At 42.5% G+C, this 71,320-nt stretch overlaps 5 protein-coding genes across 5 annotated transcripts in view; 2 read left to right on the forward strand and 3 right to left on the reverse strand.

Annotated features, from left to right (window-relative positions):
• LOC306746734 (alpha-internexin-like) overlaps positions 1-3,042 on the forward strand; it is a gene marked incomplete at both ends in the record, with an annotated part of 5,180 nt that extends 2,138 nt beyond the window's left edge. Inside the window, 3 exons of the mRNA XM_079229691.1 lie at positions 14-541; positions 2,601-2,725; positions 2,856-3,042. Of these exons, the coding sequence (XP_079085817.1) occupies positions 14-541; positions 2,601-2,725; positions 2,856-3,042 (840 nt within the window). The remainder of the gene's footprint in view (positions 1-13; positions 542-2,600; positions 2,726-2,855) is intronic.
• A 1,903-nt stretch (positions 3,043-4,945) lies between these two features.
• Positions 4,946-11,122, reverse strand: pcgf6 (polycomb group ring finger 6). Its single transcript, XM_079229697.1, has 10 exons — positions 11,010-11,122; positions 10,639-10,738; positions 10,171-10,267; positions 9,836-9,891; positions 9,665-9,724; positions 8,676-8,793; positions 7,908-7,935; positions 7,503-7,601; positions 5,782-5,868; positions 4,946-5,675 (listed from the first exon to the last, which is right to left on the reverse strand). Exons 1-10 carry the CDS (start codon positions 11,094-11,096, stop codon positions 5,625-5,627), a joined length of 783 nt encoding a protein of 260 aa, XP_079085823.1. The 5' UTR covers positions 11,097-11,122; the 3' UTR covers positions 4,946-5,624.
• Positions 11,123-14,027: 2,905 nt separating this feature from the next.
• Positions 14,028-22,883, reverse strand: LOC306746740 (RING finger protein 122-like). Its single transcript, XM_079229699.1, has 6 exons — positions 22,772-22,883; positions 18,904-19,060; positions 17,607-17,649; positions 17,447-17,488; positions 16,290-16,372; positions 14,028-15,563 (listed from the first exon to the last, which is right to left on the reverse strand). The coding sequence occupies exons 1-6, from the start codon at positions 22,794-22,796 to the stop codon at positions 15,443-15,445; spliced, it is 471 nt and encodes a 156-aa protein (XP_079085825.1). The 5' UTR covers positions 22,797-22,883; the 3' UTR covers positions 14,028-15,442.
• Positions 22,884-31,716: 8,833 nt separating this feature from the next.
• Positions 31,717-58,397, forward strand: xpo1b (exportin 1 b). The gene is made up of 25 exons (XM_079229688.1): positions 31,717-31,900; positions 33,449-33,580; positions 33,861-33,962; positions 37,747-37,819; positions 39,506-39,567; positions 40,576-40,620; positions 43,139-43,320; positions 44,737-44,785; positions 44,918-45,037; positions 45,542-45,670; positions 45,757-45,915; positions 46,026-46,223; positions 47,112-47,250; positions 47,415-47,596; positions 48,287-48,443; positions 48,525-48,688; positions 48,816-48,950; positions 49,033-49,216; positions 52,172-52,278; positions 53,009-53,203; positions 53,838-54,006; positions 54,596-54,730; positions 55,610-55,769; positions 55,866-55,962; positions 57,065-58,397. Exons 2-25 carry the CDS (start codon positions 33,455-33,457, stop codon positions 57,209-57,211), a joined length of 3,216 nt encoding a protein of 1,071 aa, XP_079085814.1. The 5' UTR covers positions 31,717-31,900; positions 33,449-33,454; the 3' UTR covers positions 57,212-58,397.
• Positions 58,398-60,480: 2,083 nt separating this feature from the next.
• sanbr (SANT and BTB domain regulator of CSR) lies at positions 60,481-70,108 on the reverse strand (the record flags this gene model as incomplete). The annotated part of the gene is made up of 20 exons (XM_079229689.1): positions 60,481-60,574; positions 60,670-60,752; positions 60,986-61,074; positions 61,620-61,693; positions 61,838-61,866; positions 62,505-62,590; positions 63,584-63,683; positions 64,312-64,344; positions 64,465-64,561; positions 64,663-64,805; positions 65,838-65,990; positions 66,106-66,229; positions 66,384-66,494; positions 66,649-66,735; positions 67,691-67,851; positions 68,251-68,309; positions 68,527-68,765; positions 69,332-69,431; positions 69,626-69,797; positions 69,959-70,108. 20 exons carry the CDS (start codon positions 70,106-70,108, stop codon positions 60,538-60,540), a joined length of 2,127 nt encoding a protein of 708 aa, XP_079085815.1. The 3' UTR covers positions 60,481-60,537.
• Positions 70,109-71,320: the final 1,212 nt, after the last annotated feature.

Genomic DNA, 71,320 nt, shown 5'->3' on the forward strand with positions numbered 1-71,320 from the left:
TGTCTCATTTCAGAAGCTCAGTGTGAAGTGCGACGAGGAGATGAGGGCCCGCGAGGACGCAGAGCAGACCCTGAGGGCCTTCAGGAAGGACGTGGACGACGCCACGGCCGTCCGCCTGGACCTGGAGCGCCGCTTGGAGTCGCTGATGGACGAGATCGTCTTCCTGAGGAAAGTGCACGACGAGGAGATCCAGGAGCTGAGCAGTTTGATGGAGGAGCAGCACGTCTCCGTGGAGCTGGAGCTCGCCAAGCCGGACCTCACCTCGGCCCTGAAGGAGATCCGCAGCCAGTACGAGTCCATCGCCTCCAAAAACCTAGAGTCGGCCGAGGAGTGGTACAAGAGCAAGTTCGCCAGCCTCAGCGAGCAGGCCTCCAGGAGCAACGAGGCCATGAGGGCCAGCAGGGAGGAGATCAGCGAGTTCAGGAGGCAGCTGCAGTCCAAGACCATTGAGATAGAGAGCCTGAGGGGCGCCAATGAGTCTCTGGAGAGGCAGATCGCAGAGATGGAGGACGTACACGGTGCTGAAGTCACGGGCATGCAGGCAAGCAATCATGTTCATCATTACGACGGCACCATCGTCCTTTTAAAGTTACCACCAATGCTCATTTTGTGTTGATTTTGGCGGTCCCTGTGGACAAAAGGGGTAGTGTTTACAGAGAACCAGATTTCTGACTCTGCACCAATTCAATGGAGGTGATTGGAATTTAATTTGGGTGCTCATTAGCAATGAATACATTTTTCTTTCCAGAAACTGTCTGATACTGTTGCTGATCCACAAAACAAACAACAGTTTACAATAGGGTCTCATGGGCAAATGAAACAAAAACTAAGGTTTTGTTTTTTTAAATATGTATAATTTGGGTGAAGTAACTCTAAACTAAAAAAGTGACTTAATGATTTATGTATGTGCCTACAGATAATGGTGAAACCAAATTATCTGTGTGGCCGGAGATTATGTTTCCGGGTTGTTTGTCTGTCCGCCCGTCCCATTCTTGTAAATGAATTACCTCAAGAACGGCTTAAAGTTCACATGGACTAAAGGAAGAACTGATTAGAATTGAGTGGTTAAATGTTAAAAAGGTCAAGGTCACTGTGATCTCACAATACACGTTTTTGTCCGTAACGCCAGAATTCATGAACTGATTATGATCATTTCACACAAATGATAAAGTGATGACATCTTGCTCATGGATATTGGTTTTAAACGGCAACTTAGAATTCTAATTGAGCATTGAAACAGAGGAAGATGTCGTCCTTGTGAATTGAGACATCACATGACAAAACATTTTTTGCAAACGCACTAGAATTGTAAAAGTTGAACCTCCTCCGATTCCAATGTGCATTCACTTGCTGCTGGCGCAGTCTGCGTGGAGGACATTACTGTCAACAACTCTGAATAATAGGATTGGAAGGGAGCAGATCTCGGGGTCAAGTTCCTCATGAATTATGTCACAGTCGGAGTAAAGCTGTTAATTAACTGCACACAGCAGGGTGGCCCGACCTTTATGCGTCAAGGACTGAGTTCAGGCAAGGAATCCAGCGTACTGGCCATCTCAGACTTTAAAGCAACCATCCATACGCTCATGGGTTGTAATTCTTGTGTCCATCTCTCTTCCCAAGTTTGGCTTCTAACAGTAAAAGCTAGTATGTGATTAAATCGCTTTGACGATAAAACCCATCAGTCACTTTTCCATCGCAATGAAACTTCCCCGAAAACCACAACATTACACTGTGGTTCTTCAAACTAATGAAATGAGATGTAGCGACAGCTCGGGAAATAGTCACTGATTAGTTTTGTGTACAAGCCCATGAATCGTCTGGAGATTTTTTTGTGTCGCTCGGAACGACTTTTTTCAAGATGTCATTACGTCACAAAAAAAAAAAAGTTAGGTTTAGGAAACAAAACCACAAAAACCCTTTGGGACAAGCGTCGCTAACACTGATCTCATGGTTAAGGCTGTTCTCAACCAGCGTTCGCAGCTATACCTACAAGCAAATAATTCACTGTAATTCATAGATATCCTGCAAAACCAAATTGTCCGCCACAAAAAAGGACCCGGTAGCTTCACATTCAACCAACAGACATGAGAATGGTAAAGATCTACAAAACTCTATCGAACTTTCCTTTCCCATTCCTCCGGTTACAGCTAAATCGCTGCGTTAGCATCAACGGTTTGCTCTGTCAGCACATTGCGCTGTTAGCAAGATTAGCCGCGAGCCACCGGCTCAGGCGACGCCATGTTGAGAGCCGTTGAGAGGCAATAGAAATAGAACAAGATCGTCTAACTCAGGTTCAAGGTCTACAGTCAGGGCAACCGCTTCAGCAAGCCGGTGAAACTGACTGCGACAGTTCTTAGCGACTTGACCCTGCGTGTCAATTAGATTAACCTCTGACCTGCTAAATCGGATACAGGAAGGCCTTAGAGAAGCTACAGCTAAGCCCCGAAGGTTATTGCCCTCCAAAAGGAGATGGCCCACAGTTATACCACAGCAGAAGCCTGTATCATAGTGGATTAAAAACAGTCTGGAACCAGCACATGCAAAGTGAATGTGATTGGCACGACTGGTAATCCCTCCTTTCCTTGCTTCCTATGTAACAGGACACGATCGGCCACCTGGATACTGAGCTGAGGAACATGAAGGGCGAGATGGCCCAGCACCTGAGGGAGTACCAGGACCTGCTCAATGTCAAGATGGCCCTGGACATCGAGATCGCTGCCTACAGGTGCTGATCCGCACCCAAAGATCTCTTTGGCCTAGTAGACTCCTTTCAGATTCTCGTAGCGCATTGTGAGGTGCATTGAGTCCTATGTGTGTGTCCGCTCTGACATTTGTTTGCTTTGGTCCCAAACGAGGAAACTGCTGGAGGGCGAGGAGACTCACTTTAACTCGGGGATGTCTTTCGGTGCCGCCGGCTACGGCTACCAGCCCCGGGTCTCGGCCAACTCCTCCCGGGGCACCCAGAGGGAGAAAGACGGGGCCAAGGAGAGCTTCAAGGAGAGCAGCGAGGAGAAAGATGAGGCAGACATCAACTCCAACTAAATCAAAATAGAAAGAGGAACGTGGTCATGTCTGCATAGTGAGTCCGTAGTCACATTCTGTATTTGTTAAGGGCAACATATTTTGGAACTGGAGCTGAAAGTCAATATTTTGGGGGTGATGATCAAGGTCGCGTGTCAGTTTTTAGAGGATGATCGTAATATTAAAAGAGGAGTTTGTCAGTATGACAAGGTTATAAATGTTCAACTCTAAACAGAGGAATCTGACGGGAAAAAATAGACCAAATGTATTGTGTACCAGAGGAATAGGGTCATGCTGCACAAATTGGACCACTATTAAATATGTGACAACGTACCAAAAGCTGCGGGGACGGATTCCCATTTGACTGCTGCGTGACGTTTTTCAGACCGTGTGACGTTGAACGTTGCAGCATCTTTTCATGTTGTGCTATGGTGTTGAACTTAAAGAGGTAAACTGCAATGCGAATAGCAAGTCTCCCTATACTCACTAAAGCCCTTCAGCGTGTGCGGAGGATGACCGTGTGTTGCGTTGTGTTTGGTTTCATGACCGAGCTTAGATGTGTTCTGCGGTGCTAACATAACCGCTACAGTATTCTGTGTTGGAAAAGTCTGTAGTTGCAAAAGGAATAGGACATTATAACCATGTAAAGTTTAACACTGTAAGGCGTTAGCTGGGAAAGATACCAGTGCATGTCAGTCTACCTAGCTGCAGTGTCAACGTATACACCTACTGAAAAAAATAACACTCGCCGTTGTTTCAGTTGCAATAAATAAAATGACATGGCTAACTCATGGTTTCCTCTGCTTTCATTAGCAAGTCAGCATATTCACAGCTACAGGAGGATGTTCATTGAAGATAGACATCAATACAACTCATTTATATTTATTTCTCAAAACTTGATTTAGCCAGGAGCACATCATTCACCCAGGTGAAAAATATATATACCAAGTATATTTAATCTGAGCATACTTTAGTATACTAATCATAAGTACACTTAAAGTATGCCATTTTGGAACAACTTCTTTTGTAGTAAATATATTATATTTAAGTTGTACTTAATACTGCAGTATACTTTTTATATATTTGCAGAAAGTACACTTCTTTAATAGTATATTTGAAATATACTATTGAAAATGTAAGTATATATTTTTCTCTATATTATATTTTCTATATATATATATATATATATATATATATATATATATATATATATATATATATATATATATATATATATATATATATATATATTCTATAATATTATACAGGAGGCTAGGCCCACATAGCAGTGTAAACGTTTCACACAAGCACCACACAGAACCTAAAGAAATAAGACAATTTGTTTTTAAAACTGCAAATTGCATCAATCAAGTAAATGCTCCTTAATCCTACTTATGAGATAATCTAGTTTAAAGTGTCTCTGTAGCTCTCACCAAGAGGGTGCAACATTTTTATAAGCACTTTCACCACAAACAGTGCAGGTGTATATATATATATATATATATATATATATATAAAATATCTGTCTGCATGATTGGACCTGAAGTTGCAGTAACTGATCGTTTTAGCGTCAGTGGAGAACAGAGACAAGGAGGCCCTTTGTGTAACACTGCATCGAACATTTTTTTTTCATTTTCAAGACATACATACATACATCTTGCGTGCAGAATTCTCCTGGTTTCCTGACTTCTGTATCAAATTCCAAAGGAGTCGCATCACTTTGAGCCGCTCCACTTCTCCTGAAAGGAACGCTCAAATACTCTGCCTTTGAAATGAAGACTGAATTAGTGCAACAAGATATATAAAACAACCGTGTAATAAACGCTTCACATTCATGTCCCAGTTATGTCGTTTCTGGAAGCGTCTGGTATTGAAGATCGTAGGCATTGAACTGAATACAGAAACAGGAAACATTTCCCAGGCTACAGTCATTTATTAATTAATTCTGACAAAAGCAAGTAGGAAAGGTATTTTTTTAAACAAACCCTATTATAGACTTGTGTCATCTGGTGAGAATCAAGTGCATCAATTTATTTACATCAGCAGACTGAAATTAATACAAACGCTCTTAAATTAAACAAGTACATCAACAAGAAGCAAGTTGCAATTAAAAATAGAGTCTAGATCTAAACTCCATATAAATACACACAAACCTTTGGTAGTTGTAGTTTCAAGCCCTTTAAAAATCACAACGATTGATCTGACATCTCCCTGAGCCCTAAGAGGTCCCTGCTTTCCAGAAAGAGATCGCTAAACTAAATGATGCAGCTCTTCAGACCCGGTGTTGTGTCACAGACCCACAGTGCCGTACAGTTTCAGCTACAGCAGCAGTCGGTGGACGGGCGGCTCGCCCCGAATACGAGACGATGAGTCTCGAGTCGAACATTTGACTCCAGGGCGGGAGCAGAAGGGTTGCGGTTGAAGAACGTCTCTCCGGCCACCAGCAGTCACACAAATGTTCACAGAAAGAGACGATCCTGACAAGACGTCCCGGCAGCTGTGGAGCACCTATAATGCTAACGTGGAAACTTCCCTCCACATTGTGGAGGGATCCTGACGAGAGAAACAAAACCCAAAAGGGTTCTGTTCACCCCTCTTGCTTCTTAAGACTGGGAGGGCAGGACCAGGCCGAAATGCAGCACCAACAGACCGTCCTGGAGCAGAAGGGACGCGACACCAAAAAGCGTCACTGAAAAGTATTCCCCGCTCTTCACCACGATTCCCATCATTTGAGTTGTGTGTTTTTGGAGTACTACTTACCTGTAGTGCCTCTTCGCCCACAGAGTTCTGTATGTCTTTGAGCGACTGGAAGTGATCCAGCAGGTGGTCTCCACAAACCACATCCACCTGCAGGACGCAGAGGAACACTTTTGTGATCATGCCATACCAAATTATGAGTACCTAGACCCCTCCCCCCGAAAAACAAACCGCCCAGAACACTGGACACACAAGAGAGGCCTTGGATATTTGTGATAAACTGGAAGGAGATGGTGGAGGATTCTAAAAAGCTTTTCTAACAATATAATAATTATAAAAAGGAGCAGTTACACAACTGTTGGGACCTCTGCTCCATTGAACGGTGACCTCTCGTTAGTCTTTCTCTGCCCTCTCTAGATCAATGTAAGCTGCTAATCCTCATCCACGTGTTCCTAAATACCAAACACAGTCACCTGAACCCACATGAACGTTTCTGTTCATCTCTGGGGAGGAGGAGGAGGAGGAGGAGGAGGAGGAGGAGGAGGAGGACACTTCTGTTTGTAGCGCTCATATTTACAACCGTGAGGCTTCTCTGAGACGCGTGGCATCGCTGCACTAACTATGCGGTTATAATCACATTAAAGTGTGTGCTTAACGAGTGTCTGCTGTCCTTTAGATGCAGGCACCCTGGCGAGTTTTGACCGAGCATTTGCCGTTCAATGTTGGGCTCATACTCTGCAGGTGTTTCGTCTCCAGTGTGTACACATGTACATTTGTCTTTCCTCCGCTCTCGTTTCCATTCCTTGGACATTCGGCCAACGTTGACATGATTCTCACAAAAGCTCATACGCTTCACTGATAAACTGCAAACTTAAATCATCCGATGAAAGTTTATTTCACAACGTTCTCGGGCCCGTCCAGGTGTGTTCAATGTGATCCAGTTGCCACTCGTCGGTAGAGTTGATTGACACCAACACCAGGAAATAAAGCTGTGTCATATCTGATATTTCATCTCACTGCTGGTGTGTGGGCTTACATAGAGGACAACAGACACCGCTGTTTTAATATGCATTTAAACATGCACGCATGTCGATGCTTAAAATCAACACACACCGGCTGCGTGTGTTGATTTTAAGCATCGACATGCGTGCACATTAATGTAGTTCAGAAATCACTGGCCGAGGATCCGCTCAGTTACAATAGGTGGAAACGTTTGTGAGCGGCGAAGGTGAATTACAACGTTATCGTGACGTGTTCAAATGTAATCTTGTGAAATTTAGTTTTTGGTATAAAAAAAAATATTGAGCAGCTGTTTGAAGGAGATGTTTTCAAGCAACATAAAACATATATATTAGAGATGGAAATGTACCTTCCCAACACGAGCTCCAAGCATCTTATAATACAGGATTAAAACAGCTAACGAGGACACAATAAGTTACTATGAGTATCAAAGTTAAAAGAAAACATTTAGAATTTTTTTCCCCATCCAATTGTTGAAATCTGTTGATTTTATTCAGTTATTGACGGGCCTATATTTTCTATTTGGGACAAGTACATTTCAGCTATCGAGGAAGTAAAACCAGAAAAAGCTAAAAGTCAAGCCCGGTAAAAAGGCGCCCACTCAGTCACACGCACCAGCGTGACCCTGTTCTCCGAGCACGCCTACACTATGTGCTGTAACGCCGGCTTCCTTTGATGTCCCGCTTCCAAAGTAAGACCTTCGGGATCAAGCCAGCGGCCCTGTCCGTTTGTGAACTCGTCAGCTGCGAGCCTGGCAGACTCACCTGGCAGGTGGCGTTCAGCTCCATCTTCCTCCTGATGAACAGCTCCACGTGGCGGACGGTGGCCTCGCCCGACACGCGGACGTACCGCCTTTCTAGCGGCTGGAGAGGGGACGGGGCGGTCAGCGTGGAACGAGCAGATTTAAAGTTCTTCAGAAGAATTGATTTAAAAACTATACAAAAAGAGTGTCATTTAAAATTGATGAACAATACAATGATCGGAGACAAAACTGTTCTGGACAGTATATCCAACAGCATCTGCAGCTATGGGACAGCTAGGTCAGGGATGCCCTGATGGTCTCAGAGCAGCCTTTAGTGCCACCGTCATCCAGTTACATCCATCTTGTTTTTATAGTTTGCTACAGTGCACAGTTTTAATCCAATTATATGTATGCTTAAAGTAGTTACCTTGTAGTTATTGATGCCCTCTTCAGCCCTAAAAAACAAAAGTCAACATACAGTGAGAACAACTTTTTGGTACAAAGCAAGTATTATATTGAAGACAATGTGACCATCTAGTGGCATGTCCATGTAACTGCAGGGTAATTTAATTCCCCGCTACAAACTGGGTTCCACTTTTTACTCAAAGGAGAAGAAACACCAAGAGAGTCATATTTATGTCTCCAAGCCCAAAGCAACATCTCTATCCTTTGACCGGGAGCTTGTTATTTATTCATCGTCGACAACAATAAGAGACTAGAGACCAGCAGTGGTTCCCTATTTGTGAATTAGAGAATGATTTATACCTGGAACACAAGGCAGAGCAGTGAACGTCCAGGTTTGTTTCACCCTCGCTGTAATGGTACTGCTACTTCATACTGAACTTGGGAGTTTGCATTTTCCATGTGGGACGTAGAGAACACAACCAGGCCATTTTCACAAAAGACTGCCAATGCCCATATGTGATTTAAAAACATTTCACTTTCATCCGTTTGGAGCTACAAGCTGCAGGGTGTCTGGTGTTTCCCATGCCTTCCCATTGGATGCAGAGCCAGCGCTATTGTGATTAGTTACACCTGTGCCTTTACTGCTACGACAAGCCCAATGTCTGCTGTGAAACTGCCTATTGGTCAGACTGGTTGTTAGAACACTGTTGCTAGCAAAACAACTTCAAATATAGACCGCAAGTTCACATGCAGAGAAATAAGAAAAGAAAGAAGACAACTAGATCTTTACCCAACAAAATCCAGCAGAAGAGATACGTCCAGCTCCGGAGGAATGGTGAACATAGACTGGGCAATGCATTCCTTCTTCTGCCTCTTTATCACCACTGGGCCCGGAGGGGAGACCACCACTGCAGAGCAGGAGAGAGACAAGAAGTAGCAGTGTCAACCAAAGCATAGAGCGGCTCGTGTGTGTGTGTGTGTGTGTGTGTGTGGTTGACCCCGCTTGTTCTTTTCTAGAGAATCCATTTTTCAGGACATTTTCAGTGATGCTCTAAATGGTATGACAGGGATCACTGCATGCAATGTCATGTTCCCCTCTGCGGAAATCGTAAGTGATAGAGAATGACCACAGTCACATGCAAGCAGGGACTAATATTTACCCATTTTAAGGATAATGTGACTCACATTGAGTTTCAGTCACTTAAGTAGCAACCTGCATGTGAGACCATGTGACGTGACACGCATTGGTCAACTGTTTTCCAGGACGATCAGGAGCCACATTCAGCACGAATGTCACCCCAGCAGGCTGGTCACTCGCCTGCATTCGTGCCTGTATGAGCATGACCATGTGCTAAAGAAACGTATATCTTTGGGCCCCCAGTTCATTCATTTTTTATGATCGCCTACAGACTAAAATAATCTTTAGTAAAACATGACCGTCAAGGACAAAAACCATATAGAATATGTTTGTTTGTGTGTAACAAAATTTAAAAAGGTGTAAATACTCCTAATTGACCAAAAGATGGCACTGCAGTGAGAGACAACCAACTTGTTACTTCCTGACAAAGAATAAAGAAGATTCATTCAGAAGCTATAACCAACAGTGTTAAATATGACTTGATATCTTCTCTGCAGTGTGTGAACTAACATTGCAAATCATTTAACCAAATACTTCAATATGTTTTTAACCCAGAAAGACACTGAAAAATTGTGTTACATGACGCAAAGCGCCCATCCAAAGTTGCCTCGTTTAAATGTTGAGTAGTGAACTGATTTTACCTGTTTTTGGCACCGCCAGCCCTCTCCCTTTGTAGAAGTTACACATTTGTACTCTTTCAGCTGTGGCACAAAATAACAACAAAAAATTACGAGTTCAAATTTGAAATTAAAAACGTGAAAATGACACAAATGTACCCCAAACTAAAGGCAACCTTGTAATACTCTACTTACACTCCTCCAGGAAGGGAACCATTTTGTAAACAATATCCTGCAGCTGTCTGTCAGGCCTGCAGGAAAGAGTTTGAAGCTTAACACTGATTGCTTTGTCGCCCATTGACAATCCTAGAAACTATACAATTACAGAAGTAATCATGTCAAAAGTCCAGACAATAAGCGTAACTCTACACACAAGAAAACCAATGGATTCAAATTCCCAGAATAATGAAGTGGTGTTTTCCCCACACTTATAAATACTTTCCCCCTCTGAATAACTGTGACGACCATCTGTTAATTTAACATGTACAGTTAGGGCATCCACATCAGTCAATACATTGAGAATGAACTACCTGATGTTGTAGAGGGGTTGTGTCTGGTGGACAACGATGCTACACGTGGGACACCTGTTGCTGTGGAAAAAGTGCTTCACGATGCAGCTTTTGCAAACTGGTAGAAGATCAAACACACTACAACGTTAGACACAGTCAGGACCTTATGTGTGATGCATAACCAGACTAATATGCACTTTAAGGCTGATGAACAGATTCATATTTGAGAACAAATAACTTGCTTGAGATATTTAGTGAGCATGTTTTGTCAACAAACAATGGAGACACTGTCATTCTCTTGTCACTGCACATCCCGATACAGATATCAGGGAGAAATACATATTGGCTGATACACTGCACGGGTCATCCTTGTGTATGGTCTTATTTATTCGTACCATGATGTCTCTGTACCACATGTGTGAGATGAAATGTGTGTATGGACATCCTGACAGCTTAGTGGCAGACTGTGAAACCACAGCATGAACTCACATGTGTGCAGGCACTCCGTGATGGTGGTGGCGTCGATGAAGAAGCCACAGCAAAGGGCACAGCGGATATACGGATAGAATTGATTGAGGGGGAGCATGGGCTACGGGAAAGAAAAGTCAAAAGTGTACAGCTTTTAAAAGATAGGAAATGCAGCCATATTTGCGTTTAACGAAGTAACGTCGGCTTCAAGGACTAGTTAGCTCCTGAATAAATACTACGTGTGAATGTAGTTTCAGTTAGCTTAGTGCACGACAGGATAACTAGTTGTCAGTTGTCAGAAAGGTAAGGAAATACAAAACAGTCAAGTGACGTTTAAGTATAATGAACAGTCAGTGAGAGTAACATTTAAATACAACGGTCAGTGAATGTACCTCGTCCTCTGAATCGCTGTCTGATATGTTCGTTGACCTTTCATGACTCCTGCGACCGGATAACGACAGATATAGAGGAGGCGACATCCCAACAGCCGCTAACGACACTGCGACAGACGTCTCTTTTCTCTTTAAGTCTCAGGAGCAAATTCAAAGGTTTATTTTAAAGTACAACGTAGCTCTTGCAATCGTCAGTGACGTTAGCTATGCTTTGCTAGCAGGCTAACAAACGTACACACTATGCGCTTACAGATTGAAGTTACTTAGCTAGCTTAGTTGCTAATGTGACCTCCGTTCGTTGGTCAAACGCTCCATTGCGTGCTGTTACAGCAAAACTAAAAAAATTAACACGAAATAAAGGACTTCCTAACTTTATCTACTTTGTTGCCTTTTCCGCACTCACGTTAACAACTCAATTTCTCTCGCGCGTGTTCCCGCAAGCGGCAATAACAACACGGTTTCCGGTCTGGATCCTTCAGAATAAATGTGATCTGACCAGAAAAAGCAATGTTCCGCAAAATTCCAAACAAAATGGACAGATATTTTCAGTCTAAATGCGACCCCTTGTCATGTACTTAATTCTAACAATATTCTTTTTAATCTGTAGCTATGCAGAAATACAACATAAGTCATCAACGCCTTCAAAAACTAAATTTCACAACATATAAGAATACCCTAATATGGTGGACTCAATGTGACAGCAGTGTGTGAATTAAAGAATGGTGGAACTGAACTGGAATTAAACAAACAGCAGAAATATAAGAAAGCCCATTCACTTACTTTTATAATAATTCCAAACACGATTGACAAATCTAATACATTTATTTTGAAGATACCAGTTACGTATTTTCCGGTGATAGCAATACAGGAGGAAGAAGGGTCTAAAAAAAAACAGGAATAATAATAATAATTCAAATTATAAAAATCATTAATAAAGAAAACAAAAATAAATACTATTAATAATAGTAAAAATAAAAAATAAAAAGGAAGCAGCGTCTGCTCTGATGTTGCCAGCAGGGGGCGCTCGACGCCCATCCTTACGGTCTATGCAAGCTTTACAAAAATGTCACTTTTCTTGATTGAAAAAAGAACGGAAACAGTAAATATTGCAGTAAGTCTATCAAGCAAACATTATTTTTCATGAAATAGTTGCCCAACATAATAACATTTAATTAAAAAGAAAATGTAACAAATAACGTCCATCTTTTAGCACTCAACACAGCCATAATAATGTGGATAGTACTTTTTTATCAATACAATACAATATATATGTTTTTTTTTTAAAGAAGTTTTGAACAACCAAAAGACAATAATCCGACCAATTATAAGGGATTTAGCGTTTCAGAGCTAACCCCTCTTTCTTTCTCTGGTAACGATACAAGAAGAGTCCCAGTGAATATGGTGTTAAATGTTGCAGTGACATGCCCTACAGAGTAAGAACATCCCCTTATACAAAACTCCAGCGACATGTCTAAGCAGCACAGACATTCCTTCAGGACACAATTTACATCCTGTTGCTTATGTGAGATGGGAAACCCACCACCATATCAGGGTTTGTTGTGGATTTCATGCTTCAGCTTCTGAAACTTATCCTCCTTGTTATTGCAGGTCATTGGCTCCAAAAAGTACATTTGCTGCTGCGTTTATTGACCATGAAACCTGCAGTTTTTTAATTGTCTGTAACCAAATGTATGGGTCGTACTGTAGGTGCTTGATATGTATAAGTTGATATGGTTGACATTTTGTTCATTTACATTGGATAGATGAATGGAATTTTCATTTTGAACAAACTAACACCCTAATATTAGTCGGGGGAAACCACCTCCACCTAATGTGTTTGAATGCATTCTGATGGAGGAATGCAGGAATAATAAAGACACTCCAAATGACAGCTTTACAAACTACTTTGTTTTTTTTTTTTTTGTTGTGAAGCCTCCATGTGACTAATGTGTATTTTTTTATGTTTGGCCACGTAAATCAAATTGACTCGAGCTGCAATGCTAAGAGGTTCGGTGAGAAATGTTTGCAGTGATGGATCAGTCATCTTCATTCATGATAATATACTCTGCATCTTCTCAACATTCCCTCCACTGGGTTTAATCGGGCAGCTTATGTGCAGAAATGCTCACTCACTATTGTGGGTAAATATGTACTTTTCGAGAGATTTCTTCGTGAGATCTTAGTGTGGATGGCTTTTTATCTGCTAACGAACATCGTTGGGAATATAGAACTCACCACATTTACAGTGCATTGTTTTGGGGGGAGTGAAACGAGTTTCCGCCTCTTAATTGTCTCGGCAAGTCTTGCGGTTAGCCAATGTCAATAATGGAAGATCAGCACCCTCAACAAACTTTCATGGCAAATAGCCCCATGTCATGACTGAGGATTGGCAGGGGATTTCCAGACATCTGCTCACCACATAATAGCTTTGTATTGACTGTGTGTGTGGTGCACATTTTCTGCAGTCATGTGCATCTCCATACCTGCATGTTCTCTTTGTGTTTACTTCTTGTGGTGACAACATGAAGAACTCCGCAGTAGATTGAGCCAGGGTTCTCCGCACTTCACTTTGTTGTTCTTTTGCACACTTTGGGGAAGCCCCATTGATAATTAGTTTGGATAAATTGGGAATTCTCTACTGGTTTAAATTAAGTGTGAACACAGCTCCACGGCCGAGTGTCTTGTGTGGGAATTTACAAGAAAGGGAGAATAAATCCGCCTCATGAAACAGCTTGTAGTGATCTCTGGTCTTCGAACGCCATGACTCGGTTGCGTCGTCTCAAGTATTCTTCTGCTTCCCCTCAGAGCCTCTACTAGATTTATCGTCAGGAGGAATTTATTGTCACATATGGGTCCAAGGATCCAGTCTCTGGTAAAACATAATTTAGGACGGTGGGTCATGAAGATCATTTAAGCGGGGGCACCTTATTGGTGGAAATCCTTGCGTCACATACACACACACAGGAAGTAAGATGGATTAAAACCACCTAAAACAAAAGTAGTGCACCAACAGCACAATAGCATGACCGTTCCAAATATATTACAACAACAGCTTACAAATAAACATTGTTAAGTGTCGACATGTAGCAAAATTAGTAAAAAAGACTTGGATCCAAATGACCATATCAAAACACTGGTTACATATATAGATATATTTTTTTTTTCTAACTTCAGAAAATGGAAAAGCATTTTACAATTTACACAGTACTCATAATAGTATATTACACAGTACATACAGAGTGGGATGGCGTGTATGGTGCACCTCACTCGGACAGGAAACCAGTTTAAACATGCTCTTCATATCAGTGCAGTGTGTCTATCACTACAGGACAGAGCTCACCTTCCCACCGGCAACAATGACATCCAGCTATTTGACAAAAGACGGTCAAAGTGTTTAGCATCACTGACACACAATACCTGTTGACTGAAAGCCAGTTATGATAGAAAACAGTTCCTCAAAAATAACTTAAAAATCATATATGTATAGTTTATATCCCATTTGACGCGACTGTCTTGCCATTTAGGGCTTTGCTACCATATATTGAAATTTACCTTTTGTATTTGTTGAAATTCTCATTACATCCCGACAGCGATCAATAAATCAAATGCTCTAACAAAGTATTATTAGTATAAGGACTATTCAAGTGTTCCTATGGTTAATTCCCACACATGTAAGTCAAAGGGATATACAGTAAGTCTTTTTGGGCCCCAATGGCATCACTTGACATACTCAGAAGTTGAAATTCCACCGTTTGGCCATCATGTAAAAAAAAATGCTTCAAAGTCGCTCTCTTCCTGGGGGCTCTACAGCTGTGAGTGTTCACTGATTGTGATCATTTTGGGGAAGTGGCTTTGACGGGAGTCCTGACTTTCTCGCTAAATTTAGCAACTTTAATGGCTAGCACTGTTAGCTGTCATTGGAGAGGAGTTGGCAATACTGGGCTTTTCAGTTGGCTCTTTGTTTTAATCAAATCTAGCTTACTCGTGCTCGTTCTTCCAATGATACCTACCCAAGCTTTAAGTGGAGCCAGACACTTCAGGGCTATTGTCCACGATTCTTCAGTCATTAGTTCCTACATAACAGATTTATAATGAGGAGTAAACTGGGATTACATACACGCATGAATCATTGTTGTTGTGCCAATGCTGATGGGTGTAGTCTATCATCTATCAGCAGCTCTAAGGCACTTAGCTTTAGCATCCGGCTATGTGCTGAAAATAGCAGTATCTAGGTTGGCTAGTTAGCCATAATATACCGACTCCCTATTTAATTTACCAGGTATAGGCTCTTTGGCTCTGCACTCACGGTTTAACACAGACAATCGTATTATTTCTAATTCCAGAGTAGCCCTGCCTGCATTACTAAAACTACAAACTGTTGGGCTGTGAGACAGGGTGTGACAGGTGTAAGGTAAGGTATTGCCGTTCCCATCTCAGACCTCCAGGAGACTCTGGGGCCGCTCAGGTGCTGCAGGCGGGTCAGGCTGAAGGCGGCAAATGGGCTTGTTGCACATGGGGCAGACGCTGCGGATCTCCAACCATTTCATCAGACACCTGGAAAAAGCGGATGGACGAGAGAGACATTAGCACGTTTTGTCAAAGTGCGTAAAGTTACAGAGGTGGAATCTGGACGAGAAAAAGGAGTTCAAACAGCTTCATTGAGAGCCGTAAAACAGGACTGGAAAGACAGTCATGCAGGATATGTACACAGTTGAAAGGCACCGGTGATGCATGTAGAGAAGTGTCAGTCAGAGAGACACGTTGTCAATATCAAGCCAACGCTGCAGAGCAACAGCTTGCGTTGCCCAAAGCGCTCTCTAGCTCAAACATCGTCATTCCCTGCAGGGCAGCCTACGCCTTTCTGAATTTCACTGCTTTGGCTGTTAACCTGAAGACACAAATCCATCAGGAAGAGGCATTTGTAAGTCATCCCTTTGAAACTGGCTAGTTCAGATTTTTTAAGTCTCTTCCAAAATGTTCAGAAAACCAAGGCTAGAAAAATATGTTGTTGTTTTTGTAACGTGAAGCCTTAATGGAGCCATGCACATTTGTAGACACAACGGCTGCTACGAAAGTGCTATTCCACACATTGTTTCAGTTGGCGTTTGACTCCCGTCTTGAGCATAATGTATCAGTCAATACATTTCGCTGCACCAATTTCTGAAACATAGCCAACAACAAATGCTTCAAGTATTGTGTTATTTGACTGTAACTTTGCAGAATCACAAATACAGAGCACATCAAAGTTTGATAATCACAGAGCACGGTTGTAGGACTTACTTCTTGTGAAAAGCATGGGCGCACGGGCACACCCCAAGCTCGTCCCTGCTGCGAAACTCGTCTAAGCACACCGCACATGTTTGCTGAACAGGGGGGAAAAACTGGTTTTAAAATAATCTCATAATCGACACGTGAACTGTGTTCAGTTAATACAAAGTATCCTGATTATACAGCATTTAAAAAGTCAGAAGGATAATGCATCCATTCTGCAGCTATACTGTGAAGTTGCTTGCCTAAATAATCACCAATAACATTTGTCATGACTGCACTGCTATAATATTACTGCAATAACCCCTTATTCATGTTAATATTGTACAGTATGTACTACAATGTAAAGTGTTTGCCTTTTTGCATGCAAGATATAAACATGAACATTTTTAGCATCTTAGTAATGAGAGCAAATGCACACCAAACTAGCCTTCGACCCTACAATTTAAAGTGTGCTGCTAGCTGTGACGAGCACAGTTAATTCTGTTGTGTGAATTGTGTCTGATGACACCACTCTCTAATATTATGTTAATATGCTATAGCATAAACATTACAACATAAACATTTTATTTTGGCCCTTTTCTATTTCCTGTTCAAATGGTTATTAACACAGTATGCTAACAGGAAGTAAAGACTGAAGCTGTTACCCTCGGAAAACAAAATGGTAGAAATAATAGACAATGTAGCTCAATTCAGCTGTAAATGTGTTGCAAAAAGGTAACACTAAACCGCTAGCTTACAGCATGTTTTCTAATTCATTCCATCCCATTAGCCAGTTGGCATTGAGCTCAATGACTCCAATATACTCTGTATTCATTTTACACCATATAGGCCATGGAAAAGGTCTACACACATTATTATGTAGTATGCAATTGGGACATAGCTTATAAAACAGCCAGAAGAACTATAACGTGACTGCAACAGTGTACCAGGGATTAGCTAGCAACTGGCCAAACAAACAGAACCTCCTTAAAGAATAGCCTAAATTAAGATTTTCCAGAAACTGACATATAATGTAGCTCATTACAGCAGTACGTATGTTGCTGAAAATTGTAGCAATAGCATAATTTTGCTACATTTTAAACACTTGGGTTCTCCACATTCATTCCGTCCCATTAGCCAGTTAGCATTGAGCTCATTGACTCCTATTCACTCTGTATTCAACTTACGCCAATTAGACTCAGCTTCTTCCCCGCTCCTTTCAAAACAACCTGTTGAGGAGAATTGAGTTGTGACGTAGTTCAACAGAGAAAAACTAGCAAATGAACATAGTCTGCGTTCCAATTTGACACTAGTCAAACTGGATACACAGTAGTGAGAACACATTACCTCATTGTAACCGTACTGTTCTCTTGCACCCTGTCGCCTGAGTCTGTGAAGCAGAAAGAACAAGACATTCTACAAAGTGTATCATGTTCCTGGTGCTCAATATCTGTCTTCTTCAGGACATGTCTTGTCATGCCGTATGAATCAGCTGAGATACTGCGTCAAGCAGCCCTGGAATTCAGACAATGACAATGTCAAGTCACAGCCTGTGAACCCACGCTTAAAGAACGTTTCCCTTTATAGAGGAATTCTGATGGAAATTATGTTTTATTTAAGTGATCATACGTTTTTGAAAGCATAAATGTGTCTCCGTTATTTTAGGCTCAGTGAACAATAAAAAAATGCTTCTGGCTATGTCAATACTAAATACATGTACATCAACTTAGCATAATCACAGCCGTCTTTTAAATGCTTTTTGTCATATATCTTTTTGACAGCCAAAAAGTAAAAGTAAATCTTGTAGCAGATTTTTCGAGAATTCCTGGAAGTAGACAGCATCCCACTGACTGACATAATTCCAACCTGTCTGTAATTGTCTTAAGCAGCTTTCTCTTGAACCTTTGTCTTTGCCAAATATTAGACAATGTAACACAATGAGAGGCGTCTGCGTTCAAGTATTGAAACCCAGTTTGTAACAAGTATAAAAATACAGAATGTCACTAACTGAAGTAGTTGAGGCAGGATGAGAGAAAGCTACCCGAAGATCAGAAAACAACATCTGTATGCACCAAAGGTTCAAGGTTACTGTTCTGCGACACTCTAAGAAAGGGGTGGCCAACCTTTTAGATTTTGTGCCGTATAGAGAAAAAAAACAAGGAGTCACAGGCCAAAAAATATTGAATGTGTAGTTTTCAGCCAGTTTCACTGCAAGAAAACTCAATGCACGGCCTTCGTAAAATGTTAAAACAGGCAGAAATTGCCAAATCTTGCATTCTGTTCATTGCCTATATGCTCCCACTTAAAATATCACGATGTGTAAATGTATGATACAAATCTATAAGTCTTATATTAAGATGGAACAAATTGAACAGGCAGACATGGTAAAATATTGATTTTGATGTTCAAACAGAGATAATTGTATAGAATTGTGTCACAATCTAGTGTTTAAACAAGGATATATATATATATATATATATATATATATATATATATATATATATAATGCAATGTATTAGAAATATGCTAAAGCCACATTCTAGATTTCTGCTCGTTTGACAGACTATTGGGTGTTAATGCAGAATGATGACTGTGTGAATTCTGTCCCGGGAGCCCTAACCCAGCCGTGTCGGTTGTGTCGTACCTGAACATGTAGCAGCAGAAGATGAGGGTGAGCATGAGGATGAAGAGGCCAATGCCCAGGATGATGATGTAGACGTTGAGCGGCAGGTGGAAGAGCTCCTCAGATGTCATCTTGCAGTAGCGGTCGGAGTTCTGCAATCCAAGGTCACACAGACACCCTGAGAGGACAGCACAGGCAAATGGATGGAAACAGAATAATAATAATATATGCTATATATAATATGGTTTGGCTGCCGGGTAGGAAAAAGAACATATGTTTTAGAGTTACACACGCACCAGCACAGTATCACAGCAGTCATAGGGGATTTTCATAATGACACAATGCAATATTTCCTCAGATTTGTAGTCTCCTCAGGGTGAAACTCCTCTGAAAATGCATTTCAAAGTAAGCATTCTGAAGTATCCACTGTATATGTATTCATACCAGTTATGCATGAATATTTATGCATACTTGAAGTAACCTTCCTTACAGATGGCAAAGTATTACGAATTTCGACAATAATACAACCACTCATCAAACTGCATCATATCCATATCATCAACATAAAATATTAGGTTGGCATGAATGTGAGTCCAAACCAACTCAACACAAAGAACAAGGCACTCACTCACACATGTGTTGGTCCTAATGCTGACACATTCATGTTTTAGAAAATGTATGAAAATGTCTTCTTTAAAAAATTACAAATACAGAGCTACAAAGCTGCAGTCAGATGAAAGCTATGCAGCCTACAGCATGTGGCATTTAGAAACTCAGCTGAAATGACAAAGAAAAGAGCGTATGACTTTCAACACAAAGTGCTTTACACATGGCATTTAAAGACTGGCAATCCATTTGAAAGGAAAGCATTGAGAGATTTAGACGCTGTTGTTCATCACTTTGAATGATTTGATCATAATTGGCTTGGAGTAGTGAGGGTCAGCTTCCACATTTCATTTATTTATGAATGATCTGATTATTGAGCAACTTGTGTTTGTGGGGACCAACTTACTGCACAAACCAACAAGGTGGTCGCCTACATATTTTACTCTTCATGTTGGCCTTTCAACTTAATTTCTAAGGTTAGAATTAGGTTTATGTGTCGCTCTGCTCAGTGGAGTAGGGTAGTTTGACCAACTCTTAGTTCTAAAGTAGTAACATAAACTACTGCCGCGTTTATGTTTAAAAGGCATGACTGTTTGCTGCCTTGCAGCTAGTCAGTCCGGACTGACTTTGCCCATAAACTAGCCACCATATATCTCATATCTGCATATCACTAAAGATACCATATATTACTAGTTTTTATATTTTATTTTACTATGTGTCTCTTGTGTGCACTTTACCTGTCTGCTGCTGTAATCCTGCAATTTCCCCACTGCGGGACTAATAAAGAATTATCTTATTTTATCTTATCACTCATTGGTTTGAGGATTTTTGGCATTTTGGTCATTGCCATCTTGGATTTCGTCCGTTGCCATCCTATATTTTCCAAACAGTGAATGGAAGTGAACATATTTAGACTGTGGAGCCGTGGCGGCGTGGTAGAGACACCGTACGGCTCTGGAAGCGACCTGTCAATCACAAGATTGCTACGACTAAAGCATACCCTGCTTTTTGGTATATTTCTAAATATCTGTATTTCTAAATGGACCATAATTAACAAAATGAACATCATGCTATATTGAAGAAGACTTGAAGCCTCGTTCCGGCGACGATGCGGCGCACAAATCTGTGTAACCTGAAAGGCCTGGCATTCAAACACCATACCGCATCTGTGAAGCATCGCATTTCAAATTGCAATGTATCATTGCTTACGCGGTAGGTATTCTTGAGCATGCGCTCAAGTTTTTGAACTAAGGTGAAAGTGGAAATGTGATGCATGCGTAGAGGCTGTGCGTAATAAACAGCTACGGAGGTGCCAATTATTTATTAAATAAATGCGAAATGGGGAGAAAAAGAGAGACCTGAGGTTGAGGAAATAACGTTTTTTTTTCTTGCTAATATATTTAAACTGCAATTGGCTTTAAGGGGACACCTATTTACAAAGTACATAGAACCCAAGCAAAAACCCCTCTCCACTTTCAAGTGAACCATTACAACCATCCTTGCGTCACACAGGCATATGTTCCACTTCTTGCTCCACGTCTCGGCCTGAGACGAGTTGCCGGTACTCGCCGGAGCCTGGGCTCAGCGGGAAAGAACAGTTTTTAGCCTGAGGGGCTCGAACTTGGCAGTTTTCTCCACAGTGCACATCAGCCTTAAACCGCAGTAGTTAACTATTTCTTAAGGTCAAGTGGCACATTTTCTACAGTGGTGGCGGTGACCTCCTGGTCCATAAGTAATTATTCAATGGACAGAGTTCAAGGCTGGAGGCTGCAGTCTTGGGTTGGGTTGTACGTACAGTGGGGGGTTTTAGGGGCGTTCGACGGGAGATCTCGGTGAAGGAGGAATCAGCGGTAATCTTAGCACGACGTTAGTAAATCATTGATGGTCGAGCGCTAAGAGGTAGGTCACTGTGCAAATGCATGCACTCTGGATACCATTGCACCTGAACACTGTTAAACAGAAGCACTAGCTTTTCGTTTGACATGTTTTGGCTGGAAAATTATAGAAACTGATTGTATAAAAACTTCCTTTGGAGGTCTTACTTGTTGTTTTTTGGGAATATATTTGAGGTCATGTCAGTGCTGAAAAAAATTAACACAATGTGATCATGGTTCGTTATTGGTCACGTCATGACTTTGTAAAAAATGTCACATTGGGCTTGGGTTGTGGTAAGCTACATGAATCTTGCGGCAAGCTCTTAACTACTAGCACATTTCAAATTAGTCATACTAAATAAAACAATGAAAAAATGTTGAGCTAGTGAAGACATTACATTACATTTCATTTAGCTGACTCTTTCAACCAAAGCGACTTACATTTTTGCTCTATACACCGTAGACACAGCAACGGGGAGCAATTAGGGGTTAAGTGTCTTGCTCAAGGACCACAAATCCTCTGATTGAAAGAGGGGCATGCTAACCACTGAGCCACAGTCGTTCCCTGTGACTGATGTGTAAATTGTTTGCTAGGAGACATTTAAAATATCCAATTATCCCATCTTTATTAAACATCATTATATATTAGCAAGCTACATTTAGCTCCGTCAGCTAGTTGACAGTTACACCTTGCAGAGGTGTACATATTTAGTAACAACTAATCTCCTTGAAATAAATAGTAGTATAGTAGTTACCGGGATGTAACTCCAGTTACATTTATCTACAGCTAGCCAGCTAGCGGTAGCTAGTGACAGCCTGAGTGTCACTTGCCTAACAGTTAGCAGAAGTTGGCTCTCCCATCTGTTTCAGACACAACTTAACTAAGCCAGCAGTGACTATCAACCAATGTATATTACATTGACTGTCAATAAGATAACTAAGTCAAATTAGAAAATGCTAGCAGGTCATGGTTTAGCTAGAGCTTGTCATCTAGTGTAGCTTGTTACGTAGCCTGAGCTGAACTAGCCTCGCAGAAGTTTCTGGTGTGTCATCAAAGAGGTAGTAGGAACGAAGGACCTTCCTCGCAGACGAGCTGGTCATCTTCCTCGTGATACTAGTACCAGGGCTAATTCGTGGCCGATGACATACTCCCCAGCTTCTGGTTCATAGCCACACCAGAAGGTCTCAAGGTGGCCGCGTGAAAAAGAGAGCACAGCGACAGGTGTGCTGATCTTTTATATGACTTGTATGCTACCACCTGATTAGGCAATGAGTGCAAAAATGTCTCCAGAGCCTTGATGGGGTAAACTAACAACAATGCCTTTTAGCTTAAATTTTCAACTAACACTTGATATTATTTCGAGGCTAAGTTTGAGCTTACGGGAGAGAAAAAACTCCAGCACACTTACCGCTACACCATTGGATAGGATGCATCAAATATGTGAATGTTGGTGGACAGACCCAGGAAATCTTTGGGGTCGTGACCTCCCCGATATCACAAAGTCTGGTCTCCACAAAAGCTCAAGCTTTGACCTGTGTGTCCACTGCGTTTATAGGTCAAGACTAGCAAATCCCTGATGGTAGAGAAGATGTGCAGTGAGTTAAATCCTTTTGGTCTGAAGTAAGCAGATCTGATTAGAGACTCACAGAATCGAGAAGACATTACCAAGATGACCAGCGGCTCATTCAAACCGCAGTCTGCAGTGATGATTTGCCACTAAAGGACAAAGAATGAAGCCTTGGAAATGAGCCTTTTGAAAAAAAGAAACACATCAATGTCACTGGCAGTATAGAAATATCCTCCAAATACCATCCAGCGCTCTGGATATGTACCTTTATCCGAGCGCAGTTTCTGGTTTTCTTGTTTTGACTCCCTTCAAAACATTGCCACAGGGCTTTCCCTCCCTTCTTTTCTCCCCTCCTTTCCTTTCCTCTTTCTCCTCTGTCCTCTCCTTTTTAGATCTCCACGTCGCTTCCTCTCTTCTCCTGCTGTGGAAACCTGCCGCGGACAATTATGGAGAGACAAAAGGAAAGGACATGGATGGGTTTCCCCGGCAGCACGGCCAGCCAACCAGGCAGACGGCCTCAGTGTCCCTGTGGAAAGCAGCGTCTCATCTCGTCCCCCTGCCTCCGCGCTCTGAACAAAGGACACGGGTAGGAATATGACACAAGAAGACAATGCTGCTAATGTGAATTCAGATCTTCTCCTCTCCTGTGTTCTCTTCTTCTCACATTCTCTCTCCTTCCTCGTCTCCCTTCCCCACTTCTCGCTTCTCGTCTACAGTTTGTAAACAGATCCCTGCTCATGTGATTCGCTGTCTGCATCACAGCTCTGCTTTCACCGCCCCCGTCCTTCCTTCCTCCTTCTTCCCTCTCTCCTCCCTCCCCACCCGCCTGCCCTCCCCTTACCTCAAGCCCCTCTGGGTTTTTTCTTCCAATAGACGCCCCCCTCCCCTCCCTCCCCACCCTCCCTCCCCACCCTCCCTCCCCCTCCCCTCTCCCTTCCCAGCCCTCTACTTCCCTTGCAGCTGCAAGCTATTATTGAAGTAGCTGCGGAGCAGATGGCAGACTAGCAGATGTGGAAACAGGCCATGGTGAGAGGCGATATGATAGTCATAAGGTAAGCTTGATTGATTACAGAAACATAATGAGACATTTGTCAAATTGGCTGATGCCAACTCCAGTAAATACAAACTCTCTCATTGTTGATCGAGATCATAGAATGGATTTAAATAGGGAACTAAGCACTTCCATCAAGGCAGGACCATAACCTTGGAAAAGCAGGCAACTAACTCTGGGGCCCCAGACCAGAACGTCAAATATCATGACAGACTCTCAGAGGTTTGATTTTACTGAGTTTCAAATTTCACTGAGTTTTAAAAGTTGCCGGTGTTTCAGAGTGACATCGTAGTGAAAGCAGCCGTTGAAAACACAAACAGAGTCTAGGTATCCTCGAAAAGGCCTTCAATTTTTTTTTATACATATGTGGTTTATTGTCTCAACCAACCTATTACGTGAGACATAGACTGCATATAAGAAGTGGACGTTAGTCATCATGACGTCCCCTATTGGTTTGTGTACTGCCGTTATGAAGCCTTGAGTTCAAATTTCACCGCCGTATTGTTATTTTTGCAATCAATGAACGCAAGTTACCATATTTGGAATGCGGAGGATTGACTTAGAGACGCCGTATACAGCATACCCGGCTTTTTGGTCTATTTCACCCTAAATGGACCATAATATACTAAATTAACATCATGCTGTATTGAAGAAGACGAGAAACAAGAGCTTGAGAACATAAACTCATGTTTACAATGTTTACTGTAATAAATCAGGTGAGAAGTAGGATCATTTTCTCATAGACTTCTATACAATCTGACTTCTTTTTGCAACCAGAGGAGTCGCCCCCTGCGCCTAGTTTATACGGACGCATTCCTCTGAAAATTACCAATTAACGCGGTCACTCACTAAACCGAAACATCAGTCGCTCCGAAGCGGTCGTGATCTGGTCGTAATTCTGTACAACTTGAGTCCGCTGTTGGAATATCGATTCTGACAACTGAAAAATAATCTATTGACTGAAATGTAAGGGGTGACCAGGGCATTACACCTGAACGTGAGACCCCATTTTCTACAGTGGGCCAAAATTCAAATCTAGTTCCATGCCCTTTTTTATTATTATTTCTCTTTATATTGTGTTAAAATGTGCCTAAATAGGGGCATCAATGGGACAAAAGTATATATGCTAACTATTTCAGGGTCATTTTTTCAATCACAAAGGTCTCAGAGGCTTTTGCACATGAAAATAATATAATACCTCAGGGAGCTTTTCTCCCACATGTTCACTTTGTCCTGATTCATAATGTCCTGTCACTAAAATGTATGAGCCAACAAACCAATAAACCGTAGACAAATTTGTTTGAGATTGAAATTTGACTGCATGTTTATGATTGACTGATATAACAGGACACAAACCTATTGAAGTTTTTCTCAAATGTGTATATTGATCTATTGATTGATCTTGAACTAAAGCTTTGTTCCAACTCAAATTTAGCGTAATGTTTTTAACTTCTGTACCAATAGCAGTGCACATCATAATGAATGAATACGAACATATTTAAAGTAATTTCACAAAATGTGTCATCAATCTTATTGTCACCCCACTTCAAACCTCTTTACATGTGTTGTTACGCAATATTGCTTTGTTTACAATATTACCCTTCAACATAATTAAAAAAACATGCACTCAGTAATTTAGAAATAACAAGGCAAAACATCAAAATTGTGCTTCCCTTGAACCCCCAGCATACAATAGGCACATAGTAGGTATTGTATTTTGTACTAAATACATACACCCATTTGTGGTCTCCATTAAAAGCTTTTTGCAGTTGTCATGTTTGTTATTTGTGCCTCCTTATTTCAAATGTCCTCACCTGACAGGTGCGCAAAAGGCATAAACACTCCAGAGTTCAAATAAGCCACGACACACACACACACACACACACACACACACACACACACACACACACACACACACACACACACACACTTGTCGTGAACGTGCCCTGAGGTCAAGTGGGGTTAATGATAAAACTACAACCTGGAACATGATGTACATTTTCTCGAAAAGAAAAGATGCGTGTTCGCACCTGAAGAGCACAAAGAAACACACATAGAAAGCTATGAAAATAATAAAAGCATATAAGGAAGTTCTAGGAGCTAAACTGCTTTCCCGTTCTCGTTACGTTCTTATGTGATAGGATAGCAGCTGTGCAGCACATGGCTGACTGAAGCACCAGGAAGTGGTGTTTTGTTTCCCCAAATCCTTCTTATTGGACCAGAAAACAGAAACCCACTAACTCCACTTACATGAAATAATTCAATGTGTTTTACAAAAACAAGATTGTGCATCAAGATTGTGCAAGATTGTGCTCACGGGATGTGAGGTCCCGGGACAGGGATGTCAATGTACAGATTGTAAAGCCCTCCGAGGCAAACTTGTATTTGTGATGTTGGGCTATACAAAATGAACGGAATTGAATTGAATCATGAAAGTCAGGTAATGATTTTAAACGCGACACGACATTTAAGAATCAAGCTTTAATGCCACTGAGACTTGGATGTGAAAGTAATGATCCTCCCTATAGGAATTTAAATGTTATGTGAAAGCGTCTGTGTGTGCAGTAAATACTAACTAAATCCAACTTTATTAATTCTACCGATCCTAACGACTACTGAACATAATGTATGTTCCATAAATGGTAGAGTTATAATACATTTCACGTCCTTACATGTAATTGCAAATGTGTATTTACATGCATACGTGTTACATTCAAGTCCTATATAAAATCTGTATATAAGTGGGATCTAATACCATGAGATCTCGTAAAAAACATGTCATCTGATTTTAAAAGGTTGCTCTAGTAAGTCTTCAGGCTGCTCTAATAAATCTCTTAAATCTCTCCAGTTGATCCAGAATGCTGCAGCTCATGTTCTAACAAATACCAAGAAAAGAGATCATAATACTCCTGTAGCAGCCTCTCTGCAACGGCTCCCTGTAAAATCCAGAATCTAATTCAAAATCCTTGTCCTCACCTACAAAGCCTTAATTGGCGAGGCCCCGTCATATTTTAAGGAGCTTATAGTACCATATTACCCCACTAGAGATCGTATAGTACCATATTACCCCACTAGAGAGCTCATAGTACCATATTACCCCACTAGAGATCGTATAGTACCATATTACCCCAGTAAAGCGCTCATAGTACAATATTACCCCAATTGAGATCTTATAGTACCATATTACGCCACTAAAGAGCTTATAGTACTATATTACCCCACTTGAGATCTTATAGTACCATATTACCCCACTAGAGAGCTCATAGTACCATATTACCCCACTAGAGAGCTCATAGTACCAAATTACCCCACTAGAGAGCTTATAGTACCATATTACCCCAGTAAAGCGCTCATAGTACAATATTACCCCAATTGAGATCTTATAGTACCATATTACCCCAGTAGAGCGCTCATAGTACCATATTACCCCACTTGAGATCTTATAGTACCATATTACCCCACTAGAGAGCAGCTTATAGTACCATATTACGCCACTAAAGAGCTTATAGTACTATATTACCCGACTAGAGAGCTCATAGTACCATATTACCCCACTAGAGAGCATATAGTACCATATTACCCCACTAGAGATCCTATAGTACCATATTACCCCACTAGAGATCTTATAGTACCATATTACCCCACTAGAGATCCTATAGTACCATATTACCCCACTAGAGATCTTATAGTACCATATTACCCCACTAGAGATCTTATAGTACCATATTACCCCACTAGAGATCTTATAGTACCATATTACCCCACTAGAGATCTTATAGTACCATATTACCCCACTAGAGATCTTATAGTACCATATTACTACCAGAGAGCTGCGCTCACTGACTGCAGGGTCACTTGTGGTTCCTAGAGTTTTAAAAAGTAGGATGGGAGCCAGAGCCTTCCGTTTTCAAGCTCCTCTTCTGTGGAACCAGCTTCCACTTTCAGTCCGGGGACACCCTCAACACATTTAAGAGTAGACTCAAGACTTTCCTCTTTGATAGCTTAAAGTTAGGGCTGGCTCAGGTTGGCCCTGGTCCAGCCCCTAGATATGCTGATATAGGCCTAGACTGTTGGGGACATCTTAGGATACACTGAGCTCCTCTTCTCTCTATCTCCTTCTGGGTGAATTCATGTCGCATTAATGCACATTATTAACTCTACTTCTTCCCCGGAGTGTTTGTGCTTTCTCGCCTAGCAGGTTTACATGGATTGTGGTTTTATCTGGACCCTGGTCCTGAACGACACCTACTGCTATTATTATTAGTCGTAGTAGTTGCATTGCAATTAGCATTGCCAATACCATTGCTGAATTTATTGTCATTATTATTCTACTTTATCCACTGTTGCTGTTATTTTTGGTAGTTTGTAACTTTTTCATCATGCCACTCTCATTATGAGACGTGGCATATGTATTGAATGTGTTGTAACTCTGTTACCCTCTTCTGTTGCTCGCCCGAAGGTTTCTTCCCTTGTTTCTCCCCTTTAAAGGTTTTTTGGGGGGAGTTTTTCCTGAACCAATGTGAGGTCCCGGGACAGAGGATGTTGTGTACAGATTGTAAAGCCCTTTGAGGCAAATTTGTGATTTTTGGCTATACAAAATAAATGTAATTGAATTGAAAGCTCTATATCTAAATAACTACAAGGCCACTCAGAGGGCACAGACCTTCACCAAGGCAAAATGTCATAATGTTAAAGGAGACACATCGTACTCACTTCTAAATTCACACATATATTTTGTGTTTCTACAAGAATGTACACATGCTTTAATGTTTAAAAATGTTTTTCTCTTACTGTCTGTAGAAACACTTATATTCGCCGTCTGTCTGAAACAAAATTAAATCTAGTTCCAGATTCCTATGTGGACAAGATTCAGCAACATATTTGATTGAAGCCCTCAAAATCTCTGCCTAAATTTGGTGAATAAGGCTCACTTAACATTAGATCTAGTCCCGGTTTATTTTCATCACTAAATTAAAAAATGTGATGGCTATTTTACTCAAATTCATTGTCTTTGCTTCATTCTATATTGTTAATGTACAATCAAAATGTACATAACTGCGATTCGAGCTTTAAATTCTAAAATATATTTTCATTGAATTGCCTTGCGCGTATTTCCCCAGCAGAGGGCCCTGCAGGATCACATGTCAAGTGTGGTAAGATCAAACACAACGGAAGATGGCGCTGTTATCTGTTTATATAACGTCCTGAGTGCAGCACGGACAGCAGTAGCTGGCTTATCATTCTTTTTATATTCTTCTTCTATGCTCACAGATGTATATGCTGCACTCTCCACACCGTGGAGCAGCTACCACGTGGACTCATTGGGCTTTAAACCGTCCAGGAGACCTCAAACACAACTGTGTTCACTTGTTGCTGTCCCTCTTGTCCAATCCTCTGAACAAGAGTTTTACGGTAGATTAAAATGATTATTTTGTCGAAATGTGCAACTGGCTTGAACTTTAATGCGCCTGAGGGTAAACACCAGTATTAGCCGGCACAATAAATCACAAAATTTTCATTTGATTTCGTATTTTGCAGCCCATTGCCACACAGGAGGTCAGCACCCCTAGTGCGGTGCGATGATAATATGTAAACAAGGCTTACCGTGCCTTGACCAGACAGAACAAGATTTAACCAGCCTGCGCCCGACTCCGCTTCGACCTACCTCCAAACCTCACGTGTGTGTGTGGAACAATAAATTCCAGCAGCGCGCCAAGGGAGCAGCTCGGGTGTGTTGACGGAGAGGGCGCCAGAGGGGTCGACTCTGAATCTCTGAATGAAATCATGTTGGATTCTCATAGTTGCTGCATCTATTTTTAATTATATTTGATGTGAACTTTATGGAGCAAGGCCTACTTAAAAAAAAAAAAAAAAAAAAATACTATACGACTACTCTAAAAACAGCTGGTGGGATTTTTTTTGGGTTGCCCTATGAAAAGAAACTGTGTGATTTCAGTGCAGGTGACTTTACCCTACACCCCATGTTGACACAGTGGCTTGGATCCAAACTTAATTGTTTTACATGTGTGAAATCACAGGTGTGCTGAGCTGTTTGTTTAAATGTTAGTGAGCTATCTAGGAATGTGACCGGTAAGGGGGTGGCATTATACACACAGATAATAGGCTTTAATAATCACGTTTGTCCCTCGGATGTAGGCCAAGTGTCTGGACTGATCCGAGGACCCTCGATAGGGTGCTATAAAATGCTGTAGTGAGATGACGGATCACTTTCGTTTTCGGGTGGCACGTTGAACTTTTTTACTTCAATACAACAATTAAGATTTGGAGTGACGTTTTGTCTCTCGCGAAGGCCCGACGATGCTCATCCACTTGCCGTGCAATGCATTATGGGCATGACATGATAATGCACTTGTTATAATGATAAATGGGCAACTGAAACGACGCAACAAAAGGATAGCTTGCACTCGCACCCTTCCACAAAACCGATGCATGTAATGCATTCATGAAAATAAAAAAGGGCTAAATTGCATTTTTCCAACATGCAATTCATAACAACTTAAAACGAGATGACTTCGCACAAACTCTAAATCCGCACCACGGTTACTTTCGTCAACGTTAACGGTGTGCGCGTGTTTCCGAGGCTTTGCAGAGACATAAAGACACGAGTGTTGCTGGGTAAAGACTCAAACGCCCTTCGGAAAAAAAAGAAAAGCCTCCTCTGAATGACTTTACAGGCTTGTGTACTGTCTCCACTACACACCAAATCCAGTATTTTTCCATCAAGTAGCGCGCTGGACCACGTGACCATAAAGGAGGAGAAAAAAAAACGCTGTCATGTTTGCATCCTACAATTGACAGCGGCGCGCGCCGTATATGGTTCTCAATTAGCGACATTTAGCCGGCACCGCAACACTTCTCTTCCTCCGCTACTTTAATGACAACGTTTATTTATCATGTCCACCGCGCTGCTTTGTATTGTTGCCCAGTCGGGAAACAAATTTCTCCTCCGGGTCGCTTTTTCTAACCCCGTGCGTTCATGATCGTGTAACCACTCCCACTCGTGGCTGGTGGAAAATTACCAGCTTACAAGCAACAGGCAAATGAATGGTACTTGCGGTTTTTGTCACATCGTTCAACCTAACACTGCAACCTGCACGAGACACTTTCCCCTTTCGGCATATGTGGCATTTAAAAGTGGTCGAGCCTTCACAGAGTCTAAAGTGGATGAACAAAAACAACATTAATGACAATAATTGCGTACGCACGTGTAGTAAATGCGGTGTGGCGTTTTACATGAATGGAGGTAATATACAACTGAAGCGCGGCCGCAGACTTATTCGCTATTCTCATATGCGGAGTAATGTACGAGTCCATTCTGCATGAGAGTCTGCCCTCTTTTTCTCTTCGGGCGGAGTGGTCGCGTGGGCGCTTAAGCGAATTGAAATAAACTGGCAGGTCCGCCGCGCAATGGGGCGCCGACTGGGAAGTCTGGGCCAAAGCCGCGGCCAATCACGGCGCGGTGTGGGCGTCACCCCAGTCCAAACTTTACGCGGCGCCATCGGCTGAAAACTAAACCGAGATGGAATCTCCCAGTCTGAACCGGTTTCAACCGGTTGCGAGTTAGTTGCTTGAGAGAGGAGAGGAGGCGCAGGCACACAACCTCTACACCGCCCCGCTGGAAAATTATTAAGAGTAACGAATTAATGAGTGAATCAAGGGTTACTTTGTTTCGTAAAATGTTTCGGAGTAACATATTGCTGGGTTCGCCGCGATAGTAGTTTTGGAAGCCACACCAGTGGTCCTTACCAGCCAGACATCACTCACTGCTGGAGCTGGAGATAGTCAACGCTGCAGAAATAGGACATATTTTCTAATCAACAGTGATACTGAAGTACGCACTAGACCTTGTAGCTTCTTTGGCAAACGCCACTCTTTTCAGTCAGAGCCTTGGACTTTAGGTAGGTAACTGGGGTGAAGTGGAAAAAAACCTGCCATGCCGTGATTAACGCGTCTTGGCTTTACCTGTACAATAAATAAAATGCATTTTGGCTTGTGGTATTAAGTTGTGCTGTATTATAGTGTAACGGTGCCCGTCATAATATGCTCCCAAAGAGACGTGCTAATTCAGAATGCAATAGCATCAGTGGGTCTAGCCGAATAGCCACCGACTGCCCTGCTAGCTAGCATTCAACGTTACCACTTCATGAGGATTAGCTAACGTCTGTCGGCTGTCACGGAAAGTGCCGTAACTTAACCCAAGTAAGAGCACAACTGGCCGAGGCTGCCTCTCGTTACGCGCGACCCCGCGGATGGACGCGTTACTAAACGCCGTCCGATTTAAATCCGTGCCTCTCCCACCCCGGCAGCATCACTGATGTGAGCGGATGACAAGTTGATGTTGCTAGGTTTTTGGGCACTTAGCGGTAGCCGGTGTTAACTTCGGCTGTGCGTAATGCAAAGCGTCCGAAAAAACAGGAACTGTCTGGATAAACCGCTGCCAGTCGTCCCGGAGTGGAGCCGCGACGCGAAGCGCCAAACCTCCCCGACCGTGTTGTTGCATGTCCGGGTAACATTAATGTATGGACGCCCTCCGTCCCTGGTATCCGTGGTGGGAGTGGTTGTAGTCAGCGGCGAAGGGAACCACATGTGAACTGTTTTGTGCGACACACTGCTAGCGGCTAGCTAGAGATATAGCGTAAATGCTAACGCTAGCGCGCCAGTGCCGCGGCTGCGTTATGAGAACATGCGATGCGTTGTGTGAACGTAGTGTCGAGCAGACATTTGTTGTTTGTTATTCGTAGCCACATGATCAGCTGCTCGTGTTTTGGAGGAGTGAACTCCGGTCACTTGCAGATGTAAACAACGTGACGTCGCCCCAGTATATCCGGCACGTGGCCTGGTTAACCTTCTTAATATGGTCGGAGAAAGAAGCGCTTGATTAGCAGAGACGCAGTTGAAGCGCTGCGCATTAACTGCCTGCTTATTTAGACGCGTCAGTCAGTTGTTAAGCTGTTTGTTAAACCAACGTGGATTTAGGCATGTTGTGATCAAGCGTTTATAAATCAATATTAACCCATTTTTGGCAAAACGCTGTGCTGTCAGTCTCCTAAACCCCTCCCATCACTAATTAAATTACGTTTACCTGCTGTTTACATTCACATGGTAACAATTTATCGTTGAGATTGGATGAGATTATTATGGTGTCTTTGCTGCCTGAGTACTTTGTCAATAAATCCATACTCTGTGGTTTAGAGCACTGTGTCCCAAAAATATTTGCCAAATTGCAGTTTTTTGAAACTCAGTCGACACCCTGACTGACAAAGCTTTTCTCCCCTTTGCATACTATTGGAGCAGTGACCGACTTCTGACAGCTCAAGCATAACTTCTTAACAGGACAGCCCACTGGTGGGTCCAGGGGATGCTTGTAAACACACCGTTCACGTGACTTTGCCTGTTGAATGTTTTCTGTGCACTCATGACCCCTCCCTCTGCTGTCCTTGTTTCAGAGCTCTATGCCAGCAATTATGACAATGTTAGCAGACCATGCAGCACAGCAGCTGCTGGACTTCAACCAGAAACTGGATATCAACCTGCTGGATAATGTGGTGAACTGTCTATATCACGGGGTGGGGCCACAGGTACGTGTAAAGCATTAACAAGTGCCGTATAATCCATCTGATATCAAATGTGCTGTGTTGTCTCGAATATATAATTATGCCTGGAATTAAAAGATAATTGATTGATTTTAACAAGCAGCGGTTATTAAATGTTAATGCTTCAAGCACTTAAAACACACAATTAAATGTTCCTCTCCTGTTCTATTCACATGATGGCTGCAGCCAATCCAGAAATTACTGTTACACATTTGCAACTGTCTTAGTGTTGCATCTCAAGTTTCGTTCAAAATTTGTATTGCAGCAAAGAATGGCACAAGAAGTGTTGACGCACTTAAAAGAGCACCCAGACGCCTGGACGAGAGTGGACACCATCCTCGAGTTTTCCCAGAACATGAACACCAAAGTAAGCAAGCTCCAGTATAGAAAGCATTGGTGGACAGACACTTACCTGTGCTTTGAGGAAGTGTATGCTATCGCAAATACAATTTGTAATATACAAAAGAAAAGTCAAACAAACACATTAAAACACTAGGTCACAGTGGTTTGCTGACAGCATGCTTTGAATTATCTAAAATCAGCTTTTTAAACCAGTTTTATGCGCCGCGAGTGAATATTGTCAGGTGCACATGGCCCCAGCAGAATAAACATTCCTGGCTGTGTTGGCATCGTGCCCCATCTCTTGAGCCATGCAGGACCTCTTGTCCCTCTGAATGCTGTTCTCAACCTACCTGATGATCAATTGACTTTCCCATCAACTCCTGGTAATAATACAATACAAAATAAGCCTTTTAACATTCTGCCCAGTAGAATGGGAATATGCCCCGTCTTCCTCAATCATACCAGCTATTCCAATCAGATATATTTGTTTTGGTACCAGTTGGGTTGGTTAATATGGTGCAGGAGTAATGCCTGGTCTGTATTCCCCTGCAACATCTAGAAATGCAAATTCGGAAGTACAATTCTTGATTAATCATCAAGAAATATTGCAAAAATAGACACATGCATGCATTCAAACATACTTTTGTATAACTTGCATGCTTTATAGCACATGGATTGGATGAGACTTAAATTCAGTGTAAGTCCAACCCATTGCTGTGAAGGGCTGGAGCTTCCAAATGTTAACGTCAAATAGGAAATGAGCCACCCCAATCCCCGTACTAGCTAGATATATGGGCACATCTGCATGGCCAGGGGGTTCACAGCATGTGCAGGCTGTTGCTGTAACACCTAAGATCGGGTTAATCCGTTAGAAGTACATCTGCAGGCTACAATGTTTAGTTTGAGTGAACTCTTACTTCCAGCTCGTCCCCAAGGTCAGCGACACCCTTTACCTTTACCAGTGGGGTTGTACCCACACAGCATGTGCTCTGTTTAGCTGTGGCGATCCCAATACATATTATGTCAAATCCCTGAAAAAAATACCAGGATTTCCAACTGCATCTGTCTGATTTACGCGGTATGCAAATCAGCATGCGTTCCTGGCTATTCCAATCTTCTGTATAGCAGATATATGAGCAAGACGTTCAAAGTTCAAAGGTGCAAAGTAGTGTGTCTTGAGTGCACACTGCACGCAACAGTACGTAATGAAAGTAGAAAATATGCGATTTGGAACGCAGCCCACGTGTCTTGCTGCTTAGAACATTCAGATATCGACCAGATCCAGTGTTTCAGTTAATTTATTCTCTTTTTTTTTTTTTAATAAAATGAATAACCACATCAAATCGATCATTAACCCCTGCCTCCTCTCATCTGTTATTTTAAAATCTCCGATTTCATTTTGTTCCTTACAATGTGTCCACGTATACGTGCACACTGTGCTCCTCCTGTGCACGGATACAGCTGATTAAGCAAACTGCCTGTGAATAGTGAACCCAGTGATTCACTCAACACATTCAGGGATTCACAATTGTATTTACAAAAATACATGTGACTTTTCTATTTAAAACAATCAAGCCCAATCCATAAATGTAATGTCCATGATGGGAAATCATCTATGACATGAAGTGCAATGCATCCGCAGCTTCCTCAAAGTACACATCGTGACATTTGCTTCTTTTTTTTTCTTCATTTGTTGCTTGCCTGTAAGAGTGCTTTTAACACTTGACGTTCATTACTAATGTCTAAGTTGAGTCCTAGGTTTAAATTTGTCATTTACCAAGAAATTGGAGCATTAGAGGAAAAGAGGAAACGAAAGATAAACACCTCTGCATTTGTTTTATTCGTAAAAAAAGTGCATCAGTTTGAAGCACATTTGAATATCTACCGTTTCTTAGTGCAGTAGTAGTTACAATATTTGCAATTTTTTTTAAATTATTTTCCTGAATTCAAGCTGTGACTCTTTGATATTAATCCCAATGTTCCATTATGTTTATGGCTTGTAATAGGAAGAAAAGGGGTGTGTCATCCTGTGCGTCATGACACAGCTAGGCTTTGACGGCAGGCCTCCACAAGGTCTACCCTTTTTTGAATTCCCTTTGACTGAATTCTGTTCATCCGTTTCTATTGCATCTGTTTCATTGGACAGAGGGAGTGTGCAGGCTGCAGTCAGTAGGCTCCATTGTAGAGAGACACACAGATCTGTCGACTGCTTAATTTCACCTGTAGGGATCATGGCTGTGTTGCAGCCCACCCTTCGCTCCTCTTTACAGTGCATCCTCTTCCTCTTTAACCCCTCTGTTCAGCCCAGACCCTTTTGACTAAACGTGCTTTGCTCGTCTTAAAAAAGAACAAAAAGAAAAGTTGCAAAGCTTGCGGTGCAGTTCGCTGCTGATAATTTGTCCCTTCTTGCAACTTGTGGTGGTTTTGTGCTAATTGTGGCAGTTAAAGGTGAAACGACTGTCAACGGTGTGCAGCCACTGCGCCTGTAAGGAGATTTCCCCTTTAATCTTCCAGCATCCATCGTCTTTAGCACGTTGTGTTAATCCTGCTTTAATAACATGCTCTACATGTCATTTATTCTTTGTTTTTTATTTTGGAATCATTGTGACTCTTGAAATGATGATCCCTACAGTTGAAACAGTCAGTTGAAGTAACACTAGATCAAAAACTAACTTGTAAATATAATGTTGTTTTCTTTTTTTTTTCATGCTTCACTATTAAGCAGAACTTAATACAGGGCATAATCTGTGGTTGGTCTTGCTGTTCCTTTATGACACACCAGTTAAAGGGATCTGATTTAGGCCTGCCGTAGACTTTAATCATAATCTATATTTTAATGTTGGGGAAATTGACTTGCTCGCGTGGTTTAGGGTTCGGTTATCGACGAGATTTTCTTGGTTCGGATTCTGTTTGTCAATTCTCAAGTGATCGTTTTTGATATGCTATCTGATAAATAAAAGTAGCCAAATTGTGAATGCAAAAAAAAAATCCACCTTTCATTTAGGCTACAATAAAAAGTAATTTGTCATAAACAACAGGGTATTTTGTAAAAAAAGAAAATGTAGTCAGAATTTTTTTTAGGAATATTTGTATAATATTATCCCGGTTTTATTGTTGGATTTACAAAACACTTATTTAGGCTACAATAGAAGGTAAATTGACATAAACGACGAGATATTTTGTTTAAAAAAAGAGAAGATTTTAGAAACAATGTGATTCATGTTTATATAATGTTATCTCTGTTTTATACTTGAGTTTATTGTATTTGTCCACGCTAATGCTAGTCGACTCTACACGTTACTACAAACAGAGACGTTTTAAATGGGTGTTCAGACCAAAAAGCCTTCTGCGTAAAAAACAAACAACTAATCTACAAGGAATGTGTGCTTCCAAGTGCGATGTCAAAAGTCAATTGTTGATTCCCAACCCTACATAGTGTCTGTATCCTCGGTAAAAGCGCGCTCATCCCAGACCGTGTCATGTCTCCCAGACTATTAGACTCGCCCTTGGAGCGATCTGAGCCGAAGCCGGTTAACGGATGGTTGCATTTTGTTCTGCTGTGTTTTGCTGCCTGGTGTGGTGCTGGGAGAAACAGCAGGACTTCTGCAGTGTTCCAGCTTTATGCTGCTTGTAGACATACAAAACAATAAACTACAAGGGAAAACCTCCATGAAAGATGTGGTTCGACCCAGTTCAATTTAGAGTGAAAGTTATTACAGGCTGGTCCACTTCATACTGTTATAATGTAATAATAATGTCTTGTCATAATAGCATCGTCCTAATGCTTCTCCTCTCCTTGCATGTTCCAGTACTATGCTCTTCAGATTCTGGAAACGGTTATCAAAACAAGATGGAAGATTCTTCCCAGGAATCAGTGTGAAGGTAAAAAAAACTCATAAAAATAGTACTTTTGTGGTACAAGTCACAAAATGTCTTCAATTCTGTCGGTGGCTTTTGCAACGCTGTTACGTGCGGTTGCCAAGTCGAGCAGTGTTCCCCGCTAAGCATGCTGGTTTGTTTTCTGCTCCACTGGCAGCTGAGCGCCAGGTTGGACTCTGCAGCGGTTGCTTTAGAGAGGAAACGACAACAATAACAAAAGAAAAACACTTAGCACTGGGTTTTAAAGCTTTGTGACATGTGAACATCTTTAAAGAAGTAGCTGAAGACATTACTGCGCTTGCTTACGTTGCTTCCGAGATGTTAAAGATCTTTTATATCTTTGAAATTATTTCGATTGTATATGTCTTTGTAGGAAGATAAGACATTCCCGGTGTTTTTATAATTTAATTAGCACATTGATTTTATTGTCCGGGTAAGAGAAAGAAGGACAGCTTTTAATGCACACAGATTAATCCCTTCCTTATTGAAACTACTGCAAGGAGTTACTAATGTCAGGATTAGTAAATCTTTGGAAATATTCTAGATTTTCATTAAGAATTATCATGAACGGGAAGTAGTTTACCAGATAAATTATACTTGTAAGAAATGTTTAGACTTTAAAGGCAGTGTTGGTAATCTTTAGGTTCTAGGACACTTGATTAAAACAAATTTAAAAGAAGAAGAAAAATCCAACCCAGTGTTGCCAACTCTTTTCCAATCAAAGTAGCTAGCAGCACTAGTTCCAAAACAAGGCTAATTCTAGCAAGAAAGTCTGAGAAACCCTGACTGTCCCTTTAAGGCCGCCCTCCAAAGCCACTCCCCCAAAATTATCATCATAAACGTAAACGACGCACAAGCTAGCAGCTTATGGAAGACTGATGACGACTAAGCCAATCTTAGTTTTTTCTCTTAGTCAGAGCATTTGATTCGTTGGCTGCAAACACATTTTTTTAAAGACATTTAATTGTTGCCTTTAAGTTCTCAATTCCCTTCACAACAAAAACGTGTTCTTTGTTACCACCTACTGCTCAAGATGTGTGCGTATATACAAACAAATAATATTCGCAAACCGAGTGGGATGAAAATTGTCTCTTTAAAAATTTTGGTTGGAGCAAAAAGCAATGACGTTGCAATTTTATTTAATTATGTTTAAATCAGTTGATTCTGCCTCCCTCCATTCTTCTATAATTTTGCTCAAAATTATAATTTTTCCCTATTGACCTAAGACTTCCCTACTTCTGACCATAGATGCCTGAATTTTGTTCAAGTGGCAAACCCAGGCAGGGGCGACCGGCAAGTATGTCTCACCCCTCCCCTTGTGTCAGAGTATGGCCTTGTGTTCGGCTCTGCCCACCACACCCAGCACACCCTCTTTTTTTTTTAAACACAGTAAGAAATGCGGGGGAGCTGAAAACTTTTATTTTTCACGTTGACAATCTTGACTGTCTATAAGATACCGGGGGAAATTTTAACTTCCGCTGAACGGACCCAAACCTTTGCCTCGTAGTCGTTCAGCGGCAGTTGCAGCCCAGATCCTTTGTGCTTACCAAGAATGTAAATGGGGGGCCGCACTTTGGCCAGATTCAGTGTGTTGAGTAGCGCTGCAGCAGCCCGTCACGGACGGCTGAGCTGCCCGTTGCACCGGTGCATCATCACAGTGTCCTCCTAACATCTCTGTGTGTTCGCCAGGTATAAAAAAGTATGTTGTCGGCCTCATTATCAAGACTTCATCAGATGCATCAAATGTGGAGGTGAGTGGACTTTTAATTCAAATTCCATTTTTGGGGGGGTAATTAATTGTACATGTGAGTAGATGCTAGACTTACAAAAACGGCAATAAATAAAATATATATAAAATAGAATTAGCTATTATTCTGATTATATGTTAAGTTTTCTTCCAAAGATGCAAAACTGTATGTTTGGGCACATCATTCTGTTGCTATTTGACATTGACAGACTTTTCCACAGATCAGACTGGCTCTCACCCAGAGGGTTGAGTCGTTACGGACGCTTTCACCTGCACTGACTGCGATTTAGCCTTCCAGATACCGCAGCGTTTGGCTAACTGTCAACTAAACACATTGTCGGGAATCAACTTCAGTAAAAAAGTGTCACTGTGTTGTCAAATTTACAACTGCATCTATGCATTTCCCTTTCGTACCTACCATTAGCAGTACTGTTACTGAACACTAGCACAGACACTCACATATGTGTTGTCGGTGTGAGGAAAGTGAAACTGAAGGAAAAGGAAACTTTGATCTGCAATCAGGAAGCAGCTAGAGGACCAGAGGAAGCATGTTTGCTTGTAACAAGAGTTCATCTGTGGATCCGGGTCAGTCTGATGAATCCAGTAAACACAAGCGGTCATGTCTTACTGCTACCACCACTTGGCTTTTAGTATTCAATGACTAACCTCATGCTGAGTCAGCATAACACGTTACAGCTAAATGGTCCGTTATCCAATACGGCACATTATTTGCTGCAGCTTAATAGACAGTATTATGATATATTATTATTACTCCATAATGACAAAACTTAACATTGTGGATCTACTTTGGTCCTTCCAAAACATGAAACCTCAAAATGTAGCTTTTCATGACGTTGTTCTTCTGCAGTGACACCAGCCATACTTGTTTGTGACCTTTATTTAACCTTCGTTTGGTTCCATTACATGACCCTTTTAATGCTGCGATGAGATGAAAGAAGTGTTCTGAAACTGTATGACTAACATTCACTTCATTATTGATTTGTTCTTTTAGAAAGAAAAGGTGTACATCGGGAAGCTGAACATGATCCTTGTTCAGGTAAGCCTTCAAAACTAACAACAAGCTTTTCCCCATTAAAAAATTAAATAAAAATCTATATTTTCTATACAACCATTGTTGTAATCAATCATTGTGGGAGCGCCAGCTGTTGGCACCACTTCATTGTGCTCCGTTTAGACATCAGAATGGTTTCCCAAACCAAAAGAAGAGGCAGCAAACGGCTCAGAGGAAGTTATCCACTCCGACGGCAGGAAACTCGCTGCACCGCTCGTTGCCGGGACGACAGAACGCCACTGACTGGCCGAGGCACTGATATACAAAACAATATCTGAGGTCCGACTCGGGAGTGAAGTGGCTTTGGTTTTGTTTAGTTTTTTTGTAAAATACAGCTCTATGGCTCGCCGGCTGCTGCTGGAAACCCCTGAGTCAAACTGGTTGGTTAGTTTTTAGTCAGAATGATTAATGTAATAAATTAATTATCAAAACCAGATAAAGCCCTCTGAGACTGGAGTAATACAAAGGCTCTAAACCAGTGATTTTACGTTAATGTTTATTGGTGTGGATTATGGATTATGGATTGATGGATTTCTGTTGCTACAGTCAGTCAGCAATCCAGTGATTTAAAAAAAAAAAAAAAGCACATCTGTAAGTGAAGCACCGCGCTGTAGAATAGTGTTTTCCTTTGCAGTGATACTTTTTAACCTGAAGATGTCACTCTCAAGAAGTCAATATAACTCCAAAACAGTCCAGGCCAGCGAAGTTAGTGACTACTTTTTAAACATTGCGTATTAATTCTCCGTGAGTGTCTGAGGCAAGGCAGCCGATGGTTTCTAAATTGTCGCTGGAAAAGAGGACCAACAAGAGAAAGAGCAGCAGTGTTTGTTTGCATGGAAACACCAGGTTGTAATATCTGTCATTACTGGTGTAGCAGGCTGTTTCAGCAGCACGGGTCACACGGGCAAAGTACTGCGCAGCATGTAGTATGACGGGTAATGTCGGTGTTGTCTATACTTCCTCCAGGAAATTGCTGAGTCGTGTAAACGCCGCGCTGTAGCTCTTGCAGAGCCTGGAACACAGTTGAGCAATTTCTTAGTCATTCATGTAATCTGGAAGAGTGGGAACACTGAAGTGTGGACCACTTCAGGACAATGTTCGGAGTCACTAAGCCGTGCATCAAAAAAGGTTTTGATTCAGCTCATCTTTGCGCGTGTGCTTGTGAACGTACAGCGTCAGCAGAGCAGCGTTGTTCTGGCCTTCGGACCGTCACCCACACTGGTCCTCTGGCGGCTGTTCAAAATGCTTGTGCATGTTGTGTTCGTAGTAGTGGTGTGTAAGGAGGGGACCTCTTGGTTCATGGGATTTTCAGGAACACACTTTACTGCATTATCAAAGTCGAACAGAACAGAGGGCCACATACTAGTATATTGATATTATATTGTGATTTGCGACTGATTTGTTTGATTGTGGATAAGGCAATATGTCATGGATGTTGTCTTTTCCTGGTTCTAAAGGCTTCATGAAAGTAAAGTGATGTCATTTTCTGAACTTGCTGCAGGAATGAATCCTAAAACCCGTAAAAGAGTCAGCGTTGTAGCTTTTCCCAGTTCCATCATCTCAAAGTCCATGACTTTTTTTGAATGGATTTGGTTCGGCGCTCGGAGTAAGGTCTGTGGCTGAGAGACTGTTTTTATTCTACAATATGAGATGCGTCAGTAAATATATTTCTGGTGAGTTTTAAAGCTTGGCTAAACAAGACTACAACATGTCATTTGTGAAGATTATCTTGCTGTACAAAATGCGTGAGTATCATAAATGTGTGTTTGCCAGAAAGCTTTTTTGTCAATGGAACCCTTTTGACGCTAACTTCCTGGTTGGCCAATAAAAAAACTTCAGCTCTTTATTATTTGCCTCCACTCACTTAGTCATTACATCCACATCACTGATGATTATTTATTGGAAACTTCTTGGCATAACGTGGTAATATGGTGATATTCTCCAAATCGCCCTGCTTGATCAACGTGACGCCGATCCATGCAGGGTTCTTACGCTCATGGAAACCCTGGAAAAGTCATGGAACTTAAAAATGGTTATTTCCAGGCCTGGAAAAGTCCTTGAAAAAAATATAATCCTCAAAGTTTAGTAAAAGTCATGTAAATGTGTTATATTCATGTGTTCATGTAAATGTGTTATATTCATGTGTTCATGTAAATGTGTTATATTCATGTGTTCATGTCGTTCATTTACGCTGAGTTTTAAATAATGAATATGCTTTTAAAAGAAAGACTCAAAATATCAGCAGGCATACATACAGGCATCTATATAAATGTTTATTCTTTTAATCAAACTATTGTCTCATTCATTTGTGTCATTTAAGGTTTACTGTATGCTTTGTGTGCTCATTGTTAGTTTAAATACTACATTTACTCACTTTTTACTGTTTACTCCCAGATTTAACTAAATGTTTGCTCATGGAAATGTTGGTGAAAAGCCATGAAATCCATTGGTGTGTATGAACTATTGTGTATGAACCCTGTCCATGTCTGTTCCCTGTGCGTAGATCCTGAAGCAGGAGTGGCCCAAGCACTGGCCCACCTTCATCAGCGACATCGTCGGGGCGAGTCGCACCAGCGAGAGCCTTTGTCAGAACAACATGATCATTCTCAAGCTGCTCAGCGAGGAGGTCTTCGATTTCTCTAGTGGCCAGATGACCCAGGTCAAGGCCAAGCACCTGAAGGACAGGTCAGCATGAAGCACCGTCGTGTTCATAGAACCTGTTGAGGAATTACTTTTGATAGCATTGTGGAAAACTGTGTTTCATTGTACAACCAAAATATGATAATGCATAGGTTTTTGTAGTCCAGTACTTTCAGAACATCATGAAATATAATCTCAGGCTGTTGGCATTTGAAAATATCGCTGCAGGCAATTAATCCAACGACGTAATGCTGTGATCTGTAAGGGACTGCCTTCGCTGTGCACGGGACCTTTGCCTCTGGTTGACACCTTCATGTCCTCTACATTTGATAGGGCTATCAGTATTGTTTCAAGTATTACGCAATATCAAAGCCTGAATTACAAGCAGTTGTGCTCTCTATTGTGCACAGACGGTATATATATATATATATATATATATATATATATATATATATATATATATATATATATATATATATATATATATATATATATATATATATATATGATTCACTTGGTCCACTTGGCTGCAGTGTGGAGGCAACTGTGATATAGACTAAGGCAGCAGCTGATGATTATTTTAACTCATTTTCTAGATTAATTGTTTGAAAATAGTTCAAACTAAAATCTGAAAGTATGTTGTTTTGGCCAAAACCCAAAGATGTTTAGTTGAATATTTTATACAACAGAGAAAAGCAGGATCTCTCATAACAGTTGGCATCTTCTGTCGATTGAAGAATCCATTAGATTAGTCGACCAATTGTTGCAGTTTCATGACAAACAGTTTGAGGCAGGATGTCAAAGGAAAACAAACTTTATTCCCCTCATTTCCAGGGACAATTGTTGTCAAGATCGATTGACTCTGGCTGATATTTAATTATATTATATAGCTTCTATTTTTATACATACCGTATTTACCAGATGTTCCGAGAGAGTTATTTGACTGAGTGAAAAGCCATCTGTATTTACTGCACTTTCCTAGATTTAGAATATTCTGTTCTATTCAGTTCATATCTTCACGCTGTAGCAAATGTCTGTTTCTTGTGTAGTACTGGTGCTGTAATTTTACGAACTTTCTGCATTCGTCAAGAAGGCGTTTTTTCATGCTTTGATACAGAGGATTGGGGTTTTATTCCAAAGTGTAACTGAAATGATGACCATCCCCTCTAACAACACACAACATGAATGCACTAAAGGGCTAAAAGTATTTAAATACTGTATATTAGAAGCCTTATTTCACATAAAATCATACTTAATCAGATTGTTTCGACCATCAACCTCAGGATCTGTCAGATTTTGCTCAGCAGGTGACGAAATCACCTGCTGAGTTTCTACATAAAACAATAAAGTTCATTTAAGACAGTTTATATGTTCTTCTCTAAATGCAGGAAGATCTCTTAAGACGTACGTATTAAAAAGTGTCACACTGTATGATCCATAATGTGACTTGTTTTCTTTCAGCATGTGCAATGAATTCTCCCAGATATTCCAGCTCTGCCAGTTCGTCATGGTATGCACATCCTCTTCTCTTTCTTTTTGACATTGTTGTTGTGCAATCATTGACCGCTGCTCACAGCGCAGGGTTTGAGGGTTTGAGGGTTTGTCCTTCAGCTGATTCTCGTCTCATTTGGTCACACCGTAGGAAAACTCCCAGAATGCCCCCCTGGTCCACGCCACCCTGGAGACCCTTCTACGTTTTCTGAACTGGATTCCTCTGGGGTACATCTTTGAAACCAAACTGATCAGCACTTTGGTGTACAAGGTGTGTACACGGATACACGCAATGTTGCGCAATATGTTGCGAACCGAGCCCTGATGTGTTTCGCCTGCAAAACAAATCCATTGAGTTGTTAAGCAAGCTTTAAAAACACGACAAATTATTTCTAGTCACACACACACACACACACACACACACACACATCTAAAGGTATATTTCAGGTGTTTAATGAGGTGCTTCTCCAGAGACAGTTTATCACCTACAGTAGATGAGTTGGGAGAAAAGTAATGTGCTGCTGTGGACGGTTGCAGCAAAACCTACTTTAGACACCTAAGATCATTATAAGTGTATGTACATTTTGAATATTTTCCATCAGGAGACTGAACGTGGAACTTAAATATACTGTTTTGTCAATAGTCTTGCGGCTTTTTAAAAAAGCATCGAAAGGTTTCCGTTTCAGTTCTCCATCAGAAAATATTACTATTCCCTTTTAGGCTATACAGGTGTCTGTTTTGTCCTCAATTAAACATCCGTTTCAACTGTTTTCAGTTCTTGAACGTGCCCATGTTTCGTAATGTGACACTGAAGTGCCTCACCGAGATCGCCGGTGTGAGCGTCAGCCAGTACGAGGAGCAGTTCGTCACGCTCTTCACCCTGACCATGTGTCAACTCAAGCAGGTGGGTTCGGCTTCATTCGCCAGTTCCCGTTCGCCGTCGTCGTACAGATACTAACCAAGAGCTCCACGTTCTCCACACCTGCGCAGATGCTGCCCCTGAACACCAACATCCGGCTGGCCTACGCCAACGGGAAGGACGATGAGCAGAACTTCATCCAGAACCTCAGTCTGTTCCTCTGCACTTTCCTCAAAGAGCACGGGCAGCTCATTGAGAAGCGGCTCAACCTCAGAGAAACATTAATGGAGGTACGAGAGGCTGCAGCAATGTGGCAGGCGGGAGGAAATGAACTGGTGTGTCCGTCAAACAAAAAAAGGGAATCTCATACGGACAATTGTCTCATTGCTCCCCTCTTCAGGCCCTCCACTACATGCTGCTGGTGTCCGAGGTGGAGGAGACGGAGATCTTCAAAATTTGTCTGGAGTATTGGAACCACTTGGCTGCTGAGCTCTACAGAGAGAGTCCCTTCTCTACGTCCACGTCCCCGCTGCTCTCCGGCAACCAGCACTTTGACGTTCCACCTCGCAGACAGCTCTACCTGCCCGTACTCTCCAAGGTAACACACACACTCACACACACGCAGAGCCAGCTACGTTCTATTTCACTGCTTCATTTAAGAATGAACCTATTGCCTTCCATGTCTTCTTTCACTTGGCGTTGATATGATGTGAGTAATTGATGCAACTGTTGCCAAAAGATTTGCTAGTTACGGCGTTACTGAAAATCTGCAGCCAGTCGCAAAATTATCAACCAACCTTTTTTCTCTGGTGACGAATATTTTCAATTCCATAACAGTGAGTGGTGTATGTATATTAGGGCTGGCCAATATATTGATATAAGATTATTTTGGATGTTGTAACATGGCGTGAGTATTGTCTGTTCCTGTTTCCTGACCTTTCCAGACTGTTATAGCTGTTCACTCAGGAGTAGCATTTTTGCACTTCTGTTTCCCTCGTATTAAAGTTATTTGAACAGGTTTTTGGTTAAATGCCTGGAAAAAGGTATGTGGTTAACACAAGCTTCAGAGATTAACGTTTTGCTATATGGCATAAAATAGGTCAATAAATACCCCTCTGGTGAATTTCGAAGTGTCTTTAAAAAGGCGGTTGCTACCAGACTAAGACTACAAAACGTCCTAATGACGACTAGTCCGCCTTTAGCTTAGCGGTGGTGACGTGAAGTCATGTGACCGCCGTGTAGTTAGACAACAGCCGTTTACTTTTTACAATTGCATTTGCACTTCAAAAATAACACAAAAGTCGCGTTCATTTGTGAAGATTCTCTTTCTGAAGTATCTTAAACGTTTGTTTGCCACAGAGGTTATTTTCTGAGTCCCATTAAAGCCATGTGACTCACTGTATATGATCCTTCAACACCACCACTGATGCGTGTGCGTGTTCTCCGACGTGTGCACATGCTGACAGGTGTTTATCTCTGGCGACAGGTGCGTCTGCTCATGGTGAGTCGGATGGCCAAGCCGGAGGAGGTGCTGGTGGTGGAGAATGACCAGGGAGAGGTGGTCAGAGAGTTCATGAAGGACACCGATTCCATCAATCTCTACAAGAACATGAGGGAAACCCTCGGTACGACTCACTTTATGTGTGGACTTTGACTCCAGTGTCAGAGAAAAATTAACTTTTGTCCTCGTTCTGAACCGAGCAAAGATTTCCTTTTGGCTTTAAGTTACCTAGCGTACGTTGCACACACACTTATAGTACACATCTCCTTTGTCCTCCTCACCCTGCAGTGTACCTGACTCACTTGGACTACGCAGACACAGAACGAATAATGACGGAAAAGCTTCACAACCAGGTGAACGGCACCGAGTGGTCCTGGAAGAACCTCAACACGTTGTGCTGGGCCATCGGCTCCATCAGCGGGGCCATGCACGAGGAGGACGAGAAGAGGTTCCTGGTCACTGTCATCAAGGTATTACTCTTTTTGTACTTGTTCTATAAAGAGCACCAATGTGCAAGTTGTTGCACAAGTTACGCTAGTAAAAAGGACAACCGGCTTTTAGTTGCCGAAACAGCAAATATGATTTTTAGTCGCTTGATATTTTGAGTAATTAAGATGAAGAAAATAGGACATGCATACATGTCATGTGCATGCACTTTGCCTCCTGCGAGTCTCTGATCTGTTTTCGTTCAGGTTCATCTGGTTCTTTGTCAGTCGACTCAATTTGCTATACGTTGTTTCCTGCCTGTGTTTACGCGAGTAAAGGCACCAATGCACGTGCAGCAGTGGCTGGTTCTGGTTCTGACTGTAACAGCAATATTTCAATATCACTAATGCAACAAATATAAAAAAATATATATATTTTGAGGGTGCACGATTTGCGGTCCCTACTTTGATACGTAAAAAAAAAAGTGGTTTCCACTGCTGGCAACCCAAAGCCAAGAATGAAGTGCCAGTTCCTCAAACTGGTAACCACTGGCGACTTGGGTCACCCTTACTGTCGAGCCACATTTCCATCAGTAAAAACTTAAATTGGATATTGCTAAAAAGGTATAATTAGAATTAGAAGTCAACAATTAAGAAACCGTGTGTGTGTGTGTGTGTGTGTGTGTGTGTGTGTGTGTGTGTGTGCGTGTGCGTGTGTGTGTGTGTGTGTCTCAGGATCTGCTGGGTCTGTGCGAGCAGAAGAGAGGGAAGGACAACAAGGCCATCATAGCCTCCAACATCATGTACATTGTCGGCCAGTATCCACGCTTTCTCCGAGCCCACTGGAAGTTCCTCAAAACTGTCGTCAACAAACTCTTTGAGTTCATGCACGGTGAGAGGCGTGTCATGCATTTGGTTTGATCATGTTGGATCATATTTTGTATGATCTTGACTTAACATGGTCCTTCATCAGAAACCCACGACGGTGTTCAGGACATGGCCTGTGACACGTTCATCAAGATCGCCCAGAAGTGCCGCCGCCACTTCATCCAGGTGCAGGTGGGAGAGGTGATGCCCTTCATCGACGAGATCCTCAACAACATCAACACCATCATCTGTGACCTTCAACCTCAGCAGGTCAGCAAAGACATTTCCATCATCTCTCGAGATGCGTCACACTTGTGCAGAGAGAGAGAGAGAGAGAGAGATATTAGCACAATTCTGTTTTTAAAATGAGTTTTCTTATTTTCCTGTTTGTGTCCAGGTGCACACGTTCTATGAGGCAGTGGGTTATATGATCGGCGCCCAGACCGATCAAGCTGTTCAAGAGCACCTCATAGAAAAGTACATGCTGCTGCCCAACCAAGTGTGGGACAGCATCATTCAGCAGGCTACCAAAGTACGAGGCCGACATCCTGCCACGTAGCAATTTACCAGTGTATGCGTCTGCGTGTGTTAATCTGTTGCCCTCCTCTCCCCAGAACGTGGACATCTTGAAGGACCCGGAGACGGTGAAGCAGCTGGGCAGCATCCTGAAGACCAACGTCCGAGCCTGCAAGGCTGTGGGACACCCCTTCGTCATCCAGCTGGGGCGGATTTACCTCGACATGCTCAACGTCTACAAGTGCCTCAGCGAGAACATCTCTGCTGCCATTCAGACAAATGGTAAGGGAGGTGTGTGTTTGTCACCAATGCCGATCACACGCCTGTAGGATCATCTTGTTGTTTTTCACGCCATGATGTCACATAATATCCGTAAAGACACTTTTCAACCTGGACCCTTTGTAAATTGATCCGGTACTGAAGGAGAGCGCTGCAGCTACGAAACGGGCTGCAGTGGAATCGTTACAGGTTCTGCACCATCGATATACGTCCACTAACAGTCCACTAACAGTCTTGTGCAAGTAAGTGTCCAACATTATGCAAAGATGGATGAGGCCTAACTCTCTTGCGAGATTTCGGAACGAGACTTTTTCTTGAGCGAGACTTGATAAGGTGCTTACAGTTGTTGGCCCCATTAGTCACGGAACACCCTTTTAACCCCAGGGGCTCGGAACCTCTTGAGGAACTCTGAATGAAGTTCTGGGGACATTCACCGTCACTGGTTGTTCACACCCCTGCTCCAACTCATGTCCCGATTAATTCTTAAAACAAGGAGGTTCTCTATTCAGGACGAGAGGAGAGTGTTTGTCTTTGTTTGATGATATTAAAAATAAAGTCAGGCAGAGAGAGAGAGAGACTCTAAGTTTCCCTTTCCTCTGCATTTCATTCATTACAGCCTGCATCGGTAAATACTATGCAGCACTCAGTGAGACCTAAACCAAGGTTTTTTATTTTTAGATGACACACTGAACTGCAGGCTGAAGAGTGTGTTTACCCTTTAGAGCAGCAGCAGCAGTCCTCTGCGTCTCTTCAGACCTCCATGGAAACGCAGACAACAAGAACCTTTCAGTTCCTTGAAAAAGTAGTCCTGGGACTACAATTACCAGGAACTTAATGTGTCTTAACTTTTGTGTCTTAATACATAAATAATACAGGTTTTCCTTTAAGGCCCATGGCAGTCACATTATATCCTTTAATGCAGTGGTTCTTAACCTTATTGGAGGTACTGAACCCTGCAAGCTTCATCAGTGCATTCACCGAACCCTTCGTAATTGGGAAAAATAAAATATGATTTCTTCAAAACATAGGTGTATATATTTTGTTAGTGCACGAAATGAACCATGTATCGGTTACACACAAAAAAATCACTGTGTTCAAAGAACAAAATCAATAAAACATGAATTTCACACAAAAACATAACTCAATGAATAACCTGGGTTCGATCGAACCCCTGGGGTTAAGAACCACTGCTTTAATGTGAATTAAGGTGTGAATTGTAACCACCGGGGAGGAGACAAAAGTGTGTTTCTCCCGTTTGGCCCCTTTAACATCTTATGTGAATGTGTGTGTGAACATAAATGACGAAAACTGACATTAATAGTGCAACCGGACCTAAATGGGTTCGCTCTTCTATGCTTTCTTTACCGTGTCTTGATCATTTCTTGGTAGTTTTCTAGCCTTTAATAGTATTCTAGTCTTTACTTATGTTCCAGTCAAGCTGTAGAATTTTAGTATATTGTCATTCAGTGATGACATTTTGGTTTGTAGGTCGTCAATGCTGCCCCTCTTTCCTTTGTTTCTCTCTTTGCATGCGCCTGTTTTTGGTGACTCATCTCTGAGTCTTCCTGTGCTTAAATGAGAGCAGAGTGGCTGTAAGAGGTCTGTTGGTGATGATCAAGCATCGAGGATCTCTGCGATCCGCAAAGGAGAAACGAATCATGTTGAAGAACGTCCGCAAAGCGGGGATCCGCAAATCAGCTTGACTTTGATCTGTCTTTATCGGCCAGTGATAAAGTGCAGAACAGATGGTGGTTTCCGTTATGGAAATGCCTGAGAAACAAGTTATAGATCAAGAATTTTAGATTCTTCACATTGCTGCAAAGATTCTTTAACCCTTTTATTTTTATTGTGAAATCGATTCGCATCTCAACATATTTCAGCTGTTTTGTCATGAGAACTTTCACACAACACAGAAATAATGCTGCTGCTTTTTATTGCATAATATTGAACTTGTCTTAGTAACTAGGTACATTTTCAGAGCTCTCGCACGAATAAAAACATCAACCAGTTGTGAGGACCAGCCATATTCAACACTGTCGTAGACCCGGAGGCTGACTCAAAACAGCAAACTTCATTACTGGTACTCCTTTCAACCTTGACAAAGTCCGCGCAGACCAGATCCACTTTTACCTTTCACAATAAAAGCCCTTGACATATACACTGCCTAATGCTGCGTTCACACCAAACACATTGCAAATTTGACGCGCGAGTAGATTACATGCAAAGTCAATGCACAGACGTGAATTTTTCGCCATGCGCCGTCGAGTTGAAATTTTCCAACTCTGCCGAAATAAAGTCATTCAGACGCTGTTGTGGGACTACGGATAATATTATGGACCCAGACGCCATGGAGTTTGATGTTCCGACTTATGTGGAATTTACACAACAAGTATAAAGCAGAACTAGTGGCTATTTCCATGGTGGATGAAGGAAACTGTAACCGTTTTTACGGAGATAAGCCACGCCTCCTTTCCGGCGCGAATATACGCAACGCTTTTGGTGTGAACGTAGCATTAACTATTAATGCATTTTACCAAAAACAAACTGAATTAACCGGCTTACAGTTGCTCAGGCTACACAACAATTTATCTTAGACAGACTGCAATGGGTCAATAGGAATCTGGTAGTTTGTCTTGTGCAAAACTATACAAACCTTCTTATGAAGTGTTGCCAATTTGCATCACTAAAGGTTGCAAAAGGTTTTTAGCATTTTTGTGTTATACACTGTATATTCGTCAGTTGTGTGTAAAGGCCTTAATATTGCCATAAAGCGGTCTTGCTCAATGATTTCTAACATTGCCTACAACGGCCTAAATGTTGCCATGGCTCAGCGCACACAACCACAGATACAAGTCTTGGTAGCTGTCACTGCGCTACCGCCACCACAAAGCATGTGCAGACCTGTGCCTCCCTTCCTCATGTAAAACCTTTCAATGCCTGTCTCCTTTTTGCCTGCAGGTGAGATGGTGACGAAGCAGCCCCTGATCCGGAGTATGAGAACGGTGAAACGCGAGACACTAAAGCTGATCTCAGGCTGGGTCAGCCGATCAAACGACCCACAGATGGTGAGAACTCGCTCTGACAGCCTCCGCAGAGTGGAGGCTATTTTGTTGAGCTATACTGTACATGCAATACACTCTGTAGCAACCAAGGAAATGGTTTACAGTGGAACTAATCCAGTTGGTATTTTTGGATCAAACGCCAATATTTCCTTTCCTTGTGGAAGACTTGGACGTTTGTGCCCTGAGCTGTGTTTTAATCTGCATCACAATTAGCATTAAAAAAAAGAAGCTTTTTGCAATGTATCTGTCAAAAGTGAGCCTTCAAGGATGACTTAGTTTTGTAGGCCAACCCAGAAGTTAGCGCCATACTGGTTTTGGAATATCGCAAAGTTAGCTCTGTGGCAAAAAAATAAACCTTTATGACACGTTTTGTTCAGCAAGATGATCTTCACGAAGGAGGGACGCTCCAGTTTTGGGTATCAGCTGTACCGAGTACCAACCCGACACCAGTGTTGAATTAATAAGCTGTGTGGAAGTGACTGGGATCATTCTTTCATGTGTAAGGCAACATCAAGCCTCGACTTTAACATTGCTTTCCTGACAAAATGTATTTTAAACTTGCCTTCTCTCTACTGGCCATCAGGGGGCGACTGCCTGTCTGAGATCGTAAACTCATGTTGACAATGTTAACTGAGAAGTCGGGTCATTTTCTCCCTCATTCCCAGGTTTACTCGTTCCTGCAGCTCTCTATAGCTCCGTTGTTGCCCTGCTGATGCTTCCTGTTGTTTCTCAGGTCGGGGAGAACTTTGTTCCGCCGCTGCTGGACGCCGTCCTCATCGACTATCAACGCAACGTCCCCGCCGCCCGCGAGCCCGAGGTCCTCAGCACCATGGCGACCATCGTCAACAAGCTGGGCGGACACATCACCAGCGAGATCCCCCAGATCTTTGATGCCGTCTTCGAGTGCACCCTAAACATGATCAACAAGGTGAGGCCCGGGGGTCAACTGGATGTTTGATTCGTGGGTTTTGCAAATCATTTTGTTTCTGATAATCTGCTTGAAGGAAGATCCAGACCCGTCCGGTACAGCAGGCGACTAAGAACCTTAAGCTTTGTTAATACGGAGCAGGAGAAGCTGTTCACGCTCACCTCAGCGCTCGTTGTTGTCCCGAAACTCCAGAGGGCGGACGACCAAAACGTGCTGTGGAGAAGCGACAGGGCAACGAGTGTAACCGGCACCATAACGCCATAAACGCCATAAACCTCCACCGTGTTAACTCAAATTCATAGACTACTGTATTGCCTTTGTGAAGGCCCTGCGAGGAAACACATCATGTATTGAATGCATTAGAATGAAAACAAATGTTGAAAATCTTGCAAACAATTTGATTTGGCTGGCAAAGTATTAACTATAACATAGATTTAGTTTTCAAACGTGTAAAAACAAATTAAGAAATCCTCAATCATGTTTGTAGTAATTTTATCAGTCAAGTATTTAAGACAATCGTGTCTGAAAAGCTCCAATCTCGCTGCACACAGCTATAGCAATTGGTGGAAGGCAAATGTTTTTTGAAGTGAGGAACGAGTGCTAAACAGCTTGTTTGTGTGTTTGTTTCTGCCAGAACTTTGAGGAGTTCCCCGAGCACAGGACACACTTCTTCTACTTACTGCAAGCGGTGAACTCTCACTGCTTCCCCGCATTCCTCGCCATCCCCCCGGCCCAGTTCAAACTGGTGCTGGACTCCATCATCTGGGCCTTCAAACACACTATGAGGAACGTGGCTGATACTGGTAGGGACACACACACACACACACACACACACACACACACACACTGAACACTAAATGTTATAAAACAATCCAGGTGTTGTCTTCAAACAACAAAATCAATTTGTTTAAATGGTAAACTATGGAAGCCCATTTCTACCTGTAAAAGAAAAAAAAAATCATCTTTCTCATTATAATGTTTTACTTTTTATCTCATAATTATGGCTTACGATGGGGATATTTCTATTATCATTACTACGTTTTCATCATATTTTTTTATTTCATGGGTGGGAATGGGCTTCCATTGGATCATCTGACACAGGAAGTGCACTGTGACTCACTGTGTGATGTTCAGAAGCACTTGCTGATTTCTTTCCGCCCTCACAGGAGCACTATACATGTACATGTATAGTGCTCCTGTGAGGATGTGCATGTATAGTGCTCCTGTGAGGGAGCACTATACATATACATGTATAGTGCTCCTGTGAGGATGTACATGTGTAGTGCTCCTGTGAGGGAGCACTATACATGCATATGTATAGTGCTCCTTTTGTGAGGACGAAATGTGGGAAAGTTTGAGCCGAAGCTGAAGTTGTGTTTCTGCCGCGTCCAGGTCTGCAGATTCTGTACACGCTGCTGCAGAACGTGGCCCAGGAGGAAGCAGCCGCGCAGAGTTTCTACCAGACGTACTTCTGCGATATCTTACAACACATCTTCTCTGTGGTCACCGACACATCGCATACTGCTGGTGAGTTTTTACACACACACACACACACACACACACGAGCTGTGGGGCCACCTGAATGCTCCGATATCTACCTCTTTTAAGGAATAACCTTTATTTAGCCAGGAGAATCCCATTGAGATTTGATTCACAAGACTGCAGCGTAAAAGTTCCTCACAAGCACATCTTAAACAAAACAAAAGTTAAAAAACAACAAAGAAACTTCACATGAACGAGACGACAGACTTGAAACCAACCACCAAATTGCAACGATCAAAGGATTTTTATTCAGTGCTCAAATGATCCTTAGTCATGTTTTAAAACCATTCTTGCATGCTCATAAACTAATCCGGCTTTAAGTGTCTCTGTAGCTCACTCCAACATGAGAGTGCAGACACTTTAAAAGCACTTTGACCAAAAACAGGTTCCAGGAATTATAATAATAATTAGTAGTAAACATCCAAAAAAGAACAGAAATACAGATGCAGTTCATGTAATAGGGCCTCACATTGGAAAGTGGACCAGCGCTCCATTCTACGGTTGTATGAGGAGGACAAAGCAAACTGCAGTGACGTGTGCAGGAATCCCAGATCGATCGTAACTCTGCGTGAAAAATGGGAATCTTGCATCGATAAAATATCACCATAATCGATCGCTGACAGAGACGTGACTTGAATATTTTATTTCTGTGCAGTAAAGTAAACATGTTTACTGAGAAACTTGTTTCTATAGTACAAACATAACTTCATGTATTTTATATATTTAAATGACGGATTGTCTTCTATGGGAAAAATATGTTTTTTTAAGTTAAAGAGACTCATTCACTCGATGAAGCTTCTTTAGTAAAATGGTGTGTGTGTGTGTGTGTGTGTGTGTGTGTGTGTGTGTGTGTGTATCCTGCAGGCCTGACGATGCACGCGTCCATCCTGGCCTACATGTTCAACCTGGTGGAGGAGGGGAAGATCACCACGGTGCTGAACCCTTCCAGCTCCACCAACAACCAGGGCTTCATCCAGGAGTACGTGGCCAACCTGCTCAAGACCGCCTTCCCTCACCTACAAGAGTGAGTACGCCAACTCACACACACAATCTCTGCTGTAGTAAAACACGTGTCTCTTTATTAACACTGTGTGTGTGTGTGTGTGTGTGTGTGCGTCAGTGCCCAGGTGAAGGTGTTTGTGACCGGGCTGTTCAGCTTAAACCAGGATATTCCTGCCTTCAAGGAGCACCTTAGGGATTTCCTCGTCCAGATAAAGGTGAGCTTGTCAACGTGTGCAAGTCCTACAGCGCTCGGCTCGTTCACAAGTCGCTCTGGAACGATGCCGCTGCTCTCGGTGTGACGGAATGAATGAATGAATCTCAAGACGAACACAAAAACCAGTAGTTCTACGTGGTGCTGTAATGTGATATATGCTCGCGTGTATTTTGTCTGCTGATGAGCTAAGCGGACCACGGCCCACGTGCTTGTTGCCTTCGTCTCCTTTCCTAGAGGCGAGCAGCACCACATGGTGAGCTGCTCGGCTGCCGTTTCCAGAAACAACATGTTTCCCGCAGTCGGGTTGTTCTGCGAAGTGGACGGAAAGGGCTTCGCCTGCGGGCCGGCTTGTGGCTGGAATGAAACAGATGCACCGACATTGATATCGGTCCAACGCTGACTCCATAGCTGGATGTGGTTTCAGTGTTATCGGATACCTTTATTTTAATTAATGACAAATCAGTACATTTATATCTATTTGTATTAATTTGCTACATTTAGTTTGAGCCTGATGTTGCCTGACAGAGGAAAGAATGATCCAGTCTCCTCCACACTGAGACATATACGTCTTATCAATGAAACGCTGGCATCCTGATTCTAGTCTGAAATGTTGGTCCACAGTTAATCCGTTCAGTCATTTATCGTGTAAACATGCTAAATATTTATATTTGGTTTGCTGCTTTTTAATTAGTTTTCCCCCCACTGGTTGAAATCTTTGTAAATGAAAAGAAAGTGTTTTGGACACTTTATTGTCACCGTGGAGGCAAATTAATATTTTCATATATTCATATATTTTCATATGAAGATGACTAGAATTTGGGGGTCAAAGGTCACTGTGACCGCCATGTCTCAATAATGAATGTGTGATTATGACAATTTCATACAAATGTCTAACGGGATCAAATGAAGACATGGATGTAAGCGGCAACTTGACTGGTTGTCAAAGGAATACGGGATTCAGACTAAAAGAGAATCATCAGTTATTTGTAAAGTGAGTTGATGATGAAAGGAGTCATGCGTGTCTCAGGATCAGTGGATATAGAGGCTGAATGGATGGAAGTGTAGTCTTTCTAAGAGCTTGTTCTCCGCTGCTGCCGTTGCAGGAGTTTGCCGGCGAGGACACGTCAGACCTGTTCCTGGAGGAGAGGGAGGCGTCGCTTCGTCAGGCGCAGGAAGAGAAACACAAGATCCAGATGTCCGTCCCCGGCATCCTCAACCCGCACGAGATCCCCGAGGAGATGTGTGACTGAGCAGCAGCTCTGCCAGGCTGTACAGAAGTCCAAACAAACAAACAAATCAACCCTAACTACAGGAAACACAACGAAACCCAAGAGAGGCACTTGAGTGTGGCGGGAGGCCGCTCCCCTCCCGGAGCGGGCCGTCCCACCGGACGTTTGTTGACCAAAACAATGCCAACAACGTGTAAATGATTACCGCGTCACCCTGTGGCCCTTTTTACATAACCTGCGTTTTCTATGGAGACTTTTTTTGTGTATTAACTTTCCAGAACTGTTAATCGAAGCTTACGTTTTGTCGGTCTCTGGCCATCCCAAGACCTGCATGATGAGGTTGTAACGATCAGACGACTTAACCGTCTTGTTTTTGTTCCGTTCCCTCCTCCTCCCACGTTATCTATTTCCTTTTCTTTCTTAACCCCAGCTCTTCCCCTTACATCTGTTTATATATAAATATGTTATATATACAGTCTGAGCAGGTTTCTAGACCCCGTGGTGTGACGGACAGGAAGTGGTCTTTCAGCGGCGGACGCACCGCTCGTCCGGTGCCCCGCGGCATCGTGGGAGAATGTGAATCTAACAGATCAATGAATGAGAGCGGAGAGATGCTGCTCCGTGCGTCGGCATCGGCCGCTCAAGAGTTACGCTTCACTAAAAAACAAGTGTGTGTGGCTGCTGCCGGCAGGTTTTTTTCTTTTTAGGGAAAGCAAAACCGAATATGTGCATATCATCCCAATTGTATAGCATCTTTAATACCATGGGAACTTTTTTTTTTATTCTATTGTTTCTTTTTTGTTGTGGGTGTGTGCGCGTGTGTGCTGTCGCCTCGTCGACATCAGCGTTTTGTTTTCCTCTGAGAGGATTGTTGCTCATTTGTGAGCCTTCATCAACGGGATGTTTTAAGGAAGCGGCGGAGGTATTTATGGGTTCTTAGTTGGTTGCATCTTTCTAACGACTCCTGTTTAACTCAGATGGCTTTTGAGATTTTTCAAATTGTACTAATTTAGATTGTTTCCCACGCGGTAGTGCTACACTACTTTTAGAGCAAAATGAAAAACAATAAAACTGGGTTTACATTTAATTTTGTATTTTTGCTTTTTTTTTTCAGTTGTACCTTGTTTGAGTTCAGTCCGAATAAAACAAAAGGCTTTTTTTTTTTTTTTTTGTCCGGAGAGGAAATGAATTGCCAATGAGTTTAATTAGGAAAAGAATGTATAAATCCAAATAAGCACCCGGTCTCTAATGGCAAATTCCCCTTCAAGGTGTTACATTTGTTGTGAACTTTTTGAACTGATTAAAGCTGAGAATTTTATAACCCGGCCTTCACTCGGATTTTGTTTCTTCTTTATAGAATGTTATTTTGTAGTCTACCTCTATCAAAATGTATTTTAGATTTTTAACCAGGGAAGTGAACTCAAAGTGTGCTTCACTAGTTCGTTCTGGGTTTTTTTTGTGAGAAATTTAAAGTCCCTGAAGTTTGGACCAGGTGAACCCACATGTTGACAATGTGGCATTCTTGTCCAGAGACATTACTCTTAATATGTCCAGCATTTATCCACATCCCGAGTGAACCATTAGTATTGGTTGCTGCATCTGACTGAAATCTGTAATATTCCTAGTTCAGGACTCCACACGTCTCAATCCAGACCTCTGACCTGAGCTCACTCTTCCACACAAACTCATAAATCAAGTTTGAGGAGGAGGAGACTGATGATGACGATGATGATGATGATGGATGTCACCCTTCATCCAACGCAGTTGTTCCTGGGACATTTCCGCTCCGGAGCATCTTTGGCCGAGGTCGGTGCTGTGTGAACCGACCCCGCCACTAATCCCCCGTTAACATGCCGGTGTTACATTAAAGGTTGTGATGACGCTCCGTCACCGAGACGTTGAAGCGCCATCTGATGCAACCGGAGACGGGAGCTGCTGCATTCCCACAGGGAGGCATTGAATGTATGCAAGCACTTAGTTTTGTTTGCTGTGGGTCGGGGTCTTCTAGGGTTTTAGGGTCAAAAACCTGAAAAGTTGGCTGCAGATCCTTGTCGAGGACACAACTGCTGTTCCTGGAGTCAGCATCTCTTTCTCCTGGTCATTCCTCGCTCGCTTGATGCTCCCATATCTGAACCCCCTGGGATCATAATTCAGTCCGGCTGTAACCGGACACACGTTACACTTCCTGACCCAGATCCTCAGCCGTTCTCGGCATCTGCTGTCGAGGAGAAGAGGGGACAGCTGGGGTAGCGCAGCCCTCCGCCAACACCCAATAAAAAAAACTCCACACCTCCTCCTGCCCTGTTGGCTGTGGGCGGGCTGGGTTATTAATACTCCTGTGAGTAAGTCTGACAGGAAGAGCCAGGTTAGCACACCCACTGGTCAGCGGCTGACCCTGCTACCTAGTGGCCCTCTGCACAGGACTCTCACCAAACCAACGGGATCTTAGTCATTCAGGGAAGTTGTAAAAGGCCCGCTAAGCTCTTTAAAAACACACACACAGTAAAAGGAGTATAATCAGCATTTGACATTTTTTATTCCACCCTGGTTGAATTCTTCGACATCTAAGTTGGAGCAGGGGTCGGCTTACAGGTTATAGTCAAACTGGAGCAAAGTTGATAGTTGAGAGTCCAGTCACACAGCCCCCTCCCCGAAAAAAAGCCATACACTGCCACCCAGTGGAGCGTAGACAGAAACCCTTCATGTTTTACTGGTCCCTGTGTGTACAGTGCAGCCTCGCTCTAATACAGACGGGAACGACTAGACCTACAGCTCCACCAGACGGCAGCATCCACAGAAGATGCAAATCGAGTGGATGTGGATACGTTGGGGTCGGCGGATTGACTGAAACCATCTGCGTCCTTCCCTGCCTGGCCTTTTGCCATCGCTTTGGAGTTTACTGGATCCAAACCATCCCGACCTTCTAGGATGACGAAGGAAAAGAATAAACTGGCATTTCTCATGTTGTCCTTTTGTAGAAACGACTGAACCCTGAACGCACACGGAGAGCTCGATCAGTGCATTGGTCTACAAGCTGAGCCGTACCCAGGCGTCTTGTTTTTACAGGACTGATCACAGCTGCACAAAGAAGGAGCTAAGTGATGGTGATCAATAACGGATCACCTGAGTGAAGCACAGAGGGAGGGGGGGGAGCGGGGAGAGAGTCCGCAACTGGGGTTATATGAGTGGAGGCCGTGCTTTGAGGGGAAGGGTTGCCAGCGGGAAGCTATTTAGTTGCACTGAGCTCTGGGGAACGGATCTGGACTCTTCCTCGTCTTGGCGAGCTCTCAGTCAGCTTTCATGCCCGTCTCTTAGACGGCTCAGCAGCCTTTTCCCCATCGGGTCCTTTAGGTTGTCCGGATCTGAGCGTAGCGTATTTTAGGTCTACAGAGAAAGAAGAGTTATTGAATGGGACGTGATAATGATGATGATGATGATGATGATGGTGATGGTGATGAGTGTGCGTGCACAAAGAATACCTGGATGTTTTCTCTGAACTCTGTCTGGCTTGAGCGGCACTCTTAAATTGCGCTTCCAGTCTGGAGTAGATACCCCCTGTAGGCTGCAGCAACAGCACACACACACACACACACACACACACACACACACACACACACACACACACACACACACACACACACACACACACACACACACACACACACACACATTTCCCAGAACAAAAACAATCTGACATCAGGCAGCTGCAAAAACTAGGACAGCAGGGCTGACTGACTGCTCAGCACCCAAATCATGAGCACATGATGTGAAAGGAGGCCATGAACAGATGCTCGCCTCTTTCGCGTCCTTTGATTTGCTCGGCTCCTGGTCTCCGAACCTCATCTTCGTCAGGTAGCCGATGATCTCCACCATACGACGCTGGTCTGGTTCAGAGAGTCACCGAGGGATGAAAAACACAGCAGCAAACAACTTGATGTCAACTTAGCGGGATGTATGGAAGCCTACAGGGGACTTTATTAAAATGAGGACGTCATTCCATAATAGCGTACTCATTTTCCACCTGCGTGTGTTATTTCAGTGAAAGTGAAAATAAGGAATGCAAAAACCAGTTTTCATGAACTCCTATGGGCCTACTTTGACCATATTATAGTTTGAAATTAGATTTTCAAAGTCATATCCCTCTGTACGGCGGACAATACTCAAATGTTAATTCAAATTTGAAAATGTAAATGCAATAAAAAAAATATTTAACCAGACTTTATTTTTTTGCGAGCATTCTTTGAGTCACAATTCAAATCAAAAGTTTCGAACAATTTCTAAATGAAAACTCCAAGTAACAATGTTTGTTTCCATTTCAAGTTGGCATTAACATTAAAATAAAGTCTCCTCTTGGCTTCCCTAAAGATGCATTCAAAAGACTCTATGCCTAGAAATACGATTAGTATTAATCGTAACATTCAGTCGTTACCTTCTTCTCTCTGGGCGTCCTGGTTGTATCGCATGGAGCGAGAACTGTCCCACTTATTTTTCTGGACACTCACTCTACAAAACACACCGACCAGCATTATGACGCAAGAAAAAGCCGTTGGGATTAAAACATTTGAGTCAAAGTATAAAAGAATAAACCTCCTCATCTGATACTGTGGATAAGTGTGTAAGGATTCTAAATGACCTCGTGAGACTCACGTGAACGGTGTGTTGTCCCGGGACAGTGTCTGAGGGAAAGGAACCAGATCAACGATGCAGTTTAAACTTATCGACCACTCGGGTGTAAGTATGCACTGAACTGAGTTATTCATACAGTCACGAGCAAATGTACTATGAACACGATTACTTTCAATCTAATGCAACTGCTAAAAAAAATGATTATTATGAAAATGTAAAATGCTGAGTTTAATAAACAGTCTAAAGTGCTTATGGTTGAATTAACATAAATAAACAATAATAATAAATAACAAATAGATGAATAAGCAGTGTGTTTAATCAATGTTTTTGAGTCAAATGTACCAACAAATTCCTCAAAGCTGAGTAATAATAAGCTTTATAATAAGTTTGTATAGCGCTTTAAAGTACTCAAGGCATTTTACATGTTAAAAAAAATGCACAGATAAACAAATTCATAACAACTTCCAATTGGAATACAATTCCATATATGCATCAAAATTACATTACATGAAATGAAAGTTATGACACCCAAAGCTATGCTTCAGACATTTCCAGCTGCTACAGTACAACATGCACCCTGCTGCAGCTTCACCATGCATTGTACCAGAAGCCCAAAACAAAAGTATGTTTAATGTTGATGATGCAGTATTTTACTCCACTGAGGAAAGGAATGAAGTCACCGACTCACTTTCTCTGCTTTGTCTCTGCGCTGGAAGTTTGGAGAGGACATTTGTTTTTTCAGAGGTCTGTGGGCCTTCTTGGCCTTCTTAGCAGCTGGAAACAGAAAAACACACCAAGAGAAAACATGATGGATATAATGTGACGGCACACGGCGCCATCTGCTGGCCAAACAAGGAAACAGTTTCATTTCCCATCCCTGTGAGAAAGAGCTGAAAGTAACAACAGTGAAGTGATCAGAATAGACGTGATGGACACAAGTGCGATGAGGCGCTAAATATAGAGAAAGGGTTCATTGTGTCCTCATTTTACTTTCATCATTTAAAGCTGACTCAGCATTAGAGGAACTCAAATTCTCTGAAAAACGTCATGAAAAACTGTTCATCGTGACGTCAGGGCGATAAGTCACAGGAAATGAAGATCTGAGTGATGACAAATGTTGTGATTTATCAATAATCATCTATTATAAGCGAGAATACACAAGGAGAGTAGACGATTATGAAAAAGAAACACTTCGTCGACTCATCCATGTGCCACTGTTACGATACTCGAACATGAAGTCTGTTATAAGAACTTAAACAACTCCTTGATTCATAAATCAAGTTATGTTGCTTTTACAAATCAACACTGAACGGTGGTACGGAATGTAAACCGTACTTTGGTGTTTCAGTTTGACTTCTCTACTTAAGATTTCATTCAACTTATTCTTTTTACAAAGATGTACCTAAACACTGGCAACGAGGAAGCTCTTGGGTCGACAATAAAGAGAATACATATGAAACAAAATTGGAATCAAAACCTCTAAACTAAAAAGAAATGTGGTTTAAATTGACATCAAACACGAACACTAAGCTTGATATTGATCGATATTAAACATAAGCAAAAGCTACGAGCAGCAGCCCTGCAGGTGAGACTCAACTCCTCATGGCAAACACCACACACACACACACACACACACACACACACACACACACACACACACACACACACACACACACACACACACACACAAAATTAAAATAAATGTATTAAATTGAATAGCTTTAATAGTTTTAGTTTGAATAGTTATGTCGAACAAAGCTTCCCCACCTTGTTTCCTGGACAGCTCCTCTTCGTCCCCCACCTCATCCTCGGTGACCTCTGACCCCGTGGTGTACTCCTCATCCTCTGACAGGAGCGTCTGCTGCCTCTGGACGGGTGAAGGTCACACATCTAGACGTTACCACTCAGCTGCTCGATGACACCGACTTTAACTGCCATCAATATTATTCATGTCATTATTTAATAAGCTTGTTTACATATTATTATTATTACTTGTTTCATGAATATTGATTAATTGGATTTAGACTTGATAGGAAATATCTTTACGTCCGATACGTCGTGACAAGCTCCTAAAGAAGACACGAGTAACGGTAGAGGTTTCTGTGCTCCGCTCAAAGACTGAAGTTTAAAGTGACAACAAAGTGTTGTTTTTGATGATTATTGTTTTCCAAGTGGACTCACTTCCCTCTCGGCTGTGTGTACGTTATGGATGTTAATGTTTCATCGTGCATATTTACGTGCAAACTGTTTTTGTGTTATTTTGTGCATGTTGAAATGTATTTGAACAGTTTAATGGTAGAATGATGACGGTGGTGTTGACTGAGGTGCACGAAAGACGAATAAATCCATCAGTCACAGAAGAACTAAGGTGTTGTGTATTTCCTGGAGGGAGTGATACCGACTTTATCGTCTCCACACCTGACTATCGAGCAGAAGACCATGAAGGCGGCTGGCTGAACTAAATGTGATGAAGGGAATGAAGGGGAAGCTCCTACCAGTTGCAGACTCCAGTTTTTCAAAAGGGAAAACTGGTTGAAAAGAAAAAGAAAGAAGTCAGAACCAGAAAAATGTACACGCTGGTGGAAGATAAGTACGAGACGGAGAGAAACGCTGAGAGTCAGAGAGAGAGAGAGAGAGAGAGGACTCACAGTGCTGCCGTCTCCTCTCAGGGGTCCCAGCAGTGTTGGCTCCAAGAGGACCTCGCAGTCCTGAACCTTTTCTGCACTGGATGGACTCTCCTCCGCACTGACACACATAAGACAAAAGATTTTTCATCAGAACCTTTAATAATGAGTAGCCCTGCAAACACACACACACACACACACACACACACTGACGGTGCTCACCCCTCTGCAGGCGGTGTGTGTGACAAACACACTGCGTCTCTGTGCAGCAGCAGGTCATTGAGGACTCTGGTCTGGGCCGAGGTCGCCTCGTCACAGGTCTCGTCATCGGGGACGTTCACTATGTGGTCGCGCATCTTACAGCCCTCAGCACACAAACACATTTATACTTTATTGTTGGTGGAAGTGAGGCGCTGGCCAAAGACTTCAAAACCACTACCCACAAACCAATGGGTGACGACTGCCTCCACTTCTTACATACAGACTATTACAAATATTTGTGCCTTTGGCTCGTCGTCAGACAGCTTTTTCTGATGGGGAACGGTTCGTTTCTTTGTGTTATTGTGTGACTTTTGGGCTTTAAAGGGTGAGATCGGATTCACCAAAGTCACAGTAGCTGATATTCATTCTTTTAGGAGTCTAAAATATGTTTGGCTGCTGTCAAAGCAGTACAATCATTTGTAACTGTTGTGGGCCGCTATCTACTGTAGGTATTACACCGATTATGGATAAATACCCCACTTCAAAATATCTGAACTTTCCCTTTAACTGCATCAGGATGTCCTGAAGCTTTGACACGTGACTTGATGTGTGTACGCACAGCAGATTTAACATCGGGGTCGGTGAGAGGACATTAAAGACGTTGAATGAACTCACTCCGAGTTAGAATACCTTTCCTTTTTCCGTTGTCCTCTCTTTGTTTTTACACTCTCTTTGTCTTGGGGAAACTGTAGTAAAAAAAAGCTAACAAATATTTCTATTCTGTGGTAAACATAAAAAATACACCATCTCTGAGAAATCACTATGAAAGAGCATGTGATCCCATGATGCACTATTGTAGTAGCGGTTACACAAGTCCACCTCTTTGTGCAGCCGTTTCTCGCTCGCTGACCTCTGCGTCATCTGTGAGCTGCATTATTCACAACAGGGGTCGTCCCAGCATGCAGTGGGACTTTAAAAGTGCACATAGTGGTTACATTCAGCATTGACACGGGCAGCATCTCCTTCATCCAGCTGCTTTACTGACCAAACTCAAGATTACACGAAAGCATGCATTTCGTTTATGTAATAGCTAAATATTAATAAGTTAACGTTGAACTAACTGGATTCCTTTCTTCTTCTTTTTTTATGGAATATCAGTACGCACATAGTGTGTGTTTGTGTGTGAGTGTCCATACCTTGGGCATACCGGACGGGTCAAAGCGGAGAACCCTCTGGTTGCAGCAGGGGTAAATCCCTGCCCCGTGCCAGCCTTTCTCAGTGCCCAAGCCAGAGTACAGCACACTCTCTGGGTGGTACTTGCAATGGGTCAGCTCTGCACACACAAACACCTACACACACACACACACACACACACACACACACACACACACACATACACACCTAGTCAACAAGTGTTCAAGTTAACTACACACAAAACCTTGCATGCCAAAGACAAACAGCCACCTGCTGGCATCGGGAGCAGGTCAGGTAGTTGATGGTGCCCCAGATTCTCCAGTAGACCAGGACCCAGGACTTGAGCTCCTCATACAGGCCGGGGATGTATTCGTGCACATCCCAGCTCTTCTGTCTGCAAACATGCACACACACGGTTTACACAGACTGTGATCAAAACCGCTTTAAAAAAGGAAAACGGGACACGGTTCTGTTGTCCACGCATTGATGCAGACAGCTGAGCTATGAGCACGTGCATCCTGTCCATGCACAGGACACTGCTGGTATACTTAGTGTGCGAATAGACGATCTCTCCGCGAGCGTCGATGTTGATTTTCCCTGGAACGCAAGAAATCTTCCTCTCCGTGTCTTTGGTCAGCAGCTTGAGGCACAGACCACACCTGGGATTAAACGCACAAAGAGTGAGGCCGACACCAAGTCGGGTATCCAGACCAGAGTAAAAAATAAAGCGCGGCTGATGCTTATGAAAAAGATAGCTGGTAATTAAGGCTGTTGCTCAGCAGTGAAGCTCAGAGACTCGCTGCTGCCGCTCACCTGTAGAGAGTCGAGGCGTTTCCCGCTGAATCTCGGCCCTGGTAGTTGGGATCGAAGAGACGCTCAATTTTCTTCTGAAACAATTTGCTTTGAGAAGGGAAATACAATTTCCAGAGTGATTTTATGTTTTAAAAAATAGCAGTGTCTTTCATGAAAATGAGCGACTGAATGTGTGAGGATGACTTATTATAATAGACTTCTCTCCTCACATCACATTCATCTAGGAAGCATTGATTACTTGTCATACAAACCCAACAGGGCTCAACAACAAGGACAAAAGTAGATCCAGCAACAGATTTTCTTTTCGATCAGGCAAATGGTAAAAAAAAGAATGACCCTGAAATCAATATACGTTCCTCTTACCTGTAGTGGTATTCATCAATCTCGATTGTTTTGATGGCAGTTGTCTAGTTTTGGAGCTATCGTCTGTCGAGATGTCTGCCTTCTCTCCAATATAATTGCACTGTATGGATATGGGTTTTATATGGGAACTCTTTTCTTACAACCATAGATCAATATTGGTCATGATTTCTGCGCTGAGCTTTTCTGGCGCTTTGAGCACCACAAGCCGCCTGCCGCCTAGTCCCATTATATTGGAGAGAAGTGGACATCTCAACATCTCAACAGCCGATATTTCCAGCACTCGGCAACGTACACCTAAACAATCTACATTGATAAACAGCATTACATGTAAGAAGAAAATGATGTGTGTTTGATTTTGGGTTAAGCTGTCCATTTAAACACATCTCTCTTTTTTTTCCAGAGATGATGATGGATGTAGCTAAGGAGCCGCCGCAATTCCTTCTCATCTCTATTGAGAGTTGCACATGCGCAGCACCTATCGGGCACTTGCTAAAATATGGCAGATATTGGGTCGCTTTGGGGCAAAACTCCAGATTAATTTATGTAAATAAAGATTAAACATGACCTTGATCTTAGTTGTTTCTTTGATAACTGCTAATAAATAAAGAGGAAAGTAGATTTCTGATCCACTTGCCCGATTCAACAGGAACACTCAACATTCCGCATTCCGCCCCGTTACCTCTTGAACTTGTCTTTTTTGTCCCGGATGTCGTCGGCCTCGTTGTGGCTGAAGAGCTCGGCGATGCGCGTTGCCAAGTTGCTGTTGATGCAGTTCATGTTGCAGGGTGTGGCCACGATGGCGCTCATGTGTTTGTGGCAGTACTGGATGCACTCCTCCACCTGAACGTGGACAAACACAAACCGCTCTTAAAAGACGCTTCACGGCAACGGGAAACTTAATGTTCAATGATCCTACAAAAATGCTACTGAAACACGACTGTAGAATTGCTACTGTGATGTTAGCTCTGCTTACAGGGCAGTGGTCTAAATAACCCTTGGGGGCAAAAGAGCGTCTCTTGACGTCCATGCAACATCAACCTAACAGAGCTCTATGTTTGGGGCCTCTGGTTTTTCCTGGACTGGGATACATAACCAAGTGTCAGTTGTAAAATGTAAAGACATCTTCAAGCTGCTGGTGAATATTATTACGAATATGTTGTTGCCAGGCAATACATACATTTTATTTTTATTCTTTTTAATATGAAAAACAAAAGGCCCGAAGTACGTCACAACACTTACTAACGTGTCCATCTTCAAGAACTCGGAGGAGATCAGGATTGAGATCACATTGCTGGGCTCTGTAACCGACAAACACCACGTGACCAACCAAGCGAAACCCCACAACAGACACACAACACAGAACACACAGCCAGTGGCCCGCCGAACACACACCTCGTTTAGTGACCAGTAAGTCAAGCGCCGTCCGAGGGTTTAAACAAACAGGTATGTGACGGCTCAAGCACTGGGTAAGAATGTGATATTTGCTGTTGCTTTATAGTTTGTCCGGGGATTTACCGAGGCGGGGTTTGTCTTTGTTCCCCTCCCCCGCGGAGTTCCTCCTGACGTAGTTCATGAGCCAGTCGAAGATCTGCACGTCACAGTGGACGGAGATGTCCACCTCCTCCCACCTCTGGGGGTCCACAGACAAGTACTCGGCGAAATAACGCATCTCTTTGACCAGGAGGTCTCTGGGACAAGTGAAGTCCTGCTTCAGGTTCTTAGTCTCGTCGCACACATGGATGACCATGTTGGGACTGTGAGGAGAGAGTTCAAATCCACCATTTAAAAAGATGTACCTAAACTTGTGAACAACACAGATCTTCAAACGTTCTACAGGGTGTAAGTGATTCCTACTGAAAAGGCTTTTTATACACAAGGCAGAGTATTATTTAATCAGTGGCGGCCGTCAGGGCCTGCTAAGCCTTCTCTGCTGGCTAAACAGAATCACAAAGTTATAGCTATTTTATAATTGTTTTTTTGCAGCTGATCCACTGAATGCGCAGGTAGAAAATCCACGCCCTGCCACTGCATTTAATGGTGCTATATACAAGAGTGGGAGCATTTCTATTGCTTTCTAAAGTCTCTCAACATCAGGGCTCTCAAGTTTTTAAGACAGGTAAGAGTGACATATCCTCCTCCTCCTCACACACAGAGCAGGGTTGACTTCATACTCCACTATATCTGAACATAGTTAATAGTTGTCTGCTGCTATATTACTGCTCTTAATCCTGTATATTGCACCTTTAAAGATTGAGCGTTTTTTGTTAACGTGGGTTTAAAGACGTCTTTGTAAAGACTGAGGTGAGCGCTCAATACTTACTCTCGTGGCTTCTGAGGTTTGTCATCCTGCTCTGCTGCTGAGACTCTTCTCTCCTTCTTCTCCACAGCACCACCCCTCCCTGTGGGCGACGATTTGGAGCCTGCTGACACCAGCAGAAAAATAAAATGTAAATATACTCTGAATACAGCTTTAGTAGTCTGTGTCTTCTACTGGTCTGAGAACATTTCTCTTGACAAAGGTAGCTGTGCCTGAACTGTTTTATCCATAGAATGCAATTAAATACCTGTTTCACAATCGTATCATCCAATGTATAATGGAAGAATGTTATCTGACCTGTGACCTTGCCGCTGCTCGGGCTGCCTCCTGTCTCCACCACCTCCCCAGCATCCAGCAGCGTGGTCAGGCCGTCCGAAGGCGAGCTGCTCCCTTCTGTCAGGGCGTTACATTGGTTGTCCACAGGGGGAAAACCCCCGGCGCTCTTCAGCTCCTCAAATCGACGGGCACACTGTGAGATCACATCAGTGCCACAGTATTAATTCTCATCAGCAAGCCGGGCCTCATGTCTCTAAACCACTGGAATGATTGATGGATGGGATCATTGGACAGATGGAGGGGCGGATGGATGGAAGGATGGAAGCACTCATAGTTACCCAGCGCTCCAGTTACCTCCTTGGGAGTGAATCCTGGAACTAGCCTGGCTACGTTGTCCCAGTTTATGGGCTGGGGCACTCCCCACAGAGAGCCCAGCACCATGTCCAGAACCAGGACGTTGTTGTCATAGGGAAAGTTGTTGTTGTCCGAGCAGAAGCGGCTCATTTTCTACAGAGAGGCGGGAAAACAAAGGTAGTAAGTAAGGAATGAACGGCTACATCTGCCTGGTCGTTGCATCCAAATCAGAGCTATTTTATTGCTGGTCGATGAACAGAAAATAAATTGCCAACTGTTTAAACAATCGCTTAAGTCTCATTTACGCTGTTTTATGACATTTTGATGGGTATCTTTTTTTAAATTGCATTACTAATTTATAGCCCGAGCAATGAGATAATAATGATCCACATCAGCAATGCAAATAATAGGTAGTGGCAGTCCTAATCCAAAGCATGAAGGATTTTGTTCTCTCAAGTGAAATGTGGTACAACAGCAATACGCAGCCACACACATTGTATTACATTATCATATGTGAGGTTTTGCATCAATACTGAATAACGTATACGTCTAGTCACAACTGAGAATATAGCAAGTAGATGATAATCATCACTCAGTAGCCACTTTATTTATTTTTATAAAGGTCAGCCATATTTCTATACTGACATAACCCTTTTGTTTGGTGACTGGTGGTTGTGTAATGCCTGATTTACTCGACATTTAAATCAATATTATTATTTCTTTATTTGCATCATTGAATATAGTGCAGGTCATAACTTCCTGAAGGGTCTGCAGAGCTTTACTCTGTTTTCATTTTAAGCAACAGCCAAAGGTCGAGGATTTAAGCATCTGGCATACATTTGTTGATACGATATGAATCCATGGCAAGTTACACAACAGAGAAACTTAATAGTGACGCCAGCGCAGGCCCCTCTGTCCTCCTCCTCCTCCTCTTCCTCCTGCTGCATCAACATCAGATGCGTTCATGGTCAAATTATATCTACAGCTTGTATACACGTAGGTTGATTGAAATCACAAGAAGGATAAGATGTTGTTGACATACTTATCTGGTATCGGAGATGTTCCTCCCCGTCGTCTCGTACAGTAAACTAAACTGGTGGCCGTTTATGTCATGGTGTACGGGTGGTGCTGATGCTGCGGGTTGACTCCTACCGGCTACTGTAGCTAATGCTGGCCAGCTAACTTTGAGGGACAGGATGTGGTGCCTTCAGGTATTCCTCGTAAAGTCATAATTGTCAACTCCATACCATTAACGACCAATAAAATCACCAAAGCCTCGCGATGCAGTCAGCGGCATTGTACTGCAGTTGTTGGTGGGTGCTGCTGTTTTTCTTCCAAATAATTGTACAATATAAAACCTCC

This window comes from Taurulus bubalis, assembly GCF_910589615.1.
Source record: "Taurulus bubalis genome assembly, chromosome: 14".
NCBI classification, from domain to species: domain Eukaryota; kingdom Metazoa; phylum Chordata; class Actinopteri; order Perciformes; family Cottidae; genus Taurulus; species Taurulus bubalis.

Excerpts from the sequence above, each read along its gene's own strand:
- pcgf6 (XM_079229697.1), bottom strand. The coding sequence starts at position 11,096 with ATGTCGCCTCCTCTATATCTGTCGTTATCCGGTCGCAGGAGTCATGAA. Across the intron at positions 7,936-8,675 it reads CTTCTGCTGGATTTTGTTGG|GGCTGAAGAGGGCATCAATA; the intron begins GTAAAGATCTAG and ends TTTGTTTTTTAG. Across the intron at positions 7,602-7,907 it reads AGGGCATCAATAACTACAAG|CCGCTAGAAAGGCGGTACGT; the intron begins GTAACTACTTTA and ends TCCCCTCTCCAG.
- LOC306746740 (XM_079229699.1), bottom strand. The coding sequence starts at position 22,796 with ATGCATCCTATCCAATGGTGTAGCG. Across the intron at positions 16,373-17,446 it reads AGAAGCTGAGTCTAATTGGC|CAAACATGTGCGGTGTGCTT; the intron begins GTAAGTTGAATA and ends CCCCCTGTTCAG. Across the intron at positions 15,564-16,289 it reads GCCCATGCTTTTCACAAGAA|GTGTCTGATGAAATGGTTGG; the intron begins GTAAGTCCTACA and ends CGCTTTTTCCAG.
- xpo1b (XM_079229688.1), top strand. The coding sequence starts at position 33,455 with ATGCCAGCAATTATGACAATGTTAGCAGACCATGCAGCACAGCAGCTG. Across the intron at positions 49,217-52,171 it reads TGCTGCCATTCAGACAAATG|GTGAGATGGTGACGAAGCAG; the intron begins GTAAGGGAGGTG and ends TTTTGCCTGCAG. Across the intron at positions 54,007-54,595 it reads GAGGAACGTGGCTGATACTG|GTCTGCAGATTCTGTACACG; the intron begins GTAGGGACACAC and ends TGCCGCGTCCAG.